Below are 72,089 nucleotides of genomic sequence, written 5' to 3' on the forward strand. Positions count from 1 at the left end.
ATATTTCTCATGATGGTCGTGTCCGGGTCAGCTTGGAATGCACCTCCAGTCCTCCACTATTCTAGGCAGCACCTGGTACCTCCTCACAACATAGGTAGGTATCAGACAACTCTTTCACCAAGGTTTAGGCACACGAAAAGAAATCATCTAACTGAGAAAGGGATGATGAACTTTTTTCATGTCTGGGTCAGCTTGGAACGCATCTCCAGTATTCGATGGGGCACCTGCTACCTCCTCACCACCATAGGTACCAGACAACTTTGTTAACCGAGGCACTAAGGCTTAGGCACACGAGAAGAAATCATCTAACTGAGAAAGGGATGATGAACTTTTTTCATAACCCTGGTATCTAGGTCAGCTTGGAATGCACCTCCACTATTCCATGGGGCTTACTACCTCCTCACCAACATAGATACCAAGACAACTATGTTCACCAAGACTTAGGCATGTGAGAAGAAATCATCTAGCTGAGATTTGAACATGAGATCTCATGGTTCTCCCACCACTTCACTGATTACTAGGCCATAGCTTCGGAGTGGTGAAATAGACGGTGTGAATAACAAGCTTCTAGGGGTCTTAACATCAAGAATTCCTGGGAAAAAAAAGCTCAAGATATGGACAGGTTACATGAACTTAATATGGGCAGTGGTAATGGAAATACAAATAGCTAGTAGAGCTACACAACTAAAAAGAAGAGATAAAAACTTTGGAATTTCAGATATTAGAAGAAAACAAGTCCATATTGATAACAGAAATACTGGGAAATTTCACAAAGACATTGTAAGAAAACCCAAGGCCACATATATATTCATAGCACATGATAAAATATGCCTCAAATGCACCGATCCATGGCTTTTTCTATATGTGAATAATATAGAATTAAAAAAGTCGCCATACGAATACATAACTAACCAAAACTCTGTCAAGCAGGCATGACACGGTCAAAAATTTTACCAAGCACAAAATAGAACAGACAACGGACATGGAAAGAAACCTAATAAAGGAGTAAAATTTCCATTTGTGCTGAGGTGATCTCGAATGATTTGCTGTGCTGACTTAATGATAATCTCTTTCCAATATGAAAACCTCTATTCCTCGAGAGTTGCATTCCCTCAACTATTTCCATATTTCTGTTGCTGTTTTATTCATATCTGCACCAGACATGCTACCAATAACAATCACTGAGTTAAGAATACTGTCTAATTGGGAAAAGAGAATCTATTCCTTGAGAATTTTCCATTCCTTCAACTTCTCACGCAATTCCATAGCTGCTTCATTCATACCTGCACCAGCTATCCCTGCAACTATATTGGAATATACGGTTGACTTAAGCTTGTGGCAACTTGATATCATCATTTTCAGCACTTGTTTTGCAGAGTCCAGTTTACCATTTTGGCATAATCTGTGAATAATAAACCTGTAACAATTATCTCTGACCCTGTGTCTGCTATTACCCATCTCTTTTAGTAACTCCACAGCTTCTTCAATAAGATCAGCTCGACAGAATCCCCAAATTAGACATCTATATGTAACATCATCAGGACAAGTCCCATGCTTTTCCATTTGATGGTATAAATCCATAGCCTTCTCCATAAAACCAAGCTTCGCCAGGCCATCAATGACTATGTTGTAAGTGATTATACTAGGAGAACAACTGCTATCACCTAAACAATGAACAATTTGGATGGCCTCGTCCACCATTGCCTCCTTACAAAGAGCACGTAGAAGTGTATTATATGTGATTATGTCAGGTATGCAGTTTTCAGAGACCATCTGAGTGAAAAAGTCAATTGCACGATCCAGAAGCCCATGCTTGCACAAACAATTGATTAAAATATTGTAAGTCACAACACTAGGAGGATGTGAACTTTCATTCATAATGGAAAGAATCTCATCTACTCCATCCCAACATGCATAGGTAGAAAAGGAATGGAGAAGAGTATTGTAAGTCACAGCATTGGGCTCAAGGCCATGCGATAGAAGATTATAGACTAGTAAAGCTGAATCTTCAAAGTTCCCTTGCTTACAAGAAAAATTTACCATGGAATTGTAGGTCACGAGATCTGGAGAACATCCCTCAACTGCCAAGTCCTCCATTACCTCAAGGGCACGTATAACACCACAATGTTTGCAGACTAATTCAACAAGAATTGTACTGGTGATCTGATAAGGAGGACATCCTTTTCTTAACTGATCCTTCCAAAACTGAATTCCTTGATCATATTTACTACGGTCAAACATCGCACGCAGTATAGTATTATAAGTGATAACATCGGGAAGGCAACCACTCAAGCTCATGTAGTCCAAGAAATCAATGGCAGAGTTCAAAAGCCCTTTTCTACATAGACCACTGATTAACATATTATATGTGATAATATCTGGAGCCCCACCAGACATAACCATGATTTGTAGAACATTCGCTGCTTTGTCTGTCTGTCCAACATTGACGAGGCCCCTAATCAAGTTTATGCAGGAAGGATAGTCTGGAATTTGGTATCGACGAGTCATCAGGTCAACTAATTTTGATGCTTCAAGCAATTTCCCGTGACTGCAAAAACTTCTAAGGATTTTGTTGTTAGTTGTCTCATCATTTTCAACCAATGGTCCATCTAAAGTCAACCTTAAGGAACTAGAAAGTTTCTTGAACTGTTGTTCATTTGATCTCTTCTCAACATCTCTATTTAAGCTCCCATTAGTACCCTCTTTAACTCTATCAAGGCAGACACTTCCCTGCTTGTTACAGGATAATATGGAACCAGTTTTTCCGGAACCAAGAACTCCATGCCACTGCAGAGAAGATTGACTACTAAAATTACCCCTGAATGAATGTCTTAGCAGAATTGCTGGAGTTTTTATTAGCAAGGATTGACTATTTCCAGTTTGGAGGTCTATTTGGCTGGAGCTTGAGTTCTGTATATGTAGAGTAGAAGTTCCAATCATCAGTTTCGGGACAAGTGTAGCCATTGCTTTCTTCACGATAACACCAACCTTCAAGAGAAAAAGAGCATTTCTTCCGAAACTACTGTGTTATTCCTGTGAAATGGAGGTAAGCAGGATCACATTGACATATGTGCTATACTTGAATATCTTCAAGGTGGCATGCAATCTTAGGCAAACAGGAAAAGATTGAAGCACCACTGATCCCAGTCTTGTCAACTGAAAAAGGTAAGAAGAGGTCAGGGGGATGTAAGAGGACAATCTTCTTCCGAATAAAAACCATTATGAGAGAATAGCAAATGCAAGACAACTTTTTGGTGGGAAGGTTGAAACTTAACATCTTTTATCTTCAACATCTTGTATCAGGAAATCTTTTTAGATACTCCATATTTAAACTTATATCTGAAAGAGAGCATTCTTTAGTAGCTAATGATAGTCTAGTCCCAGATGTATCTATAATGCCTACTATAGTACTAAGTACTTGTAACTCTTCGGTGTCTAAGTCACACCGTGCTCCCTTGTAGTTTTTGGTCATATATATGCAATATCTTTTCATTATCAAAAAAACAAAAAACTCTTCTACCAAACCAGTAACTCTACACTCGGAAAAAAAAAAACTTCATATTCAAATTTGACTTGATTCAAAACACTTCTCAAAAGAAGAAAAAGATTAATGAGTATCAGTTAAGGAGATCCATGAGGAAATTCATCCATCACTCATAAGTGAGTCAAAATGCCATACAGTAACATCAGTCAATCAACTAACATGTCAATTCCAAACTAGTTAGAGCCAGCTATACAAATCATCTTTAACCATTCAGCTCTATGTGAGGCCATATCATTCAAAATGCAAACAGTAACATCACACACAAACCATTTGCTCACATGGAAAACACAACGGGATGGAATCATCAATTTGTTCACTTTTTACTACAAATTTAGCTCAAATTCAACAATCTGATTTCTGAAACCATAACATAACTTGAGAAAAAATGGGGGGGGGGGGGGGGGGGGGACTATCGGGACAAAGTTTCACCTTTTACTACAGATTTAGCTGAATTCAACAATCTGATATCCAAAGCCATAACTAAGCTTGTGAAGAAAATGATAAAAAGAACTAACCCCACTTTACAACAAATTTACCTAAAATTCAATAATCTGATATCTGAAACCATAACTAAGCTGGTGGAAAAAATGATAAAAAAACTAACCCCAGAAAGTTTCACCTTTTACAACAAATTTAGCTAAAATTCAATAATCTGATATCCGAAACCATAACTAAGATTGTGAAAATATGATAACGCGGCAAAGTTTCAACATTTACTACAAATTTAGCTAAAATTCAACAACCTAATATCCAAAACCATAACTAAACCTTGTGAAAAAATGAGGTGAAAAAAAAAACCCAACCCCATAGCTAAAATTCATCATGTTCACCTTATACAACAAATTTTACTTGACAATTCAACAACAACAACATACCCAGTGTAATGACGAAATTTTAGCTAACAATTAAACAGTAGTAATGTTGGAAAAATGAGAAAGAACCAACCCCACCCAGGTACGTACGTACGTGGGTGGGGGTGGGGGAAGAACCCAACAAAGAGAAAGTATAAAGAAAGCAATCAGCCATGAACATACCTGCAGAATTTTTCGTTAAAAACAGAGCAGACGCAGTATTTGGGGGGCAAAATTATGAATTCAAGGATTACGGGGTTGGTTATAAAGTGAGATTGTGGGACGTTTATAACTAGGGTTGAAATTTGAAGATATTTGCATTTGACTCCTCTTTTATGACTTAATATGTTCTTTGGTACCAATTGTACAAAATTAGTTATGTTGGATATATTTTTATTTTTTATTTAATGACCATTGTGTCCGATCCAGCTTTCGCACACCTTAATCTGATTAATCTTATGGGATACATATCACTTCCACCAACAACAAGTACCAAGTACCACCAAGATGTTGGATATATTTTTATAATTTATAAATTAGTTATGTGTCTAATGAAACATATTTTTAATAACAAACCAAACATGGTATGCGAGACTCCTAAATGTATAAAAATGTACACATTTTTCTTTCCTTCTAACTATATGACCAAGTAGCACTACTAAAATAATTATGATATTTCCATTATTTATCAGAAACAACATTTTTACTTCTAAAATAAAGTTAAAACTCACATACATTCCATTTTTCTTGAACCCACTTAGTGTAGTTCTTGAGAATTGAGACATAAACAAGTCCTTTTCATATTGGTATTTCAAGTTCATTCATGAATTTTTAAGCTTAATGTATTTATACTTCATGATCACATTAGACAAGACATGATACAATTGCAGCTTAGATGATTTATTTTGTCAAAACACAATTTTCGCATAAATGAATGGAGGGTTTGGAGGGTGGTTACATCTCTTGTGTGGTTTGCAGGTTATTACACAATGGGGGTTTACCTAGTGCGCATAAAGTGCTCATTACAGAGTGTTCACCCAAAGGGCAAAGGTTGTAGCGGTTGCGGGTTATCCTGGGGTTCCAAAAAAAAAAAAAAAGATCCCCAGAAACTTTTCAAGTCTCTGCGATTTTCCCAAATACTATATCATAACAAAACGATTGCAAGGGAATCAACCACCAACTAAACTTTAAAACTAAATCATTAGTACAGTAAGTATCTTGCTGCTTGAGTTATTATCATGGTAGGTGCTCACTTGTAATATCCTTTCTTTGCTAGCGTCGGCGTCTTATGTGATTGGTTCTGCCACAAGATCGAATATCCAGAAAACGTAGTCAGTTCATATTAGTTAGTTAAAGCCAACTATCAAGATGTAATATCATATACATTGCGAAAACCCTCACCTTGTGTCTTTCCGAGCTTCATTGTCATTCCTCTCTTGCCAATTACTCTTGCTTAGTTTAATTGGGCGATTTCCAACATACTTCCCTGAAAACAGCACGAATTACCACCTCATTAGGCATCTGGGAACAACATTACACCAATTCAATAGCTAAAACTACTGTGCCATTTAAGACATTCATGTACTCCCCCACTCCACAAGAAATCACACTTCTGAAATTCTCTCATACAAGTTTGGTTGATGTTGTTGTTTTCCTTTCTGATTTTTCTTTACCTAGACCGATTTTAAAAGCAGTTCTAAATGTTGTTTTCAGTACGTAGTTCTGTTATTTGTTTCTTTCACTATTCCTTCATCATCATGGAGAGACGAAAGGGAAGGGGGAGGGAGGGATTACACATTCAAATACAAAACCCAGTGGCATAATAGAGGGAACTCTTTATATCAACCCAAATTATTTGACATAAAGGACATCAATCCAAATGGCATATCAAGGAAACTGTTAGATCGAAATCTACACTATCATCCATATCATTTATGATTGGTGGTCCTACAAGAAGGTAAAAGCTGATCACATAACTGTGACACACCCACTATATCAAGTTGTCATTTAATAGCTCAAGCAAAATAAGAGACTACACATATATTGATTAACAGATAACTTACCATTCATTCCTTTAAGTGCCGCAGCAAAGTCTAATGGGCTGGAAAAACTTACAAATCCAAATCCTTTTGTCTTACCAGTCCGCTTGTCTCTCAAAACCTGTCAACATGAATGGTAAAAACTCTTTGTTACTGAACCTTGTAAGCTAAAAACATACAATTACACAATAAAGTTCGAAGACAGCAAGGCGAATATAAAATACTTCTTAATTTCTTTCTGATCTTTTTTGTCAGGTCAAGGCAGAAAGAGTTAAATAAGTAATACCCCCAATCCTGTATATGTATGAAGAAATCCACTAAATATCTATATATATTTAATTGTGAACCTCAGTTATTATTATATACTGTTAATTTGAGGTTGTCGTAGGAATGTGTAAACATCAAATCCCAGATCCGCCTCAGATTATCAACAGTTGTTGGTGCATTTAGAAGGATTTCTAGCTTTCTGAAGATTCAAGAATGTTTAGGATGTAGAAATACCATATTTAGAAAAAAGGGAGAGGAGGAGGAAACTTCTAGGGCACAAAAAATTCTCTGTTCATGACAAGAAATACTAGTAAAAGTATTGGAAAGGAAAGTAATGATCTAACAGAACATACCTTAGCCATGTTAAAGGATGGAAACTTTGAAAAGGCTTTTGATAAAACATCCTCATTCACCTCATTCCCAAGATCACCACAGAATAGACGATAATCATCTGCAACACCATCCGAACAGTAAGTTATTCCACTATACTATGATTTTGCACCAATTTCTAACAGAAGAAGGCACAAATAATGATGGGAAAACAGGTGAAAACAGCATTCATGAAAGGAAGTGACAGCAGAACCAACAGTGAAAGATAATTGAGTAAGATAAATGATATCAGCAGCGGATACAATTACTTGCTAGACCATAACCATGAAAGTGGACCAATAAAGCATAGTATTCTAACATGTAAGATCTGATATATTACTTCAGAGAGTTTGTCTCCTACACATTCATTTACTAAATGCCTCAGGGAAAAGCAGAAAAAGAAATGCATTTCGAAGAAAAGACACAAAACCCCCACAACTTAAATAACACAAATTTTTATAGTATGTTTATTTGCTATTTATCTCTAACTCCCAAGGTAGGGGTATGGTATGGGTACACTCTACCCTCCCCAGACCCCACTTGTGGGGTTACATTGGGTATATTGTTGCATTTGCTATTCATACTTCTATCACACAGATTGGTTTATTCAGCAATTGGGGACTTCCATACACACTTGTCATAGGCTTCTAGTAGTTGAAATGAATTGCAGTTCGATTGATGCCTTAAACTAGCCAAGACTATAATAGGAGAGAAATTAGACTTATAAATAAACAGATTTGAACACTACTGAGGCACAGCCAATAAACGGAAAAAAAATAATAGGAAATTAGGCTTACTCAATGGCCACTGTGCCAGGGTAGGATCTTTCCAACATTTTCCTGCTGCTTTACGAGGTACACCTTTCTTCTTGGCCTTAGCTCTATGCTCAGTTTCGCTGCTCGCAAGTGCAGCCTTCACATTTTCAAGTGCTTCAGGTGTGATTGTTTGCGCATCTCTATGGAATAGCTGTTGAGCCTGTCCACAAGAACTAGGTACATTACAAGAATGACAAAAGATAGCTTCATTTTCGAAGCAAGCTCGCTAGCTTAACATGACAAAGATACATAGCACATATTCGGGGTGCAAATACTTCTATGGATATTTTCTTCTGTTCTTCTCCTAAAAGGAACCTAACAAGCTAATAACTGGCATCATGATTTTCTTTTAATTACCGTGGTGTCTGAGCTCAACTAGTTTCACCACACACCAGGTAACTCAATCTACCAAGGCTTGACAAATGAGAAGAAATCACCTACTATTGTTACCTCTAGGATTTGAACATGAGACTTCATGACTTTGTACCCACTTTATTGACCAGCAAGCAGTATGAATATCATGTACATATACACAAATAGAGATTTGAACGTGAGACCCGACTTCGGAACTACTTAATTTACTAGTAAGCAAGGGTACGGGTATCATGAACATATACACAAACAGATGCAGATATACTCTCAACAAGCAAGCACGAAACAATCTCAACAATTTCACAGGAAAGTTTCACAAAATTACCCGCCAAATTCTCAAGTTTTTTAAAAATCAAAATTAACCAGAGAAGCGAGAAAATTACATGCATAATTACATGTAAGCTATTAGTACTAACTCAAGCAAAATGTAAGGATTGAAAATCAATTGCAATTACGCCTGTTGTTAGAATACACACAAAGAAAAATTCAGATGTATAGAAAAGCTTATAACATATTTAGAATTACTTACTTGTTGAAACTGAGGTAAAGTGTAAACGCCTGGAGTAGCAGCAATTGCTGGATAGACGGAAGGATAAGGCAGCTGTACGGGCGGAGGAGCAGCGCCTATGTAGGGCGGAGGAGGCTGTTGTTGGAGATGACTTTGTGCCGGAAAGTATGTGCCGTTGGAGTAGGTGTATTGCGACGACGACGATGAAGTAGATGCCGACGACGAGTAGGTGTATTGCGACGAAGACGATACAGTAGCTGCCGACGAAGACGATGAACGTTCCGGTGACATGGCAACACTTTTTCCGATCGCTAAATTAGGGATTATGGGCAAAGGGTTGGAGGAGGAGGATTATATAATAACTGTTCTTAGGACTCCTATTTAAAGAAGGAGAATTTTTCATAAATAGCACTAATTACCATATTTAACATACTTTTCATATTCATAATTAATGATATTGTATTGTACAGTTTAAATGAATATATTGTTTAGATATATTATTCGTTTTTCGTTATCATATATATTAGTATAAATCAACAATTTAAAGAACGGAAAAGGGTCAAAATTTCCCCCGAACTATATGAAATAGACCATTTATACCCTTCGTTACATTTTAGGATAAAAAATGCCCCTGCTGTTATCCTAAGAGACCACAAATACCCTCAAGAGTTAACACCCCAAATTTTTGTTGACGTGGCAAGCCACGTGGGACTAATCCTTCCACCTAAGCGTTGCCAACTAGGATTCACTACAAAACAACTAGACCTTTAGCGGCAACAACAGTCGCCACAAAAGCCCAGAAAATCGTCACTAAAAGTTTTTAACATTAAATTCTAATTTTGTGTTTTTTTCTTCATTGTTTTTAAAAAACCAACTATGATATCGATTAAGTAGGAGTTTGAAGACACTATATGTTTTATTTTTATGTCATATGTAATGTAAAAAATGTACAATGATGCATTATATATATATAGTAGGAGATTTGAATCGAGAAGTAATTTTGATTATTTTTCGCAATAATATTGGATGTTTTTAATATGGATATTGCAAGTTATTTATTTTAGAAAATTAGGTTGCAATCAAAAATTAATTATCATATTTTTTTGTTGAAAAAATAGGTTTTACTAGCGAATGGTTGTTGGAGTCTTAGTCGTCACTAAAAATCACTCATAACCTTTAGTGGCAATATTTTGGGATTTTGTGGCGACAAAAGTCAAGTACTTTTGTAGTGAATCTTAGTTGGCAATGCTTAGGTGGAGGGATTAGTCCCACGTGGCTTGCCACGTCACTAAAAAATTGGGGTGTTAACTCTTGAGGGTATTTGTGGTCTCCTGGGATAATTACGGGGATATTTTTGATCCCAAAATGTAATGGAGGGTATAAGTGGTCTATTTCGCATAGTTCAGTGGCAATTTTGATCCTTTTCCGTTTAAAGAATAATTTATCAAAATAGCAAGACAATGTAAAGTTTATTTGTGTCTGATGAAGTTAAGGAATACAATTTCTAAAATAAGAAATTTTGACTACTTTTATTAAAATGTAATCAAAAGATTTTATATGTTTATTTGATTTCTCATAAATTTCAAGTGATTGAATATTTTAAAAGATCTATAAATAAGTTTGAGATTCAATAAGGTAAAAGTAAAACAAAAATAAATAGATAGAGACCGAAAATATTTGTCAAAATAATTTTAAAAATTAAGTAATAAAAAAAAACACTATTGTACAAATACGAAAATTAGTGATCGAGTCAGACTCTTTGCTAATGGTTAACATTATTAATAGGAGCTGGAGAGTGTCATGGGAGCTAGCAGAGTATTATGATGAACTGCAACAAGCCCTTGTTGAAATTCAGGTCACGGTGCAACATATATTTAGGGAAGACAATAAAATGGCAGATTATATGGCCAACTTAGCAGTGAACTGTAATGAAAAACAAGTTTTCAGCTTCCAACAATGGGAAGGAAAATCATAAATATAGAAAAAAGTGCAAATTCCTTCGTTAAGAGTCAGAACCAAAAGGATTCAAATGCCATATGTATAAAGTCATCGATGGAACCAGTGCTAATCGAGAGCAAAGATGGAGAGTAGATCATGAGGAAGCTGATGCTAACGTATATAGATAGGTAGCTTATAGGAAAGAGGGCTTCTCCCTTATCAGATTAGAAATAGGTCATTTTGATTTTCATATTTGGGCTTGAGTCTAAGTTTTTTAGTCTTAATTTGTTTAGCCAATAAATAAAACGATCTATACAATCACTATTTTTAAAAAAAACTAATAGTTTTATACACCTAAATATAATGGTGTAAGAGAACGGAGAGATAAAATACGGTTGAATATGACAAGGTTCGTGATAGTGCCTAGTGCATATAAATTTATCTATTTAATTTTGGAAAGACACATTAAAAATTGTAGATACTTCCACTTTTTGATGAACTTAGATTGATCATAAAATCTAATTTGAATAATCTACGATTTTAGAATTGTGCAACATATGTAAAAGATCATTTTGACAAATTTGAAAAATCAAGTCCAAAAAATAAATCTTTATAAGATACGTGTGACACTCCGAAATGTGTATTTTATTGAGGAACTAGAAGATGAACGTATTATTGTGAGTCACAAAATATCATACTTTTAGAATTTTATTTTATTTTTTTAAAAAAAGAGTAAAGTAAAAATGAGTAGATCTCTTTATGAAAAGTTGAATTCAACTAATCAGACAATGCGTTCAAAGATGTTTGATAATCAAATAGATCAAGGATTTGTTCTTGATATCCAAGTAAGACTATGAGAGTTTTGAATCTTAAAATTCTTTTGAGAAATTTGAACTTCAATTACATAATAATATTAGAAAAGGTATGTCTTAACGATCTTATGAGATTGAGAGTTGTGTTTTTTTTTTTTTGTAGCTCTTACAAAATTAGATGGGCCTAATTTCATGACTGAAGTTTTAACTAGTCCTGGAATAGATGAGTAAATGAAAGAGTAATTAGAAGTGTAATTTTATATATGTCATATATTATAGTAATATTTTCAAGCTATAGCAGTAGATTTAGACCTTTAAGTTATAACATTAAAAATTTCAGGTTCTAACAAATAATTTAAAAAAAAACTGTTTTCAATAATTGAAAAAAATTGTTTAAATAAAATAAAGAGATAAAAGAAAAATGAAAAAAAAATGTTTTTTAATGAAAACAGGTAATAAACTGAAATTGTGGTGTTAATTTAATTTGAATTTATTGTAGATAATTAATAAATAGCACGAATTAAGGGATTTAAACTAATTAAGATTATTTAGTATCCTTAATTCACTCAAATCAATTAAAATCAAATAAAAATTCAGATTTTATCTTCTTCTTTTTTCAACGTTTCTCTCTCTTCAATTTGCAACAAAAAATTTCAACGTTTCTCTCTTCAATTTTCAACAAAAAAAATCTCACATTCGAGTAATTGAAGTTTTTTCATCTTTAAAAATTCTTGATTTTGTTGTGATGGACAACTACGTATCAATTTTAATCAAACATGGTGAAAGATGCGATCCTTCGGGTTAGTATGTATTATTGTTTAACGTTTGTTTTAGAATGATAGCGAAATGTAACAAAAATGATCAAACTGTCGATTAATTGAAGGTGGAGTCATATTTTGTTAACTGTTGATATCATATTATGTTTACTGTTGTGAAATGTAAAAAATTTAGTGTTTATTTGTTTATTTTGTATACGGATGTTGTTTTGTGAAATTATAAATTTAATGTGATTTTATGAATAAATTTGATAGGATAAATTAAATGAAATTTGTATGAAAGTGTGCTAATTATTCTGTAAAAATAATTTAATTATAATGTTGACGAATTTATGAAAATTTATTTTATTTGATAATGAATTTGATAGTATAAGTCGAATGAATTATGTATGAAAAGTGTGTTAAGAAATATGTAAAAAAAAAATGGAATTCTTGACGAAGTGTATTACAAGTGTTTTAAATTGGTATTAAATGTGAAATTGTTGAGTTTATATTAGTTTTGTTATTTCTGAATAAATTGGGTGACAATAATTAATTATTTGAGACGAGAAATGTATATAGTTTGAATGAATAATCGTTTTGTATGAAATGTGTATTAAATGAATATGAAATGTATAAATTTGGTATGAATGATGATTGTTGTATGAAATGTGTATTAAGTGAGTATTAAATGTGAAATATTATGTTTTGTATGAAATTTGTTTTGTAATGTATTGTCTGAATGATATTTGTATGAAAAAATAATGACGAGTGCGTATAATATTGTTGTTATTATAATGATTTTTATGGATGAAATTTGTATTGTCTTTGGAATGAAAAGTTAATATTATTTAACATATATCTAATTGATTTGTATAATGTTAGACTAATTGTTATTTTTTTTAATGAAACAGAGAATTATGTTGATTTTCAAATGAAATGAATTATATATGAAAGAGGGTTGCTGATGTGAAATTCAAAAGGTCCAAAGTTACTTGCAGTAGATGTTGTCAAGTTGGCCACAACATGAAGCATGCTCAAATTATCCTGTGCAAAACTAATGACTGTTTATTTGTTTAGACTATATATAATTTTTATTTTATTTTGTCATCGTTTAGATTAATGTTTTGTTTTGATATGAAACATAATTGGTTTGAAGTGCATTATAAACTTAGTGTTTAATATACCGTTCAATCTTTATACACGGTTCATTCATTAATCATACAGATTGCATACTGTTAAAAATAAAATTTATTCCAGCTTAATACATAAGATAGTGTAAATATTAGTGATAATTATAAAAGGTAATTATGGTATCCTGAGTATTTAATTTAAGTAAGTTTACATGAATATTAATTTGATTTTCAACCGGCGTCCTACTATAAATAAATTTAAAACAAATTGCAGTTAGTGTTTCATTCCCACACTAACTTTAGTTAGTGTCATACACATGTTAATCAAAATTTCATACATGTTTTATCCAAACAACATGTATAAAAATTGATAAATTCATATAATCACACAATTTATACCATTTGTATATCAATATTATATCACAATTCATACAATATCCAATAATAAAATATTAAACTCATAGGCATACACGTATTAATCATATTTCATACACGTTTCATTCAGAAAACATGTTTAGAATATAAAGTAAGCATAATGTGATTTTTTAAAGAAAAAATCAATAGTTTGACAAATCATACCAATTTAAAAATTTATACTGTAAACACAGTTAATAGACAATCACACCAAATTCATACCATTTGTATACCATTATTATATCAGAATTCATAAAAATTTTAAAATCAAAACATTAAAGCATAGTCATACACATATTAACCAGATTTCATCCAATAAATGTACAGTTTGAAAATACACTGATATTTTCAAAATAGTATCTTGAAATTGTAATAGGCAATCAGTAATTCATATGTAAACAGTATCTGCCTGAAAGAAAACATATGATATTATATATCATCAAATACTTAAACACAAAAAAATTGTCCAAAAGTTAAAAGAAAATAACTTTTTGTTGTTCTTCTGGTTGATGGTTTTGAAGATGCTCCAACTTCTACATTTGTCTTTTTTTTCTTTTTGATTTCAGTAACAAAATCAAAATCGAAATCAGAAGGGGTTTCAACAATTTTCCCTTTCCTCTTCTTCCCCTTTTGATTTGCAGGGGTGACCTTTTTTCTTCTTCATTTTTTCTCTCTTTGTCGCTCCTTCAACTTAGATGAACCATCTGTCGCCGAATTTTCAACAATTTTAGGCGGGGGAGGGGAGGAGGGGTTGAGTTAATATATTAAAATTTGAAACATGAACATCATTATTAGATGTTCCTTCACCCAATCTGGAACTCTTTCGAGTCGTTTCAATGGGTTTCTTAGACATAATTTTGTTGGAAAAAAAATTGGACGAAAGATTGAATGTTGGTGTAGTTGGCTGGTGAGAAAAATGGGAGAGATGAAGGTGAAAGTGGGGTGATAGTGTGTATAGTTGGATAGGTGTGGGGGAAGGGTGGTGGGAAGACTAATGGGAGGTTATGAGTATAACATTAAAGAAGGAAGTATAATCAATGTAAAATCCCTATAATTGTGTAAGCGATAATTATGGGGTATTCTTTATTTAAATAATTTAATAATAATATAAAATTATAAAAAAATACTTATTTAATAAAGTAAAATTTAATTAATTTATAAATAATTAATGATATGTTATAACCCGTAATTAAACTGTTATAAGCTAGAATTTTTTAAAAGTTGATTTAAAACATGTAATATTGACTCTTAAATGTGTATATGGGATGATTTTTCCTAATTAGAATCCATGAAAATCAATAAAGTATGGAATTTAGTTGATCTTCCTCCTTTGTGTAGAGTTATTGAGAACAAATGAGTTCTCAAGTTAAATGCAAATTGAATGGATCAATAAATAAAGAGATATAAAGCGTCATTGGTGGCAAACAAAAATTTCACTCAACAACTTGGAATAGATTATGATGAGGACACTTTTTTATCGGTTGTGAAGTTTACTTTTATTTGAGTTATTTTTGGCTATTGTTGCATGTTTGGATGTAGAATTACATTAAATGGACGTAAAGACCGTCTTTCTCAATGGAGAACTAAACGAAAAAATCTACATGAAACAATCCGTGTATTTCATTGTTAAAGGTCAAAAAAAGAAAACATGTAAGGTAAAAAGATCTAGTTATGATTTGAAACTAGGGGTGACTATTACGTGGATTTGGTCAAATTTGAACGGGTCATAATATGTCAAGACAATAAATGGGTTGAGACCTAATCCAACCCGATTCAAACTTGCTCAGGTCAAAACGGGCTATGTAATGGATCATAAAACAGGTTAAGACCAAACTAAATCCAACCCAATTTTTACTAAGTTTTAATTATTTATTTGTTCTTTTAAAGTATTTTAGTACCTAATAAAAAAAATTCTTCTTGATTATGGTTATATATAACATATCAAAAAATATTAAAAGTTATTTCTAAAATATTGACAAGATTTCTCATGGGTTAATTTAGATTACATATTAACCCAAATTTTAGTGGGTAGAAATGAAATGAGTTTAAATGGGCTGAAATAATAAACTAGTGGGTCAATAACCCGTCCAAACTTTTTAAAGAGATTGAATGGATTGAGTTTGATTTTGCCACCCTAGTTGGAGCAATCTTCAAGGCATTGGTACTTGAGATTTCACAAGGAGGTAATTTGTCTGGAACACTTTCGAATAAATAATTACAAACCATGGATATTTGTATAGTAAGATGCGACATTTTAAGCCTTATAATATGTCCAAACACTGAAAGGCAAAAAAAAAGAAGTCATATCTCAAATTCATATTATAGTATTATCGAAAATTTGATATACGCTATGATGTGTACTTGTTCAAATATATATTATATGGTACAAATTGTTTTTGCTAAATCAAAGGGGGTATTAAGACTTAAGTCAACTAGACCAATTTTATTTTTATCCAACAACACTAGTCTTAATGATGTACTCCATAAAACATAATTATCAGTACCAACGCCACATAAATTGCAATAATTAAAACTAAAAATATCTTGAATACATAAAATATAATTGACTCGTCAAAATCTACCTGTGCTACATAAAATGTAAAAGAGGAAGTAACATGCATTATTAACGTAAAAAAATATTATTAATTACAAAAATTAACAACTTAAAATATCTAAAAATTATATAAAATGCAATTGACTCCAAATTCTATCTATATCACATAAATTAAACTTAAAAAAATTACAGATATCGAACTTGTGTTAGCACGGACACTTGTGTCTAGTTTATACCTACATGATAGAAACTTCTATAACTAACTAACTTCTAACTATTAAGTTAGTTAGCCTTAATTAACTGATTAGGATCTTAGCTAATTAACTAACTGACTTCTTAGCTATACTTAAACAGACTTAAGTCAAAAAATTTAAAATCATTTACTCTACTATTTTGTTACTTCATCACCACGACACCGATCCTTTTCTCCGTTCACTGCTCGCCGGCGACTGCCATCTCCGTTCACCTCTGTAAGTTTTCTCTGTCCTTATTTCTCTTTCTTCGTAGCTCTCATTTTCCTATCCCTGTGTTTGCGTTGGAACCGACGCCCGACGGCCTCCCCATTTGTGACGTTTTGACCATGTTAAGCTGGCTCTCGGTTTTAATTAATTTCTATGAAATGCTGTTTGAGAAGAAAAGCGTGCATGTTATTGTGAAAAATTTTACGTTAGGGTTTTTTTACTCTGTTCATGAGTTTGTATCTTCAGCTTTACCGGTTGTATTGTTGAGTTTTGTTGTTAATTTTATATGATTCCACTCGGTGCTTCTTTCGCAGTTGGAATTTGATGGTGATTGAAAAAAAATTAGGGTAGGGTTTTTGTACTCTGTTGCGCTTGTTATTATTGTGATGAATAGTGATTGGTTGACATGCATGTTATTATGAATACGATTTTTTGTGCCTGTTTTGTTGAGGTTATTATGAATCGGTTAAGTTTTATATGTAATGTAGTTACTTAATGTTCTTGTGGTTAACTATATGTCACATTGTTAGATTTTTAGATGGAAGGTGAAGATAATGCCAAGTTAGACTCTCCTTCGGGCCTTCCATTTGACAATGACTCTGTATCGGACAATGCCGGTAGGAATAAAGAAGAATTGGAGAATGACAGGGGAAGAAAGTTTAGACAGGGGGACTTTGTTGCTCACATTTCTAATCTAGATAAGACACTTGGACAAGTAGTTCAAATTAATCAATTGTTTCGTCTGTATGGTTCTAAAACGCTCAACTCTTACATTCCATCTAACCAACTGAAGCGTGTAACAAAATTCTTGGAGGGAGATTTGGTAGTCCTTGACAATTGGTTGGGTAAGGTAGATTTTGTTACCCGGGATGTTACTGTAAAGTTCAAGAATGAATCTTTACGCACTTTTAAAGGAGGGATGGGTCTTCATCCACATGTTGAACGGGATGGTCTTCCACTACAACTTGGACAGGAGGTGAATGTTTCCCCGAAACGGACATGTACAGTAACAAAACTGGTCGATGGATCAGTATTTGTTGAATGGATCGTTAATTCTGATGGCAATGATGACTCCCCTCCCTTTGCTAAACAAGATCCTAACAGGTTGACACTAGTGTTTTCATTTCGCTCCACTTGGAAATATGGAAATGTATGCCGGCATGTGCTGTTAAAACCTGAAACTGTTTTTTTACTTGGTGATGTCAAAACTTCTGTTGATGTGACTTGGCAAAATGGGTCAACAGAAAAAAACCTACCACCACAAATACTGAAACCCATTTCTGATATTGGAGTTCACGATTTCTTAATCGGTCAATATGTGGTTTTGGATAATTCTGAAGGTTTGGGAGTCGTTAAATCTGTTGATCACAAGGAGAAAACCACAACAGTTAGATGGGTAAATCTCCCAAATGAGGAGATCATTAGTTCTTGCCACCTGAATCGACACCATCTTTTTAACTATCACCTGGGTAACTTGGTGTTCCGCCAAATAACAAGAGAAGCTGAAAATTCTGATTTGTCCTCCTTTGGGAGTATAATTGGCTTCAAAGATGGCGACATTGAGGTTACATGGGCTGATGGTACTACCTCTATGGTACGTACGCCACTTATACTGTCTTTGTTTTATTCTTTTTCTAAAATTACAGTTTCCTTTTGGTTTTCAGGTTCAACCTCAAGAACTTCATGGTGTTATTGATCGAGATAAATATGAGGATACTGATGAATGTGCAAACACCGGTATTGAACATGAAGTTGAGGGGGATGCATTGGTTGTAAAAATTCCCGAATTTAAAGTAAGATGTATTAACTATTTTAGAGATCCTTATATTTTCGGTTTCTAGGCTATTTTATCATATGTAAGTTTTAACATATATAAATGTTTTGTGACTTCTGGGTGATGAACAGGTTGATTTGTTGAACTTTGTGGACCTGCGGAGTGTTCAATGCCTTAATGGAAGCCGCATCCACTGTATTAGCAATGCCCTAGAAAAGGTACAATTAATGAACTAAGTAGAAAAGGAGAAGATTCTCTTGGAGAAGATTTTTGTTCATTTCTTAAATTTGGGATTGATTATGTTTCTGCCTTCCATATATTTTTCAAGTTGAGGAATTTTACATTGAGCAGTGAATAGGATAAAATTATTATCAAAGAAACAGTATATTAGATGTAGATCAATTTGTATCTGCTTTGTTTTTTTGTATAAATAAGATCTATTTAGCTTGATCAATTTGTCATGCTTAAATATAACTGATCATTATTTTGGATTTTGTTTGATCCACAATATTAGCTTAAGCTCTTTTTAATGGAAACTCGCTTAGTCTCTTATAAATTGGAGTTGACATAATCTTTTGTAGTAGCTTCTGCTTCTACTTGATGCTATCAATGAAACCTCCTTCATCCAATGTAGGTTGCCTTGTTTTGTTTTTATTTAAACTAATGGCGTTGACTTTATTTTGAATATTTAAATTAGGATTACAGAGTGTTCAATGACTTGAACTTGGAGAGCGTTGCAGATGAGCAGCTATTGATTTACGTACCATTTATGCAGCCTATCAATTTGCATTCATTGGTTATTGGAGGACCCGTGGAGGAAGGTAGGCAATGGGTTTCGTGTCTTTTTTACCCTCGGTAATCTCTTATTAGGTGCGTAAGACCTTTAGTTTAACCTCTTTGCATTTTCAGCTTTTTGGAAGCTTTACCTTTGTAGGTCTACTGTTTTAGATAAACAAATTCTTACTCTGGCATGTGTTCATAATTTATTTTATGGATATGTAGCTAAATGATGCATCAACTAGTTGATGGATACACCACTATGTCTTGTTAAGTAAAATCTTGATGATATTTATGCATAAATCTGAAGGAAAGCAAGAAAAAATGGATAATTTGTAAAACTACCTAGTTCGCAGTGACCTTTTAAAATCTTTTCATTTCTTGTTAGTGGGATAGCCAGAGAGTGCAGTTCAGAAAGAAATTTGTGACAGGCTTCTCTATAATGGGGTTCACCAATTGCTCTGCTCTCTTTTATGTATTGGTATAGGCATAAAGTTCAAGATATATATCAATCATGTATACAGTTGAGTGGTAGATTATCTGTTGACATTTTGATGTCGCGAGTCAATGATGTGGTTACGTGCTGTTTTAATGCTAAGTAATAGTTCCTGATTGATATTTATTATTGATTTCTTTCACTTTGCTGTCACACATGCCATACTTACTGTGAAAGTGGCTCTTTGGTGTTTCTGTTAAAGTCTCGTTAAGAAGTCTATATAAATTGATGCCATGCCTTAACACATTTTTTCCTACATTAAAGGTCCTAAAACTGTGAAGCTGTTTGCTAACAAAAGGCACTTTGATCTCAGGTGACTTCTGTAGTTTCATAATATTTGGTGTCCTTTCCTGGACTGAGCCATTTGTGGGCACATTTTTCACCTTTAACATGTGTATTCGCTAATTGAATTGGACCTATCTGCAGTGATGCTGCTAAAACCACTCCGAGAGACACAGTAATTTTATCTGAAGATAATCTCAGGGTACGCTAATCCTGGTTCAGGAATTCTGCTTCTTCGGTTATGTGTTAACAAAAAATACTTAATGGGGTTGTGCTCGTAGAGTTGTTAAGATTTTCCCTGGAGGTTCGATGTTCATTCTTCAAGTATCTTGTATTTATTTTTTTGTAGGGAACAACAGTTAAGTTGAATCAAGTTAAGTTTCAAGGCATTCACAGGTATGCTTAAATAGCTTGTCTCCATATTTTGAAGTACTCATTTGTAAATTGGCATTAATCTTTTGTATTGCTGTTGGACCAGTGTGACTATTTTTATCGAGGACAATCAGTATGGTTCCGAACTTACAAGAGTTCAAAGAATTTATTTGTTTGGAACATCGTAAGTTTCCGATGACCTCTTACTTATCATTTTGCTTCCTTGCACTCTTATTTGCTTCTTTTTTATTATTTTTTTGGAAAAGCATGAGACCATTTGAGTGTGTCAGCATACTGAATGTGCTTTGAAGCTGAGGCTTCATTTTGTTTCCCTTCTTAAGTAGCAAGATAGTAATGGTGCTTCCATTTAAACTCTGTTCATTTTGTCATCATATCAAATTATCAATTATCATACCAAGTAAAAATAAAAGGTTTCTTCCATTGTGCTGCTCTTACCAAAAAGTGGATAGTATACTTCTGTCACTCCAAGTGCAGGACATATTTATGAAATTGTTGCCTTTACAAAGCTCTCATTTTATCCCACCATGGGGTTGAGAAAAACACGTTTGGATCATATACTTTCACTTCCCTAAATAACATGTGATATCCCCCATCTTGCACTGATGATTGTTGTATTGACATTTTGTCTTTGCCTATATTCTAGATGATTTTGAGCCTGTTTGGATTGGTTTAAAAGTTGGTCAAACCTACGTTTAAATCATTTTTAGCTTTTGGGAGTGTGGCAAAGTTACAATAACTTTAAAAAAAAATTAAAAATCAAAAGTAGTACTCTCCCTACTTTTTATTTTTCCGTTAATCCAAACGGGCTCTTAATCATTCATGTATTGTGCAGGAGCTTATGAGGCACGTGAACACCAAGAGTAGCGTAATGGAGAGTTGTAGTTTTTTTGTACATCTTGAGGAATTTTTTCAGTGTTGAAAGGTTGAAGAGATTAGTGTTTGTTGTGTAGGGGAGTCAAAGATGACAACAAACAATTTTTTTGTGATACGTAATTGTACTTTTGAGTTCACCAACTAAGAGAATGCTTGCTATCGTTGGCAAGTGCGTCGTATATACGATTTTTGAAGTTTGGCTATCGAATTTTAAATGACATCTTATGATTTTATTCTCGTGTTTATAGCATATCTAGTTGTCGATACCCGATTCTTGTTGCTTAGTTATATATTATATAGAAAAGGGTCAAATAACCCCTATACTATAAGAAACAGTTTAAATATACTCTTCGTTGTACAAAATCTGAACAGGACATACTTTGTTGTAGCAAATCATAAAACACAGTGAGGAATTGAGGATTGTAAATAACCATACAATCCACCGGATTTCTCCTTCGCTTCACTTACGTCCATACTTCCACAGGAAAAATATTAAATGAACCCCTAAAAAACACAAGCCTTTTATGATCCACACATTAAAATATACCAAAACTACATAAATATTATATATATTATTATTACCTATATTTTTTTTAAAAAAAAATTACGTATCTTACCATTAATTAAGAGTTTTTTTACGTATCTTACACTTGGATACATGTATTTTTCTTATCAGATATAGAGAGAGACGAGCGAGATTCACATGTACCCCATGTACATGCAAATCATAATACATGTATCTAAAGTGATTCGCATGTATCTGGAATACTAGATATATGGGAGAGTGGCAAGAGAGATGGAAGGCGAGGAAGATTTGTTATGCATCCCAAACATTTGAATCCACTCGATACTATATTATCTACGACAAATTACACCTAAATTTGACTCCATGTTTTCAAGATACATGTATCTGGAGGTACCAAAATTTAGTAAAATGAGTAATATTACAAACTAGAGTGGACTCATGTAAATTTCCCAGTATAAATCTACCAAAAAGCAAGGCAACTGAGTTTATTCGTGCTAGTTGAAGTTAAGGAATTCAGTGTCTGAAATAAGATAATTTGAGTTTCTTAAATTGTAATCAAAAGATCCTATATGGTGTTTACATAGCTTAGCAGCAAGGTTTATGGTAATTTACTTTCTCATACTATAATCCCAAAGATAATTTAATCCGCAAACCAAACAACCCCTATTAATGAAAAACAAAACGGATGCAATGGAACCACAATCTAAATATAAAACTTGAATCATCTTTGGTACACCTACATTAGGTTTAATATCCAACAAGTACACCATTAACGGAAGTATGAAACCAAAGTTTCCAAACCACAACTAGTTTCTCCTAATCCATCAATATATGGTTTGTTAAAAAGGATCATCCAGAGCTCTCTTCCTAGGGTTCTTGAGGAAGAAATACATTAACCAGCAACTGATGGATATTATACCATTGTGAATAACAAATTGCAGACATCGAAATCGCCTCTCTACATCCTGGAACTATACTTTGATCCTTCTTTCCCAGGCAGGGACAATGGTGAAGAAATTGAGTAATACACATTAAAAGTACATCTCAAGTATCTTGCTGCTTGAGTCCTTATCATGGTTGGTGCATGCTCACTTGTGAAATATACCCTTCTTTGCTTGCTTTGGTTTCTTATGTGATCGGTTCTGCCACAAGATCCAACACATCCAAAAAAAAGTAGTCAGTTAATGCCACTATCAAGATGTAATATAATATAAGTAGGACAATCACCACGCAAAAAACCTCACCTTGTGACTTTCCACAGCCTCATAGTCAATTCTCTCTTGCCACTTACTCTTGCGAAGTTTAATAGGCCGGTTACCAACATACTTTCCTGAAAATATCATGAATTACCACATCATTAGTAGGCATCTAGGTATACTATTATACCAATTCAATAACTAAAACAACTGCCACTTAAGACATTGATGAACTTCCCCACTTTACAAACTCCACAAAAAACAGACTTCCGAAATTCTCTCATACAAGTTTGGTTGATGTTGTTCTTTTCCTCACTATTTTTTTCTTTACCTAAACTGATTTCAAAAGCAGTCCTAAATGGTATCCTCAGTACAGAGTTCTGTTACTTATTTCCTCCACTATTCCTTCTTTCGTGGAGAGAGGAGAGGGGAGGGGGTGAGGGATTACACGTTCAAATACAAAAACCATTGGCTCAATAGAGGGCACTCTACTAATCTAAATCAGTTGACATAAAGATATCAAAGAAAAGGGGAACCAAGAAACAATAAAAAAATATTGATTATATATTAAAATAATGATTATGCTGCCATATCTTAAAGAGACTAAGAGACTACACATTTATATAATGATTAACACATAACTTACCATTCATTTCTTTAAGTGCCGCAGCAAGATCCAATGGGTTGGAAAAACTGACAAATCCATATCCCCTGGTCTTACCAGTCCGCTTGTCTCTCACAACCTGTCAACATGCATTGTATTCACCCTTTATTACTGAACCTTGTAAGCTACAGCATACAATTATACAATAAAGATTCACGAGAGCAAGACTGAATATAAAATAAAATACTTCTCATAGAATGTAACAGCCATAGGATTAGAAACCATGATGGATAGGAAAACGTAATCCACAGCTAAATAGGAAGATGCAAGTCTAGATCACATTATCTTTATCTTGAAAAGGCTCTTGAAAAAAATTGATGTGTGTGTTAAGAAACAGAGTAGAAGAAATTGTGTAAAAAATGCTCCCAGAAACGAATACTGAGATAGTTCCATCTCCTACTTCCTAGGAGGGAAGAACCACCCTTACCGGTGGCCTTGGCACCAGAAAATTTTCCTTCCCGTAACTCAGTTAACACCTTACCCCTTCTTTTTTTTTTTGAAACTGAAAATTAAAAAAAAAGGGGTTGATGATTGATGGTTAGCCATCAACCCCTTCTTTCTCTCTCCTTGACTCATGTCGTGGAAAACAACATAATCTATTTTGCGTTGGAATTCAAATCCTTTGACATCTCGAGAAGCATCTCTCGCGGAGAAAGCTGGTATGACTGGGCTGAACGTGGAAGAGATAGGATGAGCAGGTCAAGTTTTAGTCAGAACACAATGGAATGGCTGTGCAGGACCCTCAAAGAAGCTTCAAAGGTCAAAGGCAATACTGTTTGCAGATGGAAACAACAGGAACTATCTACCCAGCTTCTCCATGCAAGAAATTTCAACAATAGGGGGAGCTATAAAAATATAATCAGCGTATAGGGGAAAACAGAGCAGTATTAATTATTCCAGAAATAGCATTCAATGTAGGCATGTGGGATTTGGCTAACAACTAGAGAGGTTCATTTGTTATAGAGCCACAAGGATAACCAACAAAAACCCCCCACTTTGATTGATAAGGAGATTTCGTATGCTGAAACAGTCGGGAGAAATAAATGGATCTCCAGAGGGTTAGATGCTGCAACCAGCCAACCACCAAAAAGATGGAGATATAATCTGTATTGATGATGACACCAAATTTTCTCACTATGAGGCTTTGAGCAGGAGCCTTAATTGGTCAGGTTAATGGGGCTGAAATCCCGACCCTCTCGGAAATTCGTAGATTGGCTAATTCGAACTGGAACCAATTCCATGGTCTGAACATCTATGAAATGGGGAAAACCCAATTCCTTTTTGAGTTCGCCTCATTCAAGCTGCAGAACATGCACTCAGAGGTAATTGCTCGTGGAAGAAACAGAGCTTGCAACTCCAATGGTGGACACCAACTGTCGGTGCTATCCAATCTAGAGCAGCCATCAAACAGACCTGGATCAGACAAGTATGTTTACCTCTTCACATGTGATCAGACAAGGTTGTTATGTCAGTAGGGGAATTTTGTGGAGGATGGATAAGGACGGAGGAGGAGACAGAACTCTGAAATCACCTAAAATGGGCGAGAATTTTAGTGAAGGGTGGGGGAAATAGCATTCCGAAGAAAGTGAGAATTGAATTCGAAGGAATAGGGTATATTACCCAAATCTGGAATGAGACACCGGTGAGATTCTATGCCGGAGAAGAGAAGGAGATTATCGGACCGGTGACAACTTGAGGAATACAATTTTTTATCCTACAATGATACTACTATAAAGTCCTATTTCAAAAAAAAAAAAATGATACTACTATAAAGTCATTGAAGTCCAAATTAAAAGCAGTTAAAAGTGAGGAGAAGTCTCTCACACTAGATGCATGCACACCACATTCGATGTACCCACACACTATCAATAGCTGTCTAAGCATATAGAAAGATTTCTCTCTCCTTTCATGACCAGAAATACCAGTACTCATGTAGAACAATCAAAAACATAAATATGTAAAATTATTGGAAAATACAAACGGCACATACCTTAGCCATATTAAACGTTGGAAACCTTGAAAAGGCTTTTGATAGGACATCATCATTCACCTCATTCCCAAGATCACCACAGAATAGACGATAATCATCTGTGACACCATCAGAACAGTAACTTAGTTATTCCACTCTACTAGGATTTGCACCAATTCTAACAACAAAGGAACAAATAAGTGCAAACAGCCATCACAGGATGAAGTGCCTAAGAGAACCATTAGTGAAGATAAATAGATAATTGGGTAAGAAAAACGATCAGCAGCAGGCCATAATCCATGAAAGTGGACCAACAAAGCATAATACTAAAACATCTTATCAGAAACAAAACAAAAAAAAAGAGCATAATACTAAAACAAGTAAGATCTGATAGATTACTTCGCAGAGTTCTTTTTTTACTAAAAACTTCCAGAAAAGGCAGAAAAAGATAAGAAATTAAAAACAGAAGACAAAAACTCCCCACAACTTAACCAACACAAATTCATTTAGTGTATTTTCAAGCATACATCATCCTGACAAGCGAGTTCTGCAATAATCTTAAGCACTTCACCTTAGGCTAATAGATCTGAAGTCTTTGAATTCTTCCTAAAATTCCAAATTGTATGACTGTCGGGTCGCTTTGAACCTAATTTATAATGCCAAACCCTTCAGCACAAGGTAGTACACGAGTATCCATTTCAATTGATGCCCAAAACTTCGAAGACTATAAGGAGAGAGAACTAGAGTAATCCCAAAAGAAAAAGCATGAGGCACAGACAGACGAGGAAAGAAAAAGAAATAAGAAATTAGGCTTACTCTCGGGCCACTCTGCCAGAGTAGGATCTTCCCAACTATGTCCAGCTGCCTTACGAGGTACAGATTTCTTCTTGGCCTCAGCTTTGTGCTCAATTTCGCTGCTCGCAAGTGCAGCTTTCACATTTTCAAGTGCTTCAGGTGTGATTGTTTGTGCATCTCTTTGGAATAGCTGCTGAGCCTGTCCACAAGAATTACATATATTACAAACATGAAAAAAGCTACCTTCTTTTTTCCAAAACAAGCTCACTAGTTTACCTTGACAAAGCTAAATATGTACAAAGGCCATCTGCAGATACTTCTACAGAAATTGTCTGTTCTCCTCCTAAAGGAAACTAACAAGCTTATAATTGGCTGTCATGATATCTTATCAAGCACATATTCACACATACAGAAGCAAATATGATCTCAACAAGCAAGCTGGTCTGGACAACACCCTTATTAGCAACAATTTCACAGGAAATTTCAACAAAAAGAAATTATCGCAACAATTTCACAGGAAATTTACAAAACACTGCTATAAGCAACTTGTTTAGATGGGAAAAATGCAAACTTAACATATAAGTAAACTTTCTATGGATATTAGCCTGACTCTAACGCAATCACAACTCAAGAATTGACAACCAATTTCAAATTTTCACGAATACACAGAGAGCGAAATTCAGATACAAGTGTTTATAACTTCCGTTTATTGTCCTTTTAGGCCATCAATATTTACTGATATTTGAAATACTTACTTGTTGAAACTGAGGCAAAGTGTAGACGCCAGGAATAGCAGCAGGAGCAGGATAGAGGGAAGGAGCAGGAAGTTGAACGGGCGGAGGAGCAGCACCTATGTAGGGCTGAGGAGGTTGTTGTTGGAGATGAAAAGGCGTCGGAAAGTAGGTGCCGTTCGAGTAGGTGAATTGCGACGACGATGAAGTAGCTGCCGCCGAAGTTGAAGGCACCGATGACATCGCTACGCCGGTGAATTGGGATTTTCCGATCGCTAAATTAGGGATTTGGGGATTATTGTGATTGAAAATTCTGAAAAACGGAGAGAGATCAAATACGGGTGAAAGAAAATGAACCAAATATGTCTGAATATATATTCTGGATAAATGGGCTAAAGCCCAAAACAATGAAAAGTAAAGTAATTGGTTGAAAGTCGGTTATGAGCTAAAGCCCAAAACTTGTTTAGGACCTAATTACGTTCTTTTACTTTAGTTTCGAAATTACATTCTATATTACAAATTTCACTATTTTATAACTTAATTATTTGTTTTAACTTTAGCTTTCGAAATTAACATTTATGTTGCAAGATAGATGTATTTGTCCCACTCAGATACATCATACATATATCACAGATATATGCGAGTCAAATTAGGTGTAATTTATACCAAAATACATTATATCCAAGCTCTGATTCATATGTATCTAGGATACATTCACTATCTTGTTCTCCTCGAATCAAATTAGGTGTAATTTATACCGAAATACACTATATTCAAACTTTGATTCACATGTATCTAAGATACATTCACTATCTCGTTCTTCTCTCTCCTATAACGCTTGTCTCTCTTCTTATGTATTAGTATTAAAAAGATACATGCATCTAGTACCAAAGATACATATCGACTCTTACTCGCCTCTCTCGCTCATTCCTCTCTTTCCGTGTATTTGTATTTCAGAATATATTTGATATCAAAGATCATGTATTTTGTATCTTTGATGCATGCATCTAACTTAGAATATGAAGGAATGATGTATTTAACATAAAATCTTTTACAAAATTATTATTTAGTGAGACAATATGTAATTATTTTTTTAAAAAAATTTCAAAAGCCTAAAGCAATGAAAATTTAGACGAGGCATATTCACAAATACCCGAACTTAGGACCCATATTTAAAGAAAAGCTAAAATATCTAAAGTTATGATCTAAATATGCAGAGACATAAATCACACCTGATGTCTGAATTACAAAGTGAATTTAAATGCAATTTTAATACAAACATGAAGTCTGAATTTTGATTAAAATATTTTTTCTGTTATGTACAATAATATTGTTAAAAGGAATATCTACTAAAAAAAAAGAGTTTGTATCTCCTTCTAGACATTAATTTGATGTTGTTTCTTCATCTTCGAAAATCGAAATAATCAATTCGACAACAAATTTATTTGGCATGATAGAGTCTTTCAACAAAAAATAAATAATCAATATTTGAAGTTAAAAATTCAAAGAAAAATACATCACATTTAACTGCTGTTACCTTTCATTGACATGAGTATAGTGGAATTGTGACTAACTTTGTCCATCAAATTTTAAGCTTCATATGACATACGTCTTCAATCTTGCATCTATTAATTTGATGTGAACATTAAAGCAACGTTAGACGTCTTCGTCCTCTTTACAAATTCCAACGAGATCAAGCTATTTGACAGTGTCTAACAAGTCAATCTATGACTTCAACAAATCATATACTACATAGGACAATCACTGTGTGAAAGTCCTTGCCCTGCGTCTTTTCAGAGCTTCATAATCAATCCTGGACTTGCTCTTGTGAAGTATAATTGGTCGATTTCCAACGTACTTCCCTGGAAACAACACGAATTGCAACCTCATTTAGGCATTTGGGAACAACATTACACCAATTCAATAACTAAAACTACTGTCACTTCACACATTCATGTAATCCGCACTTGGTGAACTCTACACGAAACCAAACTTCTGAAATAATAGAGGAACTCTTTATATCAACCTGAATCATTTGACATGAAAGACATCGAAGAAGATGGAACCCAAGAACTGTTCGATCCAAACTCTAAGCTGATCACATAACTGTTTAAGCACAATAAGAGACTCACCATTCATTTCTGTAAGTGCCGCAGCACAGTCTAATGAGTTGGAAAAACTCACGAATCCATATCCCCTGGTCTTACCAGTCTGCTTGTTTCTCACAATCTGTCAACATGCATAATAGAAACTCTTTGTTACTGAACCTTGTAAGCAACAACATACCATTATACAACAAAGTTTGAAGAAAGCAAGACGAATATATAAAAGAGGATTCTTAGACAATGATGTGGCATGTCTCAAAAGCGCGCATTTATATTTATTGTTTATCAACTTTTAAATAAAATAAAAAGGTTCCCATAGTTCACCAAAACAACGCCTCATTTCCTTATGTCACAATATTGGGCTGTAATCGCCTCCTTCCCATCTTTAGCAACGAATATCTCAAACGAGATGGACGCCATTTTCAAATGTCAACAAATCTAACTTTTGTAGGATCACAAAGCATGTCTCAAAACCTGTGAATGTTCCAGCAGATGACAGAGCATGCGCGTTGACAATTGGAGGAGATTATACAGTAATTCAAGGCTGGTTTATCAGTTTCTCACTGATTTTATGAATACGGATTTTAGTGGAATACGATTTTCCATCAAATCATGTTTTATGTTTTTATTACCTGGTGTTGGCTTGCCTCTGTTTTCACCCATGTACGTCATTCAGTCAACTTCATTGTCCACAGGTATCAAGTTTAGTTGATTTCACTATTTAATTTTTTTTGCATTAAATCATCTTCTTCTTTTTTTTTTCTCTTTTATAGTTTCATATTTTAGTTTATTTTTTGAATTACATATCAAGACAGAAGTTTAAGTGTGTCAACATAAGTCTTCCTCATAGTATTTTCACATCAGAAAAAGGCAAAAGGTCACCTCTCACTACCCTTCTTTACTCGTCTTATAGTATGTACGTTTATCAAGATATTATTCAGTAGAGCATGCATATTCTTGGACTTACTATGGTTTATTCAAATTTTTATTTATGCCAATATTAGTTTAAGTTGGGATTCTGCTAATTATACCTTCACATCTTCCCTCAACACAGAAAAGCATTACTCATTGGACAACCCAAAGGCTGTTGGAGCATGTATCAGTATGTCTACTAGAATCTTCAAATTTGAATGTATGTTGTTTTACTCATACATGTGCATTTATACCAATTCTTCAAAGTGATTAGGTGATTGTCACATCGATTAACCCTAGAAGATCGGTATTCTGAGCCAAAAAAGAGGTACCAAAGTTGTGTTCTTTAGTCCCTTTATCTAGCAGTCTCGGGATAGAAAATGTAGATGGTCCTGAGAATTTTCACCTTGAGAGACATAAAGTGAAACAGTATGCAAGTTATGCACAATAAAGGATTAGATATATTATTCTTACTTGAACAGAAAAGGTAAGACAGATTGTTGCTGTCACTTCAACAAGTTAAAAAAAATATATATCTAGAATGCTGAAGAGTAACTAATTACTGCTTGGAAGGAAGAAACTGTGTTTATTATAAAATAACAGAGTAGTTTTTAACAAACCACCATAGTTTGTTGGTTTAATATAGAAATAGTTGTACGACTTTACTAGTTACTACTTGTCCTACATTTCCCCTTAATCTGGGTAATTTCGAATGTTCTTCAATCAACAAACCTTGGTGGACGCCTAACAGCTCTGGCCAGTTTAGTGTTAGGAGTGCTTGTGACATTCTGAGACAGAGGGAAGAGCTGCAACGACACTTTAGTGATATTTCGATTAAAGGTGTATCTTCTAAAGTACCCCCAAGGCCTAGCTCGAGTGGCAAAAGGTGGAGGATTTGTGGTTTAGGTCGCAGGTTCAAGCTCCACATTATGCAAAGCCAAGCCCGGTATTTAAGTGAAGAAGGGTAGAGGAGTGGGCCATTATCCACCGAGTTTAGAATGCTGTGATTGGTCCAAAGGACGTGTCATAGACAGATTTGTCAGTTATCAATTAAATGCCACCAATCTAGAATCTCGCCAATTAGATGTTCATCACTTTAGATATCTCACCCTTATTTTTAGCAGGTAAATAATGATTTTATAGTTATATTGTTCAATTTATGTAAATACACAGGCACATATAGAACTAAGTCAACATGCATGTCTTCACTATACCCATCATAAGAGGAAAAGAATGCACAAAGACGCACAAACATACAACCTGAGGGATATAATTTTTGGTCCTACAATGATACTGCTAATATGTCTCTTTAATTTTCAAAGTTATTGAACTCCAATTTGAAAACAGTGAGAAGTCTCTCTCCCTTCATAACCAAAATTACCAGAGCTCATGTATCACTGCAACAAAAATAACTTTTAGCGGTAATAAATATTGACATTAATAAAGAGAGATATAGTCTTTACCGGCATTAGTTAAGTGTCATTAGAACCAATGTCGCTAAAGGCTTTAGGGACATATACAAAGAGTGCTAATTGCCGCTAAAAATACATATTTAGCGGCAATTAACTTAATTGCCGCTAATGATCATTTTAGATGTAGCGTATGATGTATACCAATCAAAAGTAAAGCATAAAAATGTAAGAGTATTAGAAAATAAAACAAATCTAACAGAACATACCTTAGCCTTGTTAAAGGTTGGAATCTTTGAAAAGGCTTTTGATAGGACATCATCATTGACCTCATTCCCAAGATTACCACAAAGTAGACGATAATCATCTGTGACACCATTCGAACAGTAAGTTAATTCACTATATTAGGATTTGCACCAATTCTAACAGCAAAGGCACAAATGATGAAAAAATGCCCTGTGACTTAACTAAGACAATTTTTAATAGGATAGGTGATTAGGCACGATATGCCACATATTCAGTTCACCGAGGACATGACCTGTGATACCATTGTTTGCTCAGTCGAGAGTCTTTCAGAAATAACTTGTCTATCTTCTCAACTATAGTCAGGTTCCTACCCTCCCTAGACCCCACTTGTAGGACTAAAGTGGGTCCGTTGTTATTGTTCCCTAACAATATGATGCATAAAACTATCAAAGACTATAATGGGAGAGAAATAAACTAATACACACAAAACATCAGAATACTAATAACTTGTTTGGATGATTGTTACCTATTGTACTATGTTGTTAGTTTAAATATCATATTTGTTTTTATTGTTACGCAAATTTTATTATATCATACCATTAAATCTATCATCACCCAATCCTTTTTCTAATAGTTCTACCCAGTACCCTACTCCTTCAAATTAGTGAGGTGTGCGCCATTATGCAACCACGAGAAGCAATACAATTTTTTTTTTTTTAAACATTGTATTCATCAAAACAATACAATATCATACATTATGAAACGATAAGTTAGGACCATCTAAAGAAAACAATTAGAATTATACTTACTCTCTGACCACTCCGACATGGAAGGCACAATTGACATTGCAACAGGGTTTTCCGATCGCTATATCGTTGATTTTGGGAATTTAGCAAATTCTGAAAAGGAGGGAGATTGGGTTAAATAGTTCGGCCGAATATAAAAGAGAAAATAACATAAATGGTCTTTAAACTATGATAGTTGATCTAAAATAATTCCTTAACTATATATTTGATCGATTTAGTCCTTTAACTATCTAAAATATTGTCAAGTTTGATCTTCATCTGCTTTTTAATAATAATAATAATAGTTAGTAAACCTTTTGAAATTTCCTTCCCTTTTTTGAAAGAAAATACCAAAGCTAACTAAACGCCCCAAAAGATCCAATCAACACCAATATTGTTGAACAAAATAACTTAACACTTATCTAAACATAACTAAACAAAGTATTCATCAAAATTAGTAACGCACAAACATCAAAATTTTCGATAATTAATTAAGAAAAAGAAATGGGAAATGAACCTTTAAATATACAACAAATAATAACATGTTATACAATTTAACCCTAAATTTAATAATATAACAGGTTCAAGCATATATATGTTCAATAATATAATGTAAATATTAAAGCACACATAGAATTTAAACAACTTCATAACATTATAATCATAATATTTTATATAATTGTGAAATCAAACTATACAATAAAGATCAAGTGTTACCTTTTGTAAAAATAAATTCACAAAAAAAAAAGATCACAGTCAGAAACCACAAACTCGAAACCTCAAACTCAACCCTTTTTTTTTTCTATTGTGCGTGTCCTTTTTTTTTTTTTGCTGCGTGAGTGGGTTGGATATGGGTGTGTGTATATTATTGTGTGGTGGTGGAATTTTTTTGTAGTATAGTGTAGGGTGTTGTTTTATTTTTTACTTGTGTGTTTAGGATAGTTTTTGATATATTTTTTGTTTACATATGGTTAGGTAGTATATGTAGGATAAAGGGTAAGGTGTTTGACAATATAAGGAGAGTGGAGGGGAGTGAAATGTGGGTATCGGTGAGAGGTTTAAGGAAATGGGGAATGTGTATAGGGGGGTTTGGTAGTAGTTAGGATAAGTGGAGAGTGTGCAAAAAATTAAATATATATAAAAATTATTATAATAAAAATATTAGCTAATTATTTTGAACTAATAAAAGTATAAGAAAAAGTTAAATAGATTATCTAAAAATATAATTAAGAAACACTAGCTTATTTATTCAATCTAAATGCATATATTTTTTCGTAAATTTTCTTTTCTTTTAAAACTAAAACTTAACCTAAAATGTGACTCTAGTTTTTAAATATTTTAAAATAAACTAACTAAAATAAGATAACAATCAAAATATTTAATTCAAATATAAAAGAGATATTTTAGCACTAAAATTTGTGTAAAGCATCGAAGTTCGATCAAAATTACGTGTCTACAACTGTCGAAAAACAACATTGAAATTGCGCCAAACTACACAAAAACCGCACCAAAGAACATCACCAATCTACCCCAAACTGCACAAAAAAAATAGCTAAAGAAAATAACATAAAACAACTAATCACATAAAATTATCACTCAAATGTAAATTTGCACCATAAATCAAATTACGCCAAACTATATCAATCATGAGAGCACGTCACTTTGTTGAGGGAAAAAGAAAATCAAGAGGGAGAAGTTGAATTACGGTGTTTGTTAACGGTGTTTATATAAAAAGTAGATAGAGATCAAACTTGACAATATTTTAGATAGTTAAAGCATTAAATCCGTCAAGTGTATAGTTTAGAGACTATTTTTAACCTACTGTCATAGTTTAGGGACCATTTATGTCATTTTCGCTAAAATAAAATATGTAGCCACTTATTTTGCCAATGTAACAATTATGAGAAAATGTCATAAATGGTTCTAAAATATAAGAGCAGGTTAACTATGAACTTATCAAAGTATTAAAACACATAAAAACACCCTTATACTTGACGAACTAAGCTTAAACACACCCCTCTCATGACACATGGCACAACAAGTGATTACACTCTCTTTAAACGCGTGTAAAGTTACAAAAACGACACATCAGACTTTACCCTCCCCAAGACCCCACTTTACTAATATACAAAACTAATACATCTACTCCATCCGTCTCAATTTATGTGAAACTTTTCGTATTTCGAGATTCAAACAAGTCTATCTTTGACCGTTGTATTTATCATATATCTTTTAAATATGTTGAATTGTCATTTATTGTGATTTATAATATTTTTTACGTAGTTTACAAATATATAATTTCATTTAAAAAACCTTGAAGATTTCATACGCAAATTCTTGGTTAAATTTAAATTGTTTGACTCTCGAAAAACAAAAAATGCTACATAAATTAAAACAAAGAGAGTATTACATTTTGCTAATATACTCTATCAAGCAAACCCTAAACAATCCAATTGATTTTCATGTTCAAAGCAAACTCAAGTACCAAATCCTAATTTAATTGGGCTTAAGCCCATAACCAATTTTGACTTTGCAAAAAGTGTCCCTATAAAACTTTTCATTATCCTATTAAACAAAGGAAAATATTGCCCACTTCCTTGAGATATTTTATAAATAAAGAATATGTATCCACATATAATGCATATATTATATGCTTTTTATTAAGCTTAGAATCAAAGGTTCCACTTCCAATAAAGCACACTCCTCTCTCTACCCCCTCACAATTCATGCCAATAATCATCGGTAAGAATAATTCTTTAACTCTTTCATTTTTTTCCTTTTTAAATTATTTATTTAAATTTTACTAAACGTCTTTTAAAATATTAATTTCCTTTTCTTTAAAAGTTAAAAATATGCCGAAAATATCTTTTTTGTCGATAACTTCTATGTATATTATATTATTTTAAGCTCTCCTTATTAAATTATATTAACTATATTATTATCATTCTTTCTCATAAAAAATAAAATAAAATTTCCAACAACAAACCACAAAGTACGTTAATACTCAATTAAATTCTCAACCAAATCCTTCTAGTACTTGGAATAACAACCTTTTTTTATTTTTTTTATAAATATAAAGTAAACAAATAGTACACTTACACAATTAAATACAAAACGTTTCACTAAAGAAATTGGGCACGTTCAAACACGCGTAGAGTTTCAAGGTGGAAATTTTCCCATAGATTATATAGAACACAGAAAACCTAATATATTGTATAACAATTTTTTTTAAATTTTTTTATCCATTTACGAGATAAAGGAAAAATCTCCATGGTTCGATTCTCTTTCAAATTTCACATATATGGAGAACTTAAGATCCTCGTGATTAGACTCTTTTTCAAATTTCACATATATCGAGAACTTAAAAATCCTCGTGGTTTGACTCTTTTACAAATTTCATACATATTGAGAGTTTTAACATAACCATTACATGTCTTTATAATTCAACTTCTTTTCTCTGATCATATACATAACGAGAGTCTTAGTGCACGAGTCTGTTATTTATAGTGGTTAAGGTTCTTCTTTTCATTATTATTGTTACTATTATTATTTCACAATTTCTTTTTCCTCTTAAGGTAAATAAAAAATAATTCTTTCAAGCGGTGTACCTTTATCCGATCTTTTATCCGAATTTAGCCCTACCAAAATAAGAAAAAAAAGGAAAAAAAAGAAAAAAATTAAAAGAGGATTCATTCATCTGTATTTGGATTTCTTAAATTATTTTCACAATCTATAATTTAGTGTTTAATTTTCTGGATTACAGATTCATCTAAAAATTAGGGTTTTTTTTGGTATTCTGGGTGAGAAATTGAAAGCAAATTACAAGTGGATTGGATTTTTTTTTTGTTGACCAGGAGCTGTTATGGTGGGTACCATCTTTGTTTCAGTACTGGGTTAGGGTTAGTTTTTTTTTTTTTTAAATTTAATTTTTAATTAAAGGTTGTGCATATGACTAAAGCTTAGATCTGTTGAATCTGATTATGAATATTTGGTTTGTGTTTGATTTTTACTGTTTTAAATTTATGTAATTATTTGTTTGAGCTGTTTGTGTGATTTGATGAAGGTAGTGGTAAGCTCTGCATACGTGTTATCTTGTGTCTAGACCCCACTTGAGGGATTATACTGTGTTTGTTGTTGTTGTTTTGTGATTTGTTTTTTTTTTTTTGGGGTACTGATTTTTTTTTTTTGAATGGATGTAGAGAACTGGAGTTGAAGGTTCTTAGATCAGTGATCAAGAATATGTAAGTATATATGGTTCTGTTCTGAATTTCTAAGAAAGGTTATTTTGGTGATTTTACTGTGTCTATGAATGAATGTTTTGATTAATTGGATAATTTTTGGTGAGTGGATGATCATCCTAAAATTGATCATAGTTTTGATTAGGGTGTTTTTACTATTTGTTACTATCTGTTGTCGCTTGTACTTTGATTATCGCACTTTTTAGTGTAGCTATTGTTTTTTTTTTTCAGTGTGTTTTGTCATGCTTTCTATTGTATTTTGCTGTGAAGGGTTTCACTTTAGTTGTTTCTTTTTTGTTCTGCTTTGATATGCTTCTACGGAAACAACCTCTCTACCTCCCAAGGTAGGGGTAGGGGTAAGGTTTGCGTATACTCTATCTTATCCAGATCACACTTGTGGGATTACACTAGGTATGTTGTTGTTGTTGACTTGTTGTTTAATTTAAGCAAAACTATTACTGAGTAATGAATATATGCTGTGGCTGAAAACTCTACTGGGTAAATTCCTTAGATAAATCTGTTATATTGGAATTTTTTTCTAATTCCATTATAATTCTTGAACGAACGACCACTTGCTTGTACCACATTGTTCAGGTCAGATGCAGAACACTGTTTTTTGCTCAACTCTAGCGGGTTATGCCTTCATGTTGTTGCATTTCACTGTTTTCGTGGATCTGTACTTTTTTTTGGGATCTATGTCTGATAAAGTTGGTGGACTGATTCAAGAGTTCTTTTGTGTATTTGTATGTATATATTTGTGCACAAGCAGCACCCACTCTTGAAAGATTATCATATATTTGGTTGTTTTCTTTACATGGATTTTAAGCTTCACGTGGGAGAATTCATATGTTAAAAAGATTCTCAGGGAATAATCATAATTATCAATTTGTGCATTCAGTTCGGGCTGTCTGATTTTTGTCTCACGTAGCAATATGTTCTTCTTGAGTCTGCATGTACACCTTCGGTTTTCTTCCATATTTTATGAAGGGAACTTGAGAGTGCAGTCTCTTGACTTGATTTCTGACATGTTTATTGATTTCTCGCAGTCTGGAGGATGGGGACCGAACTTGTTAGACATTGCATCAAAGAAGAAGATATGGACATTTCAGCAATTCCACCTGGTTTTGAGTCACTTGCACCCTTCACCCTAAAACAGGTGGAAAATAATCGACTAATGATTAATCAGTCATCCACAGTGAGTGAGTCAAAATCAGATAGAAGTCAGGTAGAAACAAGTATTGAAGGTCATGAAGATGGAAAGATGATGAAGTCACTTAGGCGTAAACCTGGGGTAAACTATGGGAAATATGAGAAAAGCTCAGAAGATGAATCTGGTTCCGATCAGGTTGAGTAGCTAGCCTTTTACTTCCAAAGAGTTTACTTCCGCACCTCTCATATTCTCTTCCTCTTGTGCAGAATACCTCTGTAAGGCCTTCACTTCCAAAAGGGGTCATCCGAGGATGTGAAGGGTGTCTCAATTGCCAAAGGGTCAGTATATGGAGTGAACTGCTTTTCATTTTATCGGCCTATTATGGCTATCTTAATTAAGCGTTTTGGTAATTAACATAAGAGCAGCACTTAATACTCTGGTCCCAAAAAGTGTTTAGCTGCCAATGGAGTTGAATTCACAAACATAAAGCTATAGGAGATATGAGACAACATAGAGAGCTGTAGGTCTATTACATGTATATGCTGTTTTAAAGTTTCAACCTTGGAACAGGTAACTGCGAGATGGCGGCCAGAGGAAGCTTCTAGGCCCGATCTTGGGGACGCTCCAGTGTTCTATCCAACTGAAGAGGTCCTATTTTAATTGGCTAATTAACTCCTTTCAGTATATCTACCTAAACACACCACACATTCACTTTCGTTATCCCATAAGTTGAAGGAAATTTTATGAGTCTTGTCTGGTCAAGTTTTCTCAACAACTTTTTCCAATCTCCAGGAATTTGAAGATACCCTGACATATATGGCTAGCATACGCACCAAAGCAGAGGCGTATGGAATTTGTCGCATAGTACCACCTGCTTCGTGGAAACCTCCATGCCCTCTTGAGGAAAAGATTATATGGGAGAAATCCAAATTTGCTACCCGTATTCAGAGGATTGACAAACTTCAGAATCGAGATTCGATGAGAAGGATGTGGGAAGCTAATATTCATAAGAAGAAGAAAAGAAGAAGATGCTCAAAACCTGGAGTAGACCTGGGTAATGGTAGTGTTGACAATAGGAACCTTAGTGATGCTGATAGGTTTGGATTTGAACCTGGTCCAGAGTTTACTCTGGATGCATTTCAGAAATATGCAGATGATTTTAAGGCCCAGTACTTCAGGCAAAGTGAAGGACAATGCCCCTCATTGGAGAACATTGAGGGTGAATATTGGCGGATGGTCGAGAAACCCACCGAAGAGATTGAGGTGGTATTCGTTGTTGACTATTTTTTTTTTCTTCTTATGGAAACCATCTAGGATGTATAACACTTTCCTCCTTTCTGTCTTCCTTTTTCATCATTTCCCAGGTGCTTTATGGGGCTGACTTGGAAACTGGAGTATTTGGAAGTGGGTTCCCTAAACATGACCATCAAGTTGGCTCTTCTGACACCAAGTATGTGAACTCAGGGTGGAACTTGAATAATTTTCCAAGGCTTACAGGTTCTGTTCTTACATATGAGAGCAGTGATATATCTGGTGTCTTGGTGCCTTGGCTGTACATAGGAATGTGCTTTTCATCATTCTGTTGGGTAAGTGGAATAGTTCCCCTCAATTGCGTCATAATGTACTGTGGTAGACTGAAGTTTATTTGGTGCAATTATCTCAGCAAGTCTAACTGTTGACTGTGTAGATCTGCAGGTGCTTATTTATTTTTAATACGGTTGCTCTGACATGTTGAAATATAATTAGCACATACCTTTATCATATGCCTCTTTCCTACAATTTTGTTTTGAGCCCGTAAGCTTCTTTGCAACAAAATTTTCTACTTCTGCTAAAGAGCTTATAAATAATATATTTTCAGAAAAAGAACTTGTAAAACCTTCAATAAGACTAGAAATATGCATAAGTGCTGCTCGAGTAAATCTCTTGATCATGTTTATTCAAACTATCTATGGGTGGTATTAGTGATTGCTTGATTGTAAATATTCCTTTCTTTTGCATTGAGGAGGAGCTTCTTAAAGGCTGTCTTCTTGAGTTCATATTTTTGGAAAATAGTTACTAGTTGTTATTGGGTCAGCTCTTGATAATCCTTTTCTTTTGAATTGGGTAGCACTGTAATTTAGTTTGCTTGAAATATATGATTTGGATGATCATTCTTTTCTTTAATAACCTGAAAATATAACAACCCTTGGGCTTTTGTCTTATTTACTTACCAATTCTCTTTTCTAATTTACCCAACAGCATGTTGAAGATCACCATTTATACTCATTAAATTACATGCATTTTGGGGCTCCAAAAATGTGGTATGGTGTGCCTGGAGCAGATGCATCAAAGTTGGAGGCTGCCATGAGGAAACACTTGCCTGATCTCTTTGAAGAGCAGCCTGACCTTCTTCACAAGCTGGTGAGCCCAATCTTCATTTGATCAAAAAAGTAATTGAGTCCTAATACATGTCTCTTTGTTGGTAATCCCTGTTCAAGAATGACTTAATTTGCTGAAGACCTCTTCTACGGCCACGTCTTTTTAGGGTTGTGAGCTATAGGTGATATGTGCTCCCATTCATAGTGTTGCAATGCTATAGGGTTCTCATCAAATTGAAATGTAAACAAGAAACTGTCTTACTGTAAATCTTACTCTTCTTGTGGAGGATCTGTCTGATGAGTCATGTAGTAGATTATTCTTTACAAATCTGTGACAGTTAATTTGCTTCACAGAAGTTGGAACATCTTCTTATAGGTGGCTTATTTGTTTAGTAATAACCTGTTATTTATGCAGGTTACACAACTATCTCCCTCCATATTGAAGTCTGAGGGAGTCCCAGTTTATCGTTGTGTCCAAAATCCTGGAGAGTTTGTTTTGACCTTCCCAAGAGCATATCATGCTGGTTTCAATTGTGGCTTCAATTGTGCTGAAGCAGTAAATGTTGCTCCTGTTGATTGGTTACCCCACGGACAGAATGCAATTGAGCATTACCGCGAGCAAGGCCGGAAAACTTCCATATCCCATGATAAACTATTATTAGGAGCAGCTCGAGATGCAGTCAAAGCGCACTGGGAACTTAATTTATTGAGGAAGAATACCTCAAATAATTTAAGATGGAAAGATGTTTGCGGAAAAGATGGAGTTTTGTCCAAAGCATTAAAGGTAGAATTTTTTGGATAAAATAGCTGCAGTCTTTAGGCAAATGTGCACATAATGACACCAATATTCTATCGATTGATAGTCCTTAGTTCCATTTCCATTTTCTGTTGCATTGAGGGTATATTTTCCTATCTTCTTCCTTGTATTCTTTAAAAAGAGAAGAGATGGGGGTGCGGGGTTATTGGGGTTAGACTGATACTTATAGAGGTTGTCACACTTACACCACATTCAAGTTCTATGTTCATATAAATTATGTTACTGAGTCAAGTACCTCTTTATTCAACTTCACTGCTGAGTTATGTTTTGTGCAGAACCGTGTTGAGATGGAGAGAGTCAGGAGGGAGTTTCTTTGCAATTCTTCACAAGCACTAAAGATGGAGAGCACTTTTGATGCTACTAATGAGAGGGAATGTAGTGTGTGTTTTTTTGATCTACACCTGTCCGCCGCGGGCTGTCACAATTGTTCGCCCGACAAATATGCATGCTTGAACCATGCAAAACAACTGTGTACTTGTTCCTGGGGTGCCAAATTTTTCCTCTTCCGTTATGACATCAATGAATTAAATGTACTAGTTGATGCTTTAGAAGGGAAATTGAGTGCAATTTATCGATGGGCAAGACAAGATCTTGGATTGGCTTTGAGTTCTTATGTAAATAAAGAGAGACAAGTTGCAGGGAGTGCTAGTAAATTATCTCTTAAACCTGAGGAATCAGTGCTAAAAGAGGCAAGCGTAGGACTCTCTATAGCTTCCACGAAAAAGGAAAAAGATGATGGAACTTCAGCACTCTTGATGAGGGCCAGCAGCAGTGCTTTTTCATTGCATAAAGAGAAACAATCCAGGGAGCCATTAGCTTTGGAATCAATCAAGGCGTCTTCTATGCCTGACAACACTTCTCATGGAATTGAGGGGGCACAGAATGGCTTCCAGGGCAAAAGCGAATCCTTAAAGGTGGTTCCTGCTTATAGAACTCCAGTTACTCAGCTGTCCGTTGAGGGTGGTTCGTGTCATAAAAAATTATCAACAGATAAATGTGAAGTGAAGGGAACTTCTAGTCTTGATGATGTTGTGATCCTTCTCAGTGATGATGAGGGAGATGAGATGGACAATTCAATTCATTCGAAAGATACTGCGGGAAAGCTGACAGTGAACATGGGTAACAGTGATAAACCTGTCCCAACAACATCCATTGATAATGCGAGAGTCACTAAAGATGGAATTAATGGTTCACCTAGTTCAGAGAGCATGAAAGTTGAGGATAATTCAAAAGATGAAATACATCGTGGACCTAATCAAGATACTCATTCTTTCGTTGGAGGTTTGTTTGTAAATATGGATATTGATAAACATGCCCAAGGCCCTCAGGTTACAAAAGGTACTTCTGGCGGTAATATCAGAGATGCAGATACTTGTCCCCAGTCCCGGCAACCATTCGACTGTAAACCAAATAAAGAAGGTAGTCAAAATAAGGCCATGGAGTGTGCACAACCTTTATCAGGTGACTCTCCCGTCTCTCAAAACAATTTGGACAGAGGTTTTCGCCAGAAAGGTCCTCGGATTGCAAAAGTGGTGAGGAGACTCTCTTGCAATGTGGAACCTCTGGATTATGGAGTTATCCAGCCTGGCAAGTTATGGTGTGACAACCGGGTTATTTATCCCAAGGGTATAATACATGTTGAATAATTGTATTATTTTTACTCTACTAGAGTAGAAGTAATGATAGACAACTTTGTTCTTTTGTTAAATGCAGGATTCAGGAGCCGGGTCAGATACATTGATGTTTTAGATCCAACAAATATGTCTCACTATGTTTCTGAAGTTGTAGATGCAGGACGAGATGGTCCACTGTTTATGGTATTGGATATTTTGTTTGGATGGAGCTATTTGTCAGATTTTGATTTTTGTGTGTGCCTGTGGCATTTTAATTCTTATTTTGGGATATTTTGGTGCACTTAATTCTGCCGCAGTTCCTTTCATGTTTCTTCTGCATTAAGTTTTCCATGTAGAGTTGAGCCGCACTTCATTTTCTTGTTAGTTTGATAACATGTCTATTAAACATTTATCATCAAGGGGTTTCTCCATGAAGCTTTGCTATCTCTCCAGCAGATTTCCAAGTATTGGCTACAAGTCAGATATTATTTCTTTCAAAAGCTTTGTGAGTTTTTCTTTGGTTGTAGTTTGCTGTAAGGGCAAGTTTGACTGCTACAAGTTTTCATCCCTTCAGACCAGAGGTCTATATTAGCTTACATGAATTAGTCTTGTATTGGTATAACATTCAAAGCCTACAGTATTGAGGGTTACTTCACGGCTTTCCCTGTTTTGCCCTTTTTTTGGTTTTCCTTCATGTGCCAGCTTAGTTGACATCTCTATATCTGTGTATTATTTGGTTATTCATGCTGTTGTGGTGTCATATTGTTATGCTATTTCCTGCCTTTCTAGTGTCTCTTTTTAAGCAGATAAATGAACTTGCAGGTTTCACTTGAGCGTTGTCCCAGTGAAGTGTTTGTTCACTTGTCCCCTGTCAAATGCTGGGATATGGTCCGCGAGAGAGTGAACCAAGAAATATTAAAGCAACATAAGTTGGGAAAGCCGAAGCTTCTGCCTTTGCAACCACCTGGAAGTGTTGAGGGCATGGAAATGTTTGGTTTTTCTACAACAGAGATTGTACAGGTTCTTTCACATATATTCTTGAAATTAATATTAGATCCAGGATTCACTAACTTCGAATCTTGAGAAAAATTTCAGTTGCCTATTATCTTATGGATAAAAAAAATGCGGAACAAAATGAAAGTTTAAGGGAAGTTTAAAAGATCTCGTCTTGACATTATCTTTTCATATCAATGCAGGCCATTCAAGATATGGATGTAAACCGGGTATGTTCTGAATTCTGGAAATCTAAACCGTTGATGCAGACAGTACAATCTTCCCTAGTTGTGGACCGTTCAAAACTCAATATAAAATCCGAGATCTCAAATGATCCTACTGGAGTTGATACAGTTCTGAGTGGCCTACTTAAGAAGGCAAACTGTGAAGAACTTCATGCATTGAACAATCTTCTCAAAACCAATAATTTGACCCCTAATCAAGGTTTAATGACTCGGCTTCTTAATGAAGAGATCGATAAGCGAGGTAGATGATTTTGATTTTCAGCCTCGTCGAGGCCTGGACTTCTCATAAGGAGTTAACCCTGTAAATGCTCAAGTCACATTCTAGTTTTAGGTTAAATTGCATTAGGTTAACCCCCATTTCTTGAATTTTTGCACTGGCTCTTAACAGGAAGAAAAAAAAAGGCCGGCACATAGTTACTTTTGGACTTTTGGTTCTTGAAATTCTTTGAAGGTTATTGAAAATAGAAAATACATTTTTCAATCTTTGCTATAGAAAATTCCTTAATTTATACTTGGAAATGTGAGTTCGGAACTTGTGTATTATCAGGTTGTTATAGATTGTATGCGTTCACTTAATTTCGATAGGGAAAAGGACAAATATACCCTGTCCAAAAATTAGAGCATATATGTCCTTTACTCTAATGGAAGACTAAATAGGGACATGTGCATAATCTTATTTGTCGATTCGATATTAAATATATGTCGGATCTGTGGATAAGATTATGACACGTGTAAGTCTGTTAGTATAAAAGGTATGTATGCTTTAGCTTTTAGACGGCAAGGGCACCAATGTCTCAAAAGTATGACAGAGGGTATCTGCATACCATTTACGATAGTTTGGGGTATTTGTTCCTTTTCCCTATATTGATGTATGCAATCATAATAAATTGTAGGAAAAATTACCATTATACACATCTTTTGTTTTCCTAATTTTCAATATTCCCTCCCATTTCTAAAAAATTCTAAAATCCCTTATTTTACTCCTAAATCTAAATTTCCGGATAGATAAATCTCAACTCCAAAAATCAAATTTTATCACTTCTTGATTTCACTCCTTAATTTTCTCTCCATTTTATTGACAGTTAATTCTCTATCACTTTTCAAAATCAAGTTTCTTTTTTGTCAAACCTAATCTAAACTGAAATTGATAGTTCTTTCCATCTTATTAAACCGTTTTGTGACTTTATTTTTCATTTTTTTGTTCTTCTCCTAATTGTTGAATCAATCAGATGGATGATGCACCATCAATTAACACTCGTCGTATTTATGATTACGAAGATATTGAGTGGGCTGAAAACAGATCAAAAAAGCTCCACGATCCATTAATAATGGCGAAGACAAAAGTTGGGAAGTTGAAAAAAGATGAAACTTCCTCTTCGAAAGCACAGGTTCAAAAATCCTCCCAAAAAAGGGGTCGAAAATTTGCTCCTACAATTTCTCGACCTTCATTACCTAAGGTTAGGTTTTCGATCTTCTTCTATCGATTTTTAAACTTTTTTTGTTAGTTAATCAATAGATGATACATAAGCCACTAAATTCATGTTTCGTAGTTTAATGTATCACTATTATCTTTAATCAGTTGATTCACTAACCCTAATTCTGTTAATTTTTTAATATATTTTGTATCAAGTATTATAATATTATTAGTTGTGTATTAGTCATTAGATCTCATGTCATTTGATACAAAATAATATTCAATAATTTATCATTCAAGATTTGTTTATCCGTGTGTGTATATGATACATTAGTTTCATATTAATTATTGTATCAGTCAAAATTCTATTAGTTTTTGTTTCAGATTTATATTATTTATCTGTATGTCATTGTTTTGTATCGATATTAAATATTGGTAAGATTTTTGTATCATGTATAAGTGTTGGCAATGTTTGTATCAAAGTAAACTGTTGACAATTAATGTATCATGTATAAATGTTGACAATTAGTGTATCATGTATAAATGTTGACAATTAGTGTATCATGTGTAATCATTTTTTTTTTGTATCATTCTTAGCATGTTGTTATTCTAGAATAATATGTAACTGTTTGTTATTGTTTTTTGTCCATTACAGTCTTTGAAGTATGTGATCAAAGAAATTCCAACTCACTCTTTGAAGTTTGGTCCAACATACAACATTGATTTTATAAAAGATTTGAATCTGTACATGGGTGTCGAGGGTCTTGAGTTGTTTAAAAATTCTATTTTTGGGCCATACCTAGACATTCATACCTGCAATTATCAGGGTCAAATATCAAAATGCTTGTTGTTTCTTGAGCTTGAGCAGGATAACAGAAATGAGCTACATATTCGGCATGCAAATGGGAACATATTGTGTTTCACTATAAAAGAATTCGCAATAATAACCGGTCTGAAATGCACAGGCAATCCCGATGACTTTAAATATCCGAATTCTACTAAAAGCAGGCTTGTTCAAAGATATTTCCCAGATTTAGTAAAGTATAGTAGTGTGAGCAAGGGACGATTTGTTCAACGTTTTCTACAAGGTAGTTGGGACAACAGTCAGGATGCTTTCCAAATGGGAATTCTTTACTTCATCAACACATTTGTTTTATCACAACTCTCTGATGCATCTATCCATGTTAATGACTTTCTAATGGTTGAAGATGGTAGATATCAACATTTTCCTTGGGGTCAGCGTGCATTTTTCAGGTTAATGAATTCATGGAGGCAAGAGAGAACTAAAGTAAAACAGATGTATCGTTTAGGTGGCATGCCCTATGCTCTAAATGTGTGGGTATATGAATGTGCATCAGTTATCAACGATGAAACTGCTGTTAAAGAGGGAGACTACATCCCTAGGATACGCAACTGGCGAGTTGTTGGTGTCAAGCCCAAATTTGAAATGTTCATGTCTAGTATTTTTACTGAGGTAACTATCATTTTTTATATATCTCAAGTTGCAAATCTGCTTGTTATGCTGACTTTACAAATTTGATTTAGAATGCATGTACCAATATACAACCGACTCTTGAGGAATTGGCGGTACTTGATTTGCCTGACAATATGCGTGTCTCTTATTCTGAACATTCTACGTCTACTGATAAATCTACACAAGCTATATTAGAAGACGTTCCTGGATTTGAGAATTTTTCTTCTAAACCACCTGATAGGTTTTTAAGGAGAACTAGATGTGTATCTAGTACCTCATCTACACCACCCCCGAAAAGAAGAAAGAAAGTTGATTTGGCCAAACCAAAAAGTAGTGCAATGGAACAATTAGAACAGTCTCCCGTGATACAAAAAGAGTCATTCTCTATTCCAGAATCTTTTGGTAATGTTCCTGATCTTCATGGTCCTTCATCTGATCCTAAAGAAAAGAAAAATACAGATATCGAAGAAGTTAAGCAATATCTGAAGGAATATGTAAGTGATTCTCATAATTATTATTAAATTATTAGTTATTCTACAGTAAATCAATATTAACTTATTTAAGTATGTTTAAAGGTTGACAAAAAGTTTGATGATTTAGAAGTCTTAATAAAAAATAATCACTCAGATCTGATGAAAGCATTTCAGAAGCTAAAACATAAGGTACTTGTTATTAACCAAATATTTACTATTTGTAAAGCTATTTTTTCATTATGTGGTATTTTTTTGGCTGGAAGAAAATTTCTGTCAGATCGATTCCAATCACGGAGGAAGAGTTAATCCAAGAAGCCAATGTTAATCAACCCCAAACTACTGATCAATTTGTTGAACAACCAAGGTCTCCAATTGATATGGAGTTTGCCAACAACAACCTCGTCGATAATGCTGATATAGAGGCTGAAGAACAAACACACGTATAACAACATGAGGTCAGAGAGGTAAGAATCACATGCATTCATTTAAAGTATCAAATACTCAAAAGTATCTAACACTTCATGATACATTATTTAATCATTCGACCACAACTTGAATTTTATGATACATTCATAAGTGTATTAGATACATTATGTTAAAATTCAAAAAATTCTTATTCATAAATAATGTAGTATAAGTTTCAACTATTGACTCATTATTATTTCATTGATATACTAACCTACATAGAATGCTGATACATTAAAGGATCAAAGAGGCAGAGATGATGTATCAGAACCTCCATCCACAAAAGATGTTTGTAACACCCTGAATTCGAAAAGAGATAAAACAACAGATTTAGAAAGTTACAAGTGCCAACCGACGGTGGCCAACCACAGCCGTGATTGGGACCACGAATCGTAGGTGGGTCCGTGGTTGATCACTTCGGCTTAGACCCAAAATTTCAGAAGTCATGGAACTATAGCCTGACCAACAGACCGTCGGTTAGATCACGATTCGTGGTCCAGGCCCAAAAAAAAGCCAAAATTCACTGAATCAAACGACGCTTGACCAGGACAGACGGTAAGTCAGTCGACGATCTGTCGATTGCGAGTTGGCAGTTATTTTAGGGGCACATGGGTCTTTTTTGGTTTTAATTAAATAAAAATGGTGTTGTTTTACCCAAGTCTAGGACACCTATATAAATGATTTTGACCCCTAAATTCACCGATTCAAGTCATTATTTTCAAAATCCCCAAAAGAAATCCCAAAGCTCTTCTTCTTAAGTATTTCTCTCTAAAACTTAAAGAAGAAGAAAGAGTTCAAGCTAGGATCAAGGTCAACTCTCCAATCCTCAAGCATTTGTAGGCTTTGTTAACAAGGTATGATAGCTTTTCATCCATGGAGCCTCCAGGTTTTCCCTAATTTAGAAGAAGATTTCACCAATTCTAGTTGGGGTTTCTTCTAATGTTATGGGTTTTGATCTAATTGAGTGGATTATGATTACTTATGATTGAATTGATAAAATTACATGTTTTTAGGATGAATTTACATGTACTCATGCCTAACCCATGTCTAGAAAGATGAAATTGATGTAAGTGAATTTTATGCCATGAAAGGAGAAATTGAGGATTTAGATGTATTCTTCTAGGATTGAGGAGATACATTGTAGATTGCTTGAGATTAGAGTATATAAACATGAATTGATTGAGGATAAAGCATGTAGATATGAATTGATTGAGATTAAAGTATACATGATGAATTATGACTTGTAGGTTTTGCGATTAAAATTGTCTTGAGACTAAAGTATGTATGATGAATGATGATTAGTAGGCATTTGAGAGTAAAACTAGATGACGATTGTTGAATTGTAGATAGAATTGTTGTGGAAGGATGTACCCACATGATCTACTCTATGTTTGTATGAATGCATGAATGTCAAAGGTTTTCTCACATAGAATGATTCTAGGTTGAAAGACTTGCTCACCTAAAATGAATCAAAGAATCTATGAACTATTATTGATAAGACTTAGCTTGAATTAGCATAATGAAATGCTTCTTTCATGAATAGCTTGACTTGGTAAGACAAGATCATGCTTGATAGCTTGAGTTAGTAGATCTCATGGATAGCCTTGGATTGAGCAATAGTACCCTTCCAATGGTTAGCTTGAACTAAGCATGATAGGATGCTTTGCATGGTAGCTTGACTTGGTAAGGCCAAACCATTTCATTGGTAGCTTGGATTGAGCAATAGTACCCTTTCTTGAATAACTTGGACTTGCATAAGAAGGTGTTTTCCATGATAGCTTGGTCTAGCAATGGGGTGCTTTTCCTTGATAGCCTTGAATTGGTAAATAGTAATCATTCATGGATAATGACTTAGCTTGGATTAGTAATGTAGTACTCTTTCATGGATAGTAGAAAAAGCTAAAGAGGAACTAGTCCCTAATCAAGTTAGCAAAGTTATGATGTAACAAGGTTACTTCAAGGAAGTATCGTAAATATGCTTTAATTTGAGGTTTGCTTGTTATGATGATGATTAGCTTGGATTGTTGCTTGATTGCCTTCCTTGATATGTATAACTAGAGGTGGATGACCCAAGTCTTGATTAAGGATAAGTTGAGGTTACTTCAAGAAGTATTCTTCTTACTCTATGATGATTTATGTGCATTGATTATGTTTATGACTTATATTGTCTAACTCTTATGCTTATGACTTATGTCTTATGTGTTGACTAATGCTTATGTTATGCCTATGTTGTTATTTATGCAAACTATCATATTTAGTGCATTTTTGTACTAACGCATACTCTTGCCTACATTTCTTATCCAATTGTAGGGTCCAACGATATCAACTTCCATTCCCGTGTCTAGGATCATAGTAGAGCAAGATTTGAAGATTGGTGAGTTCTCGTAGCATTTGAGGATTTGACCATCATTTTTTTATGTCTTGCATTTTATGTTTGAACTATTGTATGGGCTATGTCCCAAAGATATTCATGTTTTAGATGGTTTGAGACAAGTGTATTAGACTTCTGCTTCGTTTTATAAAGACTTTGATATTGTTGAAAATGTTTTAAATTTTCGCTAAATTCTATTATCTTATGTTATGAAAGCTGAGTGGCTTGTATGAGGCCTCTCGGGGTCTTGTATGTCATGTTACGTCTAGAGTGTACCCCTGGATCGTGACAATGTTCCTGCTGAAGGAAGTGTATCTAAGGAAGTTATTGTAAGTATAAGTTTATGTATATGACATATTTACTCATTCAATGTATCATTATAACAAAATCTATTGTATAACCACTCATGATGATGTTGTAGAGGGAGTAAGGTAAGTATCATATACAATTATTTAAATAAAGCTTGAATTTTAGATCAATCATCCAATTAAAGCTTGAATTTTATGATACATTCTTAATTTTTTTAGATACATTATGTTGATACTTCAAAAAAATATTTATTCACAACTGATGTAGTATTAGTGTCAACTTTTGATACATTATTATGATTTATATACTATTTAGATCAATCATCCAATTAAAGCTTGAATTTTATGATACATTCTTAATTTTTTTAGATACATTATGTTGATACTTCAAAAAAATATTTATTCACAACTGATGTAGTATTAGTGTCAACTTTTGATACATTATTATGACTTATATACTAATATACATAGTATGATGATACATTAAATGATAAAAGAGCCGACGAGGATGTATCCAAGGAAATTATTATAAGTACAAGTTTATGTATAAATCTATTTATAATTCATTGTATCATTATAACAATTTTTTTTGTTATAATAAATCAGGATGATGTAGTAGAGGTTGGCACCAAAAAATCTGAACAAGTAACTGTGGATCAAGATGTTGCTGATAAATTGCAACATAACATCTCACTTACAGATAAAGTGTCAGTAAACATTGACACATCGGTAAATTCTAAATATATTCGTCGCGTGTTTATTGGTTATTGAATGATACAATTTTTTTATTATTGCTCAAAAAATATAGAATTCCACCACATCGACATTCATTTCTTCTAGAACCCAAGAAGCTATAGACACTTATTTCTAGCTTTCAAACTCCTTTGAATGTTCAACCATTGAGTGTTGTCAAGTCAGATCCGTTAACTGAAACACATCAACCGGTGTTGGACAGTAAGTTATCCATGAAAACATCGGGCAATGAGATGGTCGTGTATGAACAATCAGAGACCCTTGTTCAACGAAATAGAATGCCATCAAAGATTTTGAAGTAACCTTATTTGACTGAATTTGGGTCCAGTGACAAAGAAAAATAGAAGTTTGAAGAAGTTGCTCATCCGAGCTCCCCATTTGATGGATGTGATATTTCTTACCAACCTCTGTCAAATTTATTGAAAAAATATTTCAAGTGAATTTCTAAGGAGCTCCTTAAAACTCATGATAACAAGTAAGTAACACTTTAATATTTCTAAAAAGAAAAATATCAGATAAATACAAAGCCAAATCAACTTCATTTGAATTTGAACACATGGACTTTGTAGTTGCTTTTTTCAGGGATAAAAATTGAATTTATGTCATATCTCAGTTAAAAAAATACTGGACTGATGAGGTACGATACAAAGATACATTATTTATGATAAATTGATATTTTGTATCACTATAGTCTTTTTAATGCATACAAACTCAAATCATACAATGTACATTATATGATTTTGTTATTGTTGTGCTCTATTATATTGACTAACATTTTGTTTTATTTTTCATTTATGTTGCAGCACACCGATGTAGTTTTTTACTTCTTAAGAAAGCAGTCAAAACTCTGCAGCCCCAATAAATACAGACACACCACAATCAATTACTTATTCAAGACATTTATTAATGATGCACACACAAGGTACTACTGCAGTCCACCTGATGATAATTTAAGTACGCAAGAGCACATTGCGCGCACGGGCCTATTGTATCTGCATTCAAGAGGTCAATTAAAAATATAATAAAAGAATTTTCCATTTCGACCGAATTACCATGACATTTAGTTGATGATGTATACATTCCGGTGAACTCAGATAGGAAGTTTCATTGGGTGTTGGCTATTGTTGCTTTTTAAAAAAAGGCTCATACATGTGTACGATTCAACATTGAGTACAAGAATTAAAGTATCGTTGAGATAAAAAAGTTGGATACAATGATGCTATCTTACCTTTATAACAATGGTTTTTTTATCAACCGACTCAACCTACCGTCCATGTACGATCCATACTAGATCTAACCAACTGCACATCCTACCTCCTCTACGTTCTTGACAGCCCATCTTTGTCTTGGTCATCATTGGATGCTTATAATGACAAGCAAACTGGCATGCTTTTGGGACCACAACACGAATTTGAAGTTGAATTCGTACAAGACATTATGCAACAAGAAAGCGATAGCTTGTAAGTATTAGCACAATTTTTCTTTGAATTAAAATGTATCTTTTTTATTGTTATAATGTATATATATCATTTTTGAAGGGACTACAGAATGTTTGTAGCTGCCTTTGCTGAGTTCCTTAGCGATGGGATCCCTATTTTAAAAAATGATTTCCATTCACAATACCTCTGTACACGATATGGACCCCTATTATGAAAATATGGTACTGAAAAGGCTAAGACAGGATACGTTAGTGAAAATAATGATCCAACAAGGCCTAAAAATCATTTCACAGCACCAGCTGAAGAAGATTTGATCAATGTTCACACTTTTTTACAGTATTATTATTTTTGAGATACATTAACTCTAGTTTTAATTTTTTTTTGTTTTTATTGTTTTTAGATATTCGTACCCAAGCGTTAGAGTGTTTCTCTAGAAACTTGTTTATTTTGACATCAACTGTCAATATTTTCAGTTGTTATTGACAATATGGATTGTTGTACACATTTGTTGTATATAATTTGATACAAAAATGGAATAAACTTATGTATCAGATTATTTCATAGACACACAATATTATTTATTCTCATTAGTATCGAGTTGTTTAAAAATTCTATTTTCGGATCATACCTCGACATTCATTGTAGTTCTGGTAGGAGCTGATACTTTGACACATAACCAATGCAATTTAGTTTATAAATTAGTTCTATTTAGTTGCTTCTTCATTTATGCTGATACATTTGGTCAATTTCTTGTAATTAGTTGTTGGCTCATTCATTTATCCAGTCATATTGATACATTCTTTAATTCTTATTATGATACATACTTATATTTTTAACAACTTTATTGTATAAGACACATTATTATTCAATTAGACCACGATACATGATATAAAAATGTATCTGAAATTATATTGATTGGTACAATCCCCATAAACACAAAATAATATACTTATCAAATAGCTAATGATACATTGTTTAAAAAGGTATTTGAAACTTAATGTGTTACAAAAATAAACACAAGATTGAAAATCTTAACATTTATTGTAACAAAATTTCACCAACTAATAGTAGACTATAATGTTTTATAAAGGTAAAAGTGAAAAAAGCAAAAAAGACAACACATAATCTTAACATAATGTATCTGAAACATAATAGTAACCCCAACAAAGACAATTGGCAATCTTCTTTCGGAAAGAAAGTTCAAGTTCTTCGGTTGTGACCTTCTTCTCCACAATGATTTGTGTTTGTGCTTATCTTTTCATCTGAATTTTTCTTCCTTCTTTTCCTTGTTCGTCCAACCATCCTTTTGTGCCTAGGTGGCAAGATGATTTCTTCCAAAACAACTCCAGTGCTGACCAATCCTCATTATCCGGCATTAAAACCATCAGAACTTCATATATGTTTGCTAATGCAGCTGACTTATAGTAAACTGAGCAATAGGAATGTATATCTATAATATTTTTCTTCTTCAAAATATCAATTATGTGCGCACAAGATATCTCGTATAGCTGAAATCTTTCATAATCACATATTTTTCTCTCAAGGCAAACAATGTATCCTCGCCCATCTTGAATAAATAAATTTAGTAGATTGTACAACCTGGTAGGATTAAAAAGTTAGACACAAATCACAAATCAATTAACTCAATTTTATACACACAACAACCAAACGATAATCAATTTACATGATAGTTTATATATTGATACATACCTTCATTTTTGAACATTTAGAAGCGTTTAGAATCAATAACTCTTCAAATCTCCTTCCTAATATTTTCTTTGTGTAGGATGTTATTTCTCTATTTTTATAGTTTCAAGAACCGAATAGAATTGTAACTTCTTCCAAAAATTCTAATATAGGTAGTTGTCAAGCCTCAACAAGGCAACCATTGATACATTCCACTATGTTAGAAGTCATCATTCTCCCCATGTTTACTGTTGCATAAACTCTTGACCATTTATCATAATCAGCATCATCAAGGTACATCTTAATCCGATTGTCAATTTTAATCACTTTAGCCATCATTTGTCAAAATCCTATTTTCTTTAAACCTTGACCATTGAATAGATCACATCACTTAGTATGTTTCTGCTTCTCTTTTAGTATGTACAAACATTTTTCCAAAGATGTCATATGCATGCAAAATGAAGAACAGTTGGAAAAACAGTACTTACACTCTTCATTATGCTTTCATTTCTATATGATACAACACACATTTTTTTCCTCTCCCCAAATGCACTTTTAAACTGTTGGAAGAATCATGTCAATGAACAATTATTTTTCGTGTCCACCACTCCATAAGCTAACGATAATATGCATACTACTATTAAATAGCGCACAAGTTTGTTAATTTATAGATACACAACTATCCATCTATAAAGTATCAAATACAATAAATAATTGTTATGAGATAAATATTTATAAATTCTAATACAATAATCATACCTGCACCATCAAGCATACTTGCTGATACAAAAGTTCCTTAGTAAGCTCCACCAAGATGTGCACCGTTAACAACAATTATTGATCTACAGAAGTCAAACCCCATCATTAATGGCCTATCCCTTAACGGACATGTATACTCACTATTGAAGTACCTCACCTTGAATAAATTTGATTTCTTCCTGACATATGCATTCAATCTCTAAAACAGTCATCCGATAAACACAATAATACATAACTACAATTTTTTTAGATACATTAGTAAAATGTATAATGAATACATTAAATTAATATATTCTTTACATAATGATACATTAGTGAAAAAAATCATATACTGATACATTAACATATAATAAAAAAGAAGGGAAAACATATGTGATACTTTATAATAATATTACACTGACACACAGCTATAAAAACACATTAAATAAGATATATTCATCAAATCATAATTGTATCAAGTTGAATGCAACAATGTATCATGATTATCCTATATTAATTTAGGCATCCAAAAGAGGAGGGTCACATGTATCTGTTACTTTATATTAACAATACATTATCTAACAGTTCTGATACCTAAAAATATATACGTCAAATGTTTTATGTATCCATCTTAATGCCAGTAATGTATCATGATTGATTCACCAAAATACAATGATACATTAATGATAAAATTAAAATATTGATACATTAACATATAAAAAAAAAAGAAGTTCAAATATATCTGATACGTTATAATAATATTACACTAAGTCATAGATACAAAAACACATTAAACAACAAGTATACATCAAATCATAATTGTATCAAGTTGAATGCAATAATGTATCATGATTATTATACACATATATAAATTCAAACATTCAAAAAGAAGAGTGTCGATCACATGTCTGATACTTTATACTAACAATATTGTAACTTACAGATCTGATGCCTCAAAATATATACGTCAAACATTTAATGTATCACCCTTATATCCAATAATGATTCACCTAAATTCAAATTCATGACTGAAAAATGAGTTGCATACCTTTTGTTATCAAATCTATGAACTCAAAAATTGAATTCATGTTTTATTTTGAAATTTGTCATTACAACTACTAGAGTGGCTTTATCCTTGTACAATTGATTCACTTTCACGTCCATACTATGTGTATCCGATATGTGATTTGTTACCTCCATTTCTGATATGTAACATGAATCACCATTTTTTGATTCCACCAAGTTGAGTGTGTGTGTCCTTTTCAGCACCTTCAACACAGACAATTGCACCAATCGACACATCAAAACTTTCTATCTCACCAACATCATTATCAGTTATATCAACACTGATGGAATACATATCAAATCCAACTTCACGTTTCTTCACCTCTACGTATAACTTTACCCCCATATCATTCCTTATAATAAGTGGAGAGGATTTTCCTTCTACAATGTATCGTATATTAATTTTTTCCTAGATTCATCAATATTTAACTCAGCTGCAATGGCTGAAACTAGATTTGTAAAGGAAATATTCTCACCAACCACTATCCCATCACTTCTGTACTTTCATTTCTAAGCTCACTCTCCCATACTCCTAAATGCCTCAACAAAATTGAAATATTCATTATTTAACTGATCAAATATACAACAAAAAATTTGAATCTCACTCGAAAGTTTCTTCGTTGAAACAGGGACCAAGACGAATAGGCTTTGAAATTTTTTGAATTATGAATTGATTTGTTATTTTAGGAATAAAGTTTCGTTGATGGACAGTAAGGATGAAACTTATTAGCGTGAATTAGGGGATTTTATTTTTAATTATCCGTTTTGTTTTCCATTTAAAGCGCAACAACAAAATATATAACGTATAACTATTAATGTATCAAAACTCCCAATTATGTATTCGAATTGTGTAACTTTTCAGGAATTAATGTAATTACAAAATAAATAGGGATAGGATGTAATTTCATCTTAAAACTATGTGATTCCTAAAATTTATACTAAATTGTATGCTAAGCATTTCAGCAAGGATTTGGCCCAACAACTTTGCAACCTATAAATAAGCCCAACTTGAGGAAATACTTTTGAAAAAAAAACATATTCTCTCTCGATTTATGTGACACTTTTTGTTTTTTGAGAGTCAAACAGTTTAAGTTTGACTGACAATTTGCGCATGAAATCTTCAATTTTTTTGAAATGAAATTTATATATTTGTAAACTACGTAAAAAGTATTATAAGTCACAATAATTGATAATTTAAAATGTTTAAAAGATCTATAAAAAAAAATTACAGTTAAAGATAGGCTTGTGTGAATTTCGTAATCCAAAAAGTGCCACATAAAATGAAACAGAGGAAATATATGAAAGATCTATTTGTAAATTGGATAGTAATGTTTTGATGGAAATCTTTTAGTACAAAAGAGAAAAATAATGTCAAGTTGTTAGTTGGGGAAAGTAATTTGAAATTAAATTAAAATATATATAAGAAAATTAACTTTTTGACACATAAGTGTAGGAAGTTAATTTTCCATTTTTGATGGTAAATGAGTATCAATAATTAAACATAAAAAATGTCTTTCTTATAAAAAAAATATATCCTCCCATTAGTTATACCTTTACTGGATTTGTTGTTGTTGTGGTGGAGTTACATTACATCCTTAAGATTTGTGAAAAATTCTCGGGCAACATATTTTGACATCGTTATTAACATGTATTTGTGTTCGTAAATATTTCTTCACTGATAATCAACATGCAGTTTCTGAAGTTTTATATGATTGAAATTCAATTATTTTTACCCAAAATTTTAGATAAAACAGACTTCAGTCATTTGTGCTTGAACTTCAATAATATATACCTTACACAATATCTGAAGTTACACGTTTGTTAAAATTAACACAAATTGAATAACAATATCAAAATTAGTTTTTGGTGCACTTTAGCATTTTTATTTTAATACTTTGCCGCTTCTTTTTAAAAAATAATAATATTTTTTTTCATTGAGCAAATTCCAAAGATGTGAGGACCACATTCTCCCCACACCAAACCATGCCAATATTCATAACATTTTGTTTCACCCAAAACCCTAAAAATATTCAAACTAATAATATAGAAACCCTAAATCAAGAAGTAAAAATAATTAATAATATAAATTAAACTAAATAAATTGTTTTTATTTCTAACATGTAATTATCAAGTGCCCTTAAGTAGCAAACATGCGATAAAGCCAAAGACGGAAATATGCAAGTGTTTGTACGGACACAATCCGACGGATGAGATTTATTAACACTGCCACGTGTCATGATCACAACCGTTGTTTTGGGCTTGAAAGTCGAGGCCGTTGTTGTTACCCGACAAGTGGTACATGATGTGGGAAGAATTTGGATAGGTGGCCCACAGTTGGACACGTGTCAGCATTAGGAGTCATGTTAGTTCCACATATTGAGGAATTTATGTCATTGGATGTTGATAAATTTGTGGGAGATTGGTGTATTGTGCCACTCTTTTAAGAGACAAATTTAGGGTTTTCGAAGATGGTAGAGTGTACGCATATTTTATCTCTATTTCAAGAAGTAAGAATATTGTTTCTGAAAAACTATCGGCTTGAGTAACATGTACTTCAGACTAGTTAAAAGAAAAATACATACAGAAATTACAAGAACTAGAAAATAATAGGAAAAACATAACATAATATTTAAAAAAAGAGCAATATTTTTTCTGTCCAACAATACTTGTTAACTATTGACTTGCACAGTACTTCTTAAGAAACTATAAATAGAAGGGTAATTTTACTGTATCACCCTTTGAATATAATAATTACAATGTCTTGAAAAATATAATAGAAAAATGATTATAATTAATGGTAAATTAGGAACTAAGTGTAAAATTATCCATTAATTTCATAAAGTGGACAAATATTGTTGGACATTCCAAAATATTATAGTGGACAATTATTATTGGACGCAGAGACTAATAAGAATAATCAACTAATGTGATATATATATATAGCTGCTTAGACATTGGCAAGTTGAAATTGATTTGAGTTATATTATTGGTGAATCTATTATTTTTTGTAATAGAAGGTTATAAGTTGCTATTAGGGTTGTTCATGGTTATGGTTAAAACATCAAACTAAACCGCAATTTGAACCAAACCAATTATAAAAGCCGATATTTGGTTGGATTTGGTTAGGTTTGGTTTTGAATTTTGAAAACCGATATTATTTGGTTTGCTTTTGGTTTTACTAAAAAAAATGCAAATATAATCAAACCGAACCGATAAATTAGATATATAAATTTTATAATTATTTATATATTATTCAGAAATAATTAAAATATAAATATTTTGTTAGATTTCAATTAACTTAAGTCTTTAACTTAATAAAACACTTTTGCCCAACTATAATAATCCTAAGTCCAAGTCCATCAAAATCAATTTTAGTCTTACCTACCCTACTTCACATAAAATAGTCACATTTTCTCTTAATTGAAACACGTTATTAGTGTAATGATAACTCTAGTATTGCTCAATTGAACCGACAATAGTTTTTTTGTGGATTGTTCATGTGCTAGGTGTTGTGTCTATCGACGTAAGTCCTCAAAAAAATTACTATTACTTTCAAACCGAATAAACCAGAAAACTGAACTAAACTGAACCAAACCGACATTTATTTTTTAGATTTGGTTTTAGAAATTTAAAAAACCGACTAGATTGGTTTGGTTTTGATTTTAATCAATAACCGATCCAAACCAAACCACGAACACCCCTAGTTGCTATAATAAAGATTTATTAAAATTGATAAGTTTTATGTTGATTGTCAGCCAACTTGATCTTCCTTCTTTTATGTGGGCTTGATACCAATAACATCATGAGGCACATAATTCAATTACCAAGTTTACCAAATAAATTTACTAATTTTTTGGACGTTGTATCGAATTAAATGATCACATACTCCACCAGTCATGTGCAGCCTGTTGTTAAGTATTCCATTGAGTTTCAATCTTACAATCGTACTTCTTAAGTATCGATAAAGTGTTTTACGCGTTAGTTAGAGTACCTTTGCATTCACAAAGATTGAAGGTGAACTTTCATTGTTTGCATTACATGATCACATGCTCGCTTCTGAGGGAATGAGATATGTCTTCGCTTTTGAGATTCCTTCGTAAATCTTCAGATTTCACCTTTACATATGAAGTGTCAATTTCCTCTACCTTACTCAAGTGAATTGATTTCAAGATTCTGTCATTTTTTTAGGACTTTCACTTTCCACTTAGACGTTCATTAATATTTACCTATGATTAATTAATTAAGTCATGACATAATTATGCAAATAATGCATTCCAAAATTAGAAATTGTGATTTCTGCCATTAGTAGCTTAATTGTATTGATTACATATCCGTTAGAAAAGTTTAGTGCATCTCAGCAAATATGAACAATCATATTATTAAACCTAATTGATCTTACCCTTGATAAAGAACAAAAAGTAAAATACAAATTCATTTAAAAACTACTTATTTTATCTTTACTGAGATAATTTATAAACAAACAAAACATATAAGATTCATTTCAGATGATCAAAAGTTTCAATTCTTTTTCTTAAGCATCATGTCTAGCCAAATACCATTACATAAATTAAAACGTAACAAAAAAGTGACTGACAAGAAAAAAGGTATATAACATGATAACATCATCATAATATATATTCACCTCAATTATCACTCAAGAAACAACAACAACAAACAAGTGTGAGAGCACGATATATAGTTACTCCCTTCATTTTAATTTGTTTGTTTAATTATTGTTTCGACAGTCAAATAAAATGGAAAGAAGTTAATAATATATGCATAATGATGTTCTTATTTTGCATTGTACCAATGCTTAATTAAACTCAAGAAAATTACTCAATAACAATATTTGCACCTACATTCTTATCATCATGAATCTGATGATCAACTTCTTTCATTGCCATTATATTTTTCTGATTTCTTCTTGATTTTTTCCTTTTTTTGTCATAGCTAATTCCTCTAGACTTGGACTGAAAATTACGAACATCGCGTAAAAATAGCTTAACTGCTTTAGCTCCAAACGGGTTCATTTCCGAATTTCCTCCATGTTCTTCATAAGCAGCACGAAGACGCCCTATAAGAGCGTCCAGGCTTCCCCATGCTTGCCTTAAAGGGCAAGCACAGGGTGCCGGAGGATTTAGCATCCCAAAAAATGGACAATTTAGGTTATGGACTTTAGTCTTTCCGAACTGATCCAAGTACCTGTTAGAATAAGAGAATATTATCATAGATAGTAATGGAATCAGGAATTCATATTAAATTATTCAAAAAAAAAAGTTCAAAAGCAACTTTTTGAACTCCTTTATATCTCTATAGAGTAAATGTTCCTTATGTCAAGGGGTACAACAATTTATGTCATAACCAAAAAAGAAGTTATAGTTATTCGATAACGGGACTCAATTGAACCCCTTTGTTCTTACTAGACCTGGACACTATATAATGACATACAAAGGCATTTATGATAAACACTCAATCTTAGGAAGTAAATCTAAATTAAATGTAGTCGAACATCATTAACTTAAAACTTCTAGCTTCGTCCCTGACTACGCAATAATTGTTTCAAGGGGTACACCAATAGATGTATAAAACAAAAAAAAAGTATAATTTTTTGATAACAAGATTCAATTGAACCCCTTCATTCTTACTAGCTCCAAACACTATATAATGACATGCAAAGGCATTTATGATAAGCACCCAATTTTAGGAAGTAAATCTAGATTAAAAAAAAAGGTATAATTCTCTAATAACAGGATTCAGTTAACCCCTTTATCCTTACTAGCTCCAAACCTATATAATAACATACATACAAAGGTACTTTTTGATAAGCACCCAATCTTAGAAATTAATGATAAGCACTCCATCTTAGAAAGTAAATCTAGATAATATGCAGTTGAGCACCGTGGCTTAAAAATTCTAACTTCGTCCCTGATTATAAAAAAAAAAATATAGTGAACATCCGTAGCTATTTGTATATAGGCTTACATGTAAACATAAAATCTAGAAAAATCCTTAACTAATACCACAATTTAAATGATGCTCATACATTTTAATCCTTATTTTGACTAATAAATTGTTAACAATAGAACCTAGCTATCAAAAAAAATAAATTCTTTAATTTTAATTTGTCTGTTTTAATATGATTTGACATGAGGTTTAAGAAAGTAACGATTTTTTTAAAAAAATTGTGGTCTTAAACTAAAAATATAATGTACCAAAATATTCTTTAATCTTGTGGTCTTAAAACATGAAATGTTGAAATTAAAGAGTTGTCAAACTAGGAAGGAGTCATTCTTTTTTGAAACAAAAGTAAGACAAATAAACTGAAATGAGTAATTTTTTTTCAAACATGGTCCTATATCACAAGATACACAGTAAGCTATATAACAAAATAATGCTAATTAAACATCTAAAATGTTAATATAATTAAACTAAAGTACTCTACAAGAATTATTGGTTAAAAAATTGAATATTATGATTCAAACAGTATACGTACCTTAGAAATTCCAGAACATGAATGCTGCTGCATTGCAGAAGTGACATTAAAGGATGATGATTTCTTATGTATTGACAAAACGTGTTCCAATCACGACGTTTCTGACTCTCATATCGACTCAATCGAGGAGCTGAGAGAATGTCAACAACATTGTTGCTCGGGTTAACATTTGCAACATCCATATGGTGGTGCTGAATGAGCGTGAAATATACTTTAATTTCTATCTTATAATATGTAAAACGCTAACGAGCAAGAAAACAGATATACCCTAAAAAAAAAAAAACCAATGGCTTTAGGGTCACAAATAAAGATCACTCAGAAAAATCCCCTTTTATTGACTCAAAAATTTGGACTGTGGGGTGGGGTGGGGGTGGGGGGGGGGGGGGGTTCAAACTTGTACTTGACCTAGCTAGTGTAGCATGGCCAATTGGCCAATGAATAAGCTAATATCAAATTTATCGGGGTCTGAATCGTGTCCTAAAGATAGTAAAACATTATGTGTTACATATAATTGCGAATTCTAAGCTATATATAAAGAATATTAAGATTGTGATTATAGCACAAAAAATGTCACTAAATAAACGTCGTCGTATTCTAGTGCTTTTTCTCTAGAACAAAACTAAAGACAAGGGGGGACAAAAATAGTGAGAAGTGAAGAGAGTGACATTTGTAGAAAGAATTTATATTGTGATTCAGAAAGGGATATCCTCTTAATTTGGCATTTTATTTCAACTTGCATTAATAATTTAATATAATGGTACGAATGGTTAGGTTTTGCTTGTAAGTTTGTAACCCCTACTAATATTATTCAATATGAGGGCACGTGTATAATTTGAAAGCAACAATTCTTTAAGAATTAATGAAATTAACTACAATCCAACAACTCCTAGGAAACTTCATAGCAACTACATGTAGCTATAGGGTGTGTTTGGTACTAAGGAAAATTGTTTTGTTTTTTTACATAGGGACATCTTAGGTAATTTATTAATTATATGGAGATCGATATACATGGTTTCATAAACTCTTAGGTAATTTATAGAATATTCTTCGAGAGTCATCAAAATTCTGAATATTATAGGTGTATTGAGTTTGAGGAGGGGAAGAGCATAGGCGAAATGTGCTTGAAGTGGAAAATTAATTGGGTTAATGTCATTTTCAGGATAACTAGAATGCTCAAAGAATGGGTGAAGTATAATGATCCAGTTGTACAAGAATAAGGGTGATATTTTAAATTACAATAACTATAGGGGTATCAAATTACTAAATCACATTGTGGTTGTGATGAGATAAGGATGAAAAATGTAAGAAACAATTTGGATTTTTGTTGGGACGATCGATAACGAAAGTATTGAAGTAGTATATAGGGAAGAGGAAATAAGACTTACGTTTGATGTTCATCAACCCAGAAAAGACATATATATGACTAAGTCCTAAGGAAGGTTTTATGTAGATGTTTGGAGTCTAGGGTGTACAGTCATATATTAGAGTGATTAGGTATATGTATGATGGAGCGAGGATAATGGGAGGAGACTCGAAATACTTCCTAGTCAAGATCCGGTTGCACGTCCACGATCAGCTCTGATCCCATTTTTATTTGTCTTGGTGATGAATGAATTGACATGATATATTCATCAAGAGAAAGTACATACCATAGTGTATATTATTTGCAGACGACATAATATTGATTGACAAGGCACACAACGAAGTTAACGATAGACTGAAGATTTGGAGACAGACCCTAGAGCTCAACTGCTCCAGGATGAGCATGCCTAATACAAAATACATGAGTGCGAGTTTAGTGTCGCATCACCGGAGAGGATGAAGAAGTGGAGAGTGATACACAAGTCATCTCTAAGAGAAGAAAATTTAAATATGTTGGATCTGTAATACAAGGAAATTAAGATCATATCGAGGACGTCGCACTTCATATTGAAAGGGGTGATTAAATTGATGCCCACATTAGGTGTCCTATATATGATAAAAATATATATGTCAACGAGACTTACATATAAGTTCTATTGAGTGCATAGTTGTTCGGTTAATTATGTTTTTGTCAGTTGGTCGGTCTAAATTAAATTCACACGTTCAGAAGATGAAGATAGTATAATGAGAATGCTCATCAGAGGAATATATGTGCCAGAAAATTAAATATATTTTTAAGTAAATAATACACACATTTGAAGTGTATTAATTGAGTAGCATTATTGTATAGGGACCATTTTGAGGAAATTTCGCAGAATTGTGGTCTTATTCTTAAAAATATGCATACTACAATTTATGGCATGAATAAAACAACAAAAAAAAGTACATTATAAATGATCATTAAATTTGGCAGCTAACTTCAATTGAGTTTTTATAATCACTTGAAGTAACTATTATAAAAATAACTGAAATTCCACCTCTATTGATAGTTAAGTAATGAGTTTAGAATGATATATTAATCCCATCGATAAGAATTTTGGTAGAGTGGTAAGTACTCCTTCATTTATAACCAAGAAATCTCGGGTTCAATCCCCCTTTTGGTGCAGAGTCATATTTGTTGGGAAGATCAAATCATGCTAATTTATCTTAGTTAAGTTAGAATGTTATGCAAGAATAAGTTAGAATGTTATGCAAGATAAAATGTATGAAATAAAAATTTATATTAACTACTCAACCAATTCTCTTAGAAACATTTTAAAATGTGAAATATATCCGAACAAACAACACCGTTATAACAGCATGACCTAGTAATGAAGTAAAAAATTATCAAGAAAAATTAAAATATAAAGAAGTAAACATACATAGATAAACTAAGGGATTTAACATATATTTATATACATAAAAAGAAAATTTTATCTATTGTTGGAGTAATTTTTCAACGAAGAGGTATTAGCTGCAGGTAAAGCCGTCAATATGGGCTACGCCTGTTGGGCCGGCCTGTCATAACCCGTGATTTAATAGGATTAGGCTAAGATTTTTGGAGCCCATTTAAGAAAATAACTTTTTAGTCTAATCTGAATAAGTTTGCTGATTTGTGGGGCTTGAGAAATATGAGAAGGGCCGGCCCGTGGGCCAAATAAAAATAAAATGTAAAAATTAGGCAAATGACATAGTATAAGAAAGAAATTACTTCATTTCCCTACTCTTTCATTAATTACCAAAAATCCTTTTTTTAGTGTTTTTCGGATACATAATATAGCAGTGTGGATACTTAATACAGCAACGCGGATACTTTAATTAATAACGGGCGGATACTTAAATTATTAAGTTGTTAGCAGCACAGATACTTAATTAACGGGCGGATGCATAATATAGCAGCGCAGATACTTTAATTAATAACGGGCGGATACTTAAATTATTAAGTTATTAGCAGCACAGATACTTAATTAACGGGCGGATGCATAATATAGCAGCGCGGATACTTTAATTAATAACAGGCGGATACTTAAACTAATAAAGTATCCGGTTAAGTTGAATTGGGGGAAAATAAGGGATTTTTGTATTTTAATAAAAGAATAGGGAATTATTGAAAATAGGTAAAGAAGTGTTGTGTATTTAAGTAATTTTTCCAAATAAAATTGAGTATTAAAAATAAAAAGAGTTCAAACTCAAAATCTATTTAAAGTTTTACATATTAAAATTTAATTACAAATTATGTTTATAAAATATGTAATTATGTAATACATAAAATAAAAAATTTCTAAAATTTCTGGGGAATCACCACGTAAGCCGTAGCTTAATTATTTACCAACAACCATATTCTCTTAGTAGTTTACCTTTTCTTATAAACTACATAAGAATATGAAGATGTTAAGACAAACTTGCCACAAGTTGATTCAGATGTGCTTGATGAAGATGATGCTTTGGTGTTAGATACGCCATCAGTTCCATGATTTTTTTAAGGAGTTTATTTATCACTTTTTTATGAATGGAATATTGTCATATATTTTGTGTTTTATTGTGATCATTGAAAAATAATTAAGTTGAAATCAAATTTAATAAATATTAAATAATTTTATTTGTAGATTTGATTAACAAGTAGTAACACTGACACATATAATGATTAAAAAAAAAGTAATAACACTAACACCATGTAGTATTATCTTGTTGATATTCATGATAATATTTTTAAATTATAATTTGATTTAAGAAATTATAAAAATATACTTTTAAAAAAAAGTGGATTGGCCCGGCACAACCCGTAGCCCGCATACTTGTGGGTTGGGCCGGCCGTTTTCTGGCCCACAAAAAAAATGAACCAGCCCGACCTGACCCGTCAAATTTCAAAGCCGATATAAATTAGTCCGGATAAGATGGGTCAACCCATATTGACAGCTCTAGCCGCAGGTAACTACAGATTGATAATTAGAAATTCAATGTCCAAATTAAATACTTTTGTAACTTTGCTCAACACAGAACTTGTCCTGCAACTTTTGGCTGCTTAATTCACACCTGTTTGCTGCAAGTGCTTTGGTTACAGATTATGATACAATAGTTACAGCAATAATTTACATAAAAGGGCAGTCTATTGCACTAAGCTCCCGATATGCACGGGGTCGGAGAAAAGGCCGAACCACAAACATCTATTTACATAGAATCATTGATACAATTCTACTGTTACCAAAACAAAATCTTCATGAGTCTCCTTTTTTTTTTTCTATTGAAAGAAAAGTTACTCTTTCCCTTACAGACCATCCAAAAGGGAAACTAATACAGTCAAACCTCTCTATAACGGCATGATTTGTCAAGATACTTGGAAGTTAGAGCAAAATGTTGTTTTAGAGGATATATAATATAACCTAACATTTAAAGCCAGTTTCAAAGAAAACTTAACCGTTATAGTGAAACTTGTGTCTAAATCAATGTATACAATCATATGTACAGTGTATCATGAACAAATTATTCTAATGGTTGTAACTTGTAAGCCACAATTGTGTTCAACAATAAGATAGTTATCCATATGAACATTCATTTTCTACAAAATTTCTGCTTCCAAATTTGTGTAGATGATTAGGACAAGCTGAAAACGTACCCGGGTTCAAAGGTCAAATATTTTAAAATCTCAAGCTAGAAGTAGACTGACTCACAGATAATTTCTGATGTAGCCACAAAATCACCTTGCATCTACACCAACGAAGCCCGGAATTCACATTCACCGGTAGGTTTCTTGCTGGATGAGCAAATTTCTCTGGTCATTTCTTGAAACCAGTCAATTGCTTGATACACGAGGATTGGCATCGATCTGACTGTCTGGTTGGTAGCGACATCATGTTGGTTAAAACAGCACCAAAACCAATCCCACAATCATGAATGGGAATATTAGGTATTCAGGGAACCAACTGATGGGATATGATCAAGGAATTAAGCGCAGAATAGTCATTGCCAAATGAAACGGCCAGGGCTGGTAGCTGCTGGGGAAAAAGTTGGCACCATGCAAAGTTCCATATGAGAAATTTGTCCGTCTTCCACAAGCAATCAGCATAATCTTGATAATCTCTTCCGTTTTTGCTTCTTTTTAGCAGCAGAACTAGTTGAATTATTGTTGGCGCAGGAGGGGAGAAGAGCAAGAGTTGATGGTCTGCCAACAGATGTTCTGCCCTTTTTAGCAACCCATCTCAAAGGCATATTATTTACTATGGTGCCAATATTATTTGCCTGGTTTAGCTCAACAAGCTTCCGAATTTGATCAAGCATCTGATGTGTCCATGCTGTTGACAAATCCAATGCAATTGAATCATCTGCCGGTTTTTTTGACAGACTATCTAGAATCTCATTGAATGATTGAAATGACATAGAAGGTCGATACGATTGAAGATTCCCACATATCATATTGACTTTAATAACATGCTTGCACAGATTTCCTTGCATTGACCATTCACAATCACAATGGGCAAATTCCGATCCAGGATTCCAAACTAGTCGTGCTATAGTGCTGTCTTTCTGGCTCAAAACTTTTGCGAAGGAGCTATCCTTGCAATCCAAGGTCACAGATGCATCAGGAATCTGCAGAGCTCTATTCCAAGAAGTGGTGGCAATATATTCAGCCTTCACATTTTGAAAAGAATCACTCTCATCTGCATATCGGTCAAGCCAGTAGCTAGAGTGTAACTCAGTTGTCAATTTGTGAACTAACCAATCAACCCTCTGGAGTGCTCCAAGATGTGAATCATCATATAGTCTGACTTTCAGCTTGACATGATATGCTTCTATTGCACCAGATGCTTCCTGGCTCGCAAGAGGTAACGTCTTCATTGTAGTAAGCCACATTTCTGTACAATGAAAAGAGCAATTATTACAAATTAAATAATGGCAAAAGACAGAAAATTATTCTAAACAAATGCTTTCATATGGTATGGTGAAATAAACTAAATGTACATGTAAGTAATGGAGTGCATATATAGTAGAAGTTATATTGTTTCTATCTGATTTATATGTTTTGTATATGACAGATTATGTTCTTCTTCTTTCTTTGTGATGGAAAAACTTTTTCAAGGTAACAGAAGTAGATAACAAACAAAAAGATGATCTAACCAAATTTCGGCACCCATGTGGCTTTGAAATACTGCAAGAAGGCCATTTGATCAACAAAATCTTGAGAAAGTTCTTCTAAAGCAACAAAAGGATCAGTTCCATCCCAAATGCTGTACACTATGTTCCCTAGACGCTTAAATATCTCTCTTTGAACTTCAATATTACTACATTTCTTGATGATATTTCTCAACCATGATCTACGGATCCGCCAAAGGGAAAATAGAACCGTACATGAAAATATCTCCCTGAAAAGACATTAAGATCATGTAAATTAGTTATAGAACCATGTGACTAACTAGATACAGAGAAATGGTAAACTATAAGAATTTTGCCTTATGGGGTCAATTTCTGCAGCAGCATCGTCAACTAGAAAACCATTGACTTTCCATGCTGGATCAACAGCAAGGACACGATCATGTAGAGCTTTCATCCATTTACTCACGTCAGGCTTGGCAATTGTGCGGGTGATGATCCAAGCAACAGGAAGGGCATGCTGTCTTGAGTCAAACACAAGAAGTGTGCACAAAGGATACTGCCATTTTACACAGATTAAATTAGAACTATGGAACATGTTGTCAAGGTTTAAAGAAAGAAAACAATTACTTCATTACCTTTAGTTTCTTTATACCAAATGTTGAATCAACGGCTATGAGACTACGATGTCCAAAACGAATCATTTGTTGTAACTGCCATTCAGTTTGGACACCTAAGATGAATGGATCATTTTCTGATGCATCCTGATAAAAGAAAACAGACTTCTTATTGCGCTCAACCCACAATCTTATGCTAGCTTGATCATCTAGATCCAACTCATGAGTAGATCTTTTAATAATCATGCCAAGTTTGTGGACATACTGAGCAGCAAGGCTGTTCACTTTGGCATCAGAACCACAGTAGCGTTGAATACCCTCTATATGCTTTGCTAAAACATTCTCCTCGGGAATGCCAAGATAGATCATAGACATAGTTTGCTGTTGAATCTCATTGCAAATATAAGGTATATTTTTTGCACCAGGGCCAATAGCATCTCTATCAAGTGGCCCATGGCATACAAAACCAGACTTGTTAATATGACGCCTGTTGTTATATATAAGAAGTGCAAGAGATGGACGGGCATACAAACGCTTCACTATAAAATGACAAGTGCAGCCCCTCATTGACTGGGGTCTAGCGGCACGGTTTCGAGTGTTAAGCCTATATCGTCGACTTGGTAAAATACCACCACCTTCTCCATAATTTTCTGGGCCAAAGGAACACCAATACCTGAAATAACAGCATGACAAGATATGAAGGAGAAACTCATAAACTAATTTAGCTTTCACATTCATATTATACCAAAAATTATGAAAAAAGGTCATATATTCTGTAATAAGAGTCAAACCCTAACGATTATCGAAATCTCATGACTTTTCATACAGCTACAACTAGGTGTTACTCCCTTATTCCCATAATTTTGTCCCTAAAAAGTCAAACAGGATTTCACTAAAGCAGATGTTTTATATATTTTTATGTGGTAGAAAGTTATAAACCTTCTTACAATAGTACATATTATGAGCTTTATTCTTAGCCATTGCAAAATTTAGTCCTAAGATGACTTTGATCTAGTTTGACTATAGAAAGTCAAATATGGGTAATAATTATGGGGCAAAGGAATAACATATTGGTCGAAAAGGTAAGCATTCCAGGGATAATAGAAGTGACCTAGGAATCTTGAATTAATTCTCTTCTTTATCATAACAGAAGTAATGCTCAGGAAGCCATAAGCAAGTACAGAATGAGAAGTGACTCAAACTTGAAGCTGTAGAAAGCTCAAATATGTTCCTTGTGTGAGATCGATCAAATCTGTTAAAAAGATGATGAAACAACTAGAGAAATCGAAGGTCTAAAAAAGCTTGGGAAATTTACAATTTTGAGTAAGTTGCAGAAGCCTTTCCAGTCATTATATATTTTCATTTTTTTTAACTAATTAAAAACATAATGGAATGCAGACAGAGAAAGAAATGTATACACTCAACAAACTTCAGTAAAATAAATTTATGCTTGAGGAAATCTAGAAGCAGCATAAAGCCAGGTTGTTACTTGTAACGAGTAATATCCACAAGGACAGATTCCTACAAAGAAGAAATTGATTAAGCAAGTGAAGGGATGCACAACTGAGCTAATGCAGCTCCTTTCTAGCTCCATAGAAGTCGTGAAATTTCTTATTTACTAAAGCCTACAGAGCAAAATATGTTTTTTCTTTTGTTTTTTTAACCAAGAAACCTACAGACTAGAATATCTATCTTTTGAGGTAGATTTGACATGTTGAACCAAGGTTTGGCATTTGTTGACTTACGTTCATCTCTAATCATTGTTTTTGTCAATGAAAGCTTGTTGCTTAAATGGTTGTGGAAACTGAATCATGATGGTGAAGAGTTGTGTAAAGGAGTTATAATTACTAAATAAGGTAAAAAAGAAGACTCTTGCAGTCCAACATACTGTCAATGCCCACAAAATGGGTTGTTTGGGCGTATATCAGCAAACTCTGGACAGAACTATGACAGAACTTCAAACAAAAAGTTGGATATACGGATCCACTATTAAGTTCTGAACAGACCTTGGGTTGTTGATGGGATGTTAAGGGAGAAATATCCTGTGTTGTATAGTTAAGCTGTTAACAGACATTCTACAGTTGCTGATTGTTATCCTGAAACTGGTTAGCAATTAAGATTTAGAAGGA

At 33.4% G+C, this 72,089-nt stretch overlaps 7 protein-coding genes and 1 pseudogene across 7 annotated transcripts in view; 3 read left to right on the forward strand and 5 right to left on the reverse strand.

Annotated features, from left to right (window-relative positions):
- Positions 1 to 778: 778 nt before the first annotated feature.
- Positions 779 to 3,073, reverse strand: LOC125818826 (pentatricopeptide repeat-containing protein At1g08610). The gene has a single exon (XM_049498345.1). The coding sequence runs from the start codon at positions 2,962 to 2,964 to the stop codon at positions 1,219 to 1,221; it is 1,746 nt and encodes a 581-aa protein (XP_049354302.1). The 5' UTR covers positions 2,965 to 3,073; the 3' UTR covers positions 779 to 1,218.
- A 2,484-nt stretch (positions 3,074 to 5,557) lies between these two features.
- LOC125819114 (uncharacterized) lies at positions 5,558 to 9,100 on the reverse strand (annotated as a pseudogene).
- Positions 9,101 to 16,749: 7,649 nt separating this feature from the next.
- On the forward strand, positions 16,750 to 20,759 carry LOC125819092 (probable ubiquitin-conjugating enzyme E2 24). The gene is made up of 9 exons (XM_049498608.1): positions 16,750 to 16,841; positions 17,363 to 18,426; positions 18,497 to 18,625; positions 18,738 to 18,824; positions 19,304 to 19,427; positions 20,144 to 20,192; positions 20,306 to 20,363; positions 20,511 to 20,557; positions 20,640 to 20,759. Exons 2-9 carry the CDS (start codon positions 17,371 to 17,373, stop codon positions 20,719 to 20,721), a joined length of 1,632 nt encoding a protein of 543 aa, XP_049354565.1. The 5' UTR covers positions 16,750 to 16,841; positions 17,363 to 17,370; the 3' UTR covers positions 20,722 to 20,759.
- A 1,880-nt stretch (positions 20,760 to 22,639) lies between these two features.
- Positions 22,640 to 27,642, reverse strand: LOC125819117 (uncharacterized). The gene is made up of 6 exons (XM_049498631.1): positions 27,333 to 27,642; positions 26,599 to 26,776; positions 25,804 to 25,901; positions 23,796 to 23,892; positions 23,198 to 23,283; positions 22,640 to 23,095 (listed from the first exon to the last, which is right to left on the reverse strand). The coding sequence occupies exons 1-6, from the start codon at positions 27,549 to 27,551 to the stop codon at positions 23,042 to 23,044; spliced, it is 732 nt and encodes a 243-aa protein (XP_049354588.1). The 5' UTR covers positions 27,552 to 27,642; the 3' UTR covers positions 22,640 to 23,041.
- Positions 27,643 to 38,054: 10,412 nt separating this feature from the next.
- On the forward strand, positions 38,055 to 44,718 carry LOC125819079 (putative lysine-specific demethylase JMJ16). Its single transcript, XM_049498590.1, has 11 exons — positions 38,055 to 38,348; positions 38,420 to 38,491; positions 38,724 to 38,801; positions 38,946 to 39,416; positions 39,518 to 39,739; positions 40,392 to 40,553; positions 40,926 to 41,294; positions 41,603 to 42,953; positions 43,041 to 43,144; positions 43,763 to 43,960; positions 44,137 to 44,718. Exons 1-11 carry the CDS (start codon positions 38,058 to 38,060, stop codon positions 44,425 to 44,427), a joined length of 3,609 nt encoding a protein of 1,202 aa, XP_049354547.1. The 5' UTR covers positions 38,055 to 38,057; the 3' UTR covers positions 44,428 to 44,718.
- A 689-nt stretch (positions 44,719 to 45,407) lies between these two features.
- LOC125818957 (uncharacterized) lies at positions 45,408 to 47,985 on the forward strand. The gene is made up of 5 exons (XM_049498463.1): positions 45,408 to 45,635; positions 46,248 to 47,066; positions 47,138 to 47,560; positions 47,642 to 47,728; positions 47,803 to 47,985. Exons 1-5 carry the CDS (start codon positions 45,408 to 45,410, stop codon positions 47,983 to 47,985), a joined length of 1,740 nt encoding a protein of 579 aa, XP_049354420.1.
- A 13,211-nt stretch (positions 47,986 to 61,196) lies between these two features.
- LOC125818958 (protein LIGHT-DEPENDENT SHORT HYPOCOTYLS 1-like) lies at positions 61,197 to 63,128 on the reverse strand. The gene is made up of 2 exons (XM_049498464.1): positions 62,858 to 63,128; positions 61,197 to 61,566 (listed from the first exon to the last, which is right to left on the reverse strand). Exons 1-2 carry the CDS (start codon positions 63,037 to 63,039, stop codon positions 61,197 to 61,199), a joined length of 552 nt encoding a protein of 183 aa, XP_049354421.1. The 5' UTR covers positions 63,040 to 63,128.
- Positions 63,129 to 67,679: 4,551 nt separating this feature from the next.
- Positions 67,680 to 72,089, reverse strand: part of LOC125819088 (uncharacterized) — an 8,731-nt gene continuing 4,321 nt past the window's right edge. Inside the window, exons 3-6 of the mRNA XM_049498601.1 lie at positions 69,982 to 70,633; positions 69,703 to 69,902; positions 69,371 to 69,615; positions 67,680 to 69,108 (exon numbers count right to left, since the gene is read on the reverse strand). Of these exons, the coding sequence (XP_049354558.1) occupies positions 68,315 to 69,108; positions 69,371 to 69,615; positions 69,703 to 69,902; positions 69,982 to 70,633 (1,891 nt within the window). The 3' untranslated portion in view covers positions 67,680 to 68,314. The remainder of the gene's footprint in view (positions 69,109 to 69,370; positions 69,616 to 69,702; positions 69,903 to 69,981; positions 70,634 to 72,089) is intronic.

The sequence above is a fragment of the Solanum verrucosum genome, unplaced genomic scaffold, assembly GCF_900185275.1.
Source record: "Solanum verrucosum unplaced genomic scaffold, falcon-dt-bn FXZP01000252.1, whole genome shotgun sequence".
NCBI classification, from domain to species: domain Eukaryota; kingdom Viridiplantae; phylum Streptophyta; class Magnoliopsida; order Solanales; family Solanaceae; genus Solanum; species Solanum verrucosum.

Bases quoted from the DNA above. Each gene is read 5' to 3' on its own strand.
- LOC125818826 (XM_049498345.1), bottom strand. From the start codon at position 2,964: ATGGCTACACTTGTCCCGAAACTGATGATTGGAACTTCTACTCTACAT.
- LOC125819092 (XM_049498608.1), top strand. From the start codon at position 17,371: ATGGAAGGTGAAGATAATGCCAAGTTAGACTCTCCTTCGGGCCTTCCA. The intron at 19,428-20,143 runs GTAGGCAATGGG...CCTACATTAAAG, and splicing joins TGGAGGACCCGTGGAGGAAG to GTCCTAAAACTGTGAAGCTG. The intron at 20,193-20,305 runs GTGACTTCTGTA...ACCTATCTGCAG, and splicing joins AAAAGGCACTTTGATCTCAG to TGATGCTGCTAAAACCACTC.
- LOC125819117 (XM_049498631.1), bottom strand. From the start codon at position 27,551: ATGTCATCGGTGCCTTCAACTTCGGCGGCAGCTACTTCATCGTCGTCG. The intron at 23,893-25,803 runs GTATGTGCCGTT...GCATGTTGACAG, and splicing joins CAACGTTTAATATGGCTAAG to GTTGTGAGAGACAAGCGGAC. The intron at 23,096-23,197 runs GTGAGGTTTTTT...ATCTTGTGGCAG, and splicing joins AGGCTGTGGAAAGTCACAAG to AACCGATCACATAAGAAACC.
- LOC125819079 (XM_049498590.1), top strand. From the start codon at position 38,058: ATGGGGACCGAACTTGTTAGACATTGCATCAAAGAAGAAGATATGGAC. The intron at 38,349-38,419 runs GTTGAGTAGCTA...CCTCTTGTGCAG, and splicing joins ATGAATCTGGTTCCGATCAG to AATACCTCTGTAAGGCCTTC. The intron at 41,295-41,602 runs GTAGAATTTTTT...TGTTTTGTGCAG, and splicing joins TTTTGTCCAAAGCATTAAAG to AACCGTGTTGAGATGGAGAG.
- LOC125818957 (XM_049498463.1), top strand. From the start codon at position 45,408: ATGGATGATGCACCATCAATTAACACTCGTCGTATTTATGATTACGAA. The intron at 47,561-47,641 runs GTAAGTGATTCT...GTATGTTTAAAG, and splicing joins AGCAATATCTGAAGGAATAT to GTTGACAAAAAGTTTGATGA. The intron at 47,729-47,802 runs GTACTTGTTATT...TTTGGCTGGAAG, and splicing joins TTCAGAAGCTAAAACATAAG to AAAATTTCTGTCAGATCGAT.
- LOC125818958 (XM_049498464.1), bottom strand. From the start codon at position 63,039: ATGGATGTTGCAAATGTTAACCCGAGCAACAATGTTGTTGACATTCTC. The intron at 61,567-62,857 runs GTACGTATACTG...TTATTCTAACAG, and splicing joins CATGTTCTGGAATTTCTAAG to GTACTTGGATCAGTTCGGAA.